The sequence below is a fragment of the Conger conger genome, chromosome 2 (genome assembly GCF_963514075.1).
Source record: "Conger conger chromosome 2, fConCon1.1, whole genome shotgun sequence".
NCBI classification, from domain to species: Eukaryota; Metazoa; Chordata; class Actinopteri; order Anguilliformes; family Congridae; genus Conger; species Conger conger.
The window spans coordinates 74612466-74684554 of NC_083761.1; the positions used below are offsets into that span (position 1 = coordinate 74612466).

Consider the following 72089-nt stretch of genomic DNA (forward strand, 5'->3'; position numbering starts at 1 on the left):
TGTGTAATGGCCTGTGAGACTATTAAAGGTTCCTGCTGTTACTTTGTTTTTTTTTTGGTTATTGCAAAAGCACAACAACGTCTTTATTTTTTTGCGCGAATTAAGAAACTTTAAAGCAGACAAAAGACGGATTATGTTGTTTACAGAAATGCTTTTGTGCTGAATGAGCTGACCTTTTGCATACAGTGCTGGAATAATGAAGGCAGGTGGCGAGATTTCGGGCTCCCTGCTGGAGAGTCTCGGCCCAGCCTGAGTGGCACATCACTGACCTCTCACACAAGATCCTTAGCGCCCTTCTCATGTGTCATGGAGCGCAGACCACTGCTATACGTCCCTCTAGGGTCTTTCAGCGAACGTATGGGTATGCACTTTGTTGTACGTCGCTCTGGATAAGAGCGTCTGCCAAATGCCAATAATGTAATGTAATGTAATGTAATGCTATCTGGCCATAGATCACCTACCCCATTTATACCTAACAGCATTCAATGAATCAATAAAGGCTTTAATTAATACATTGTTTATTATTCTGACGTTATTACATTATTGTTTAGATTGTTTTTGATTCTTGCGCCTATATCTTTGTATTACTGTATATCCTTTTTTATAGCTACATAATGTTTTTATATGCTAGTAAATCTTTATACTGAATGGAGAATATATGGTATAGACAGCCTTGTCTTATGTTTATGTTTCGGTTATTTTGAAAGACTACTACTGTTTGGGCCAACAAATTCATTTCAATTCAATTTAACTTTATTTAGACATATAGGTCCATATAAAGTAAAAACAAAGCACAATAGAGTACAAAACCAGGACAAATAATGCAGAGATATGTACGAGATCATGGCAGTTCACATGTCCAGTTATTAAAGCACATACAGACATTAATTCCAATGTTTCCAAAAGCAAGAAGAATACTTTGTGTATACATTTGTACACATATAGTGGAAACATCGCTAGTCACAAAATATGACTTATTCATCTTGGGAGCTTAAGCAAGATTTTGAATGCGTCATTAAATGCCACCTGAAGCTTTTTCATTTTCGCTTTGCTATAACTGCACCGCAGGTGGTCTGTATAGAGCGGAGTACAGTAGACTTTAAAAAGGGCTGATTTAACATCATGCGTACACATATAAAATTTGTATGCCGGCATATTGGCTTGTGCATACACTGGGTCTGCACATCGTCGTCATCACATAAATAATTCCTGATGATGTGACCCAAATATCTTACTCTGTTCACCATGCGATTGGCCTGCCATAAAAAAAATTATTGAAAGTTTTGCTTCTGATCCTCCTTGGTTTTAGGAATCGAGGTGTTGCTTTGTAGTGCAGCTTCTGTTTCTGCTATGACATGTGAGGCTGTGCTGCTGGCCCACTATATTGTTGTATACAATGCCATTTTATCTGTCTACAGTGGCTATGAACTTGTCTGTTACTCTGTAAAGCGTCTTCTGTGACAGTCTTCAGTGAAATGCGCTCTACACGTGACCGTTCATTGAATTGAAGTGTTGTGTGCTGCAATAGAGATTTTACCTGCCTCAGAACTATGGATGTATGTGAGCGTTATAACTAATTATGGACTCATCGGTGAAACAGAAAGTACAAACGCATTTATTTGTGTTAGTACTCATCAGTGAAACAGAAAGTACAAACACATTTATTTGTGTTAATAAATTCACATTAAATACATATACAGTGTGCAGACTTTTCCTTTTTACTTAATATTTATCAGTGCACATTTTTCTGTTAAATAATAAATGAATGAAAATGATGCTCTCCTGTTTAATGGCCCCAGTAATCCAGGACCCACATGCATGGGCATAAGCGTGTGTATAAGGGTAAGCAGAAGGTGCAGAACGTGCTGCACTGCTGTAGTGCGCTTCGTTAAGATGGGATGTATCAAGAGTCTGTATCAAGAGACCTTCAGTCTCATGGATAGGGGCACAACATAGGAAACACTGCCCTCTGCATTACAGAGGAGACATTGACATCTGCGGTACATCTTTAATAATTAATAGCATAAATCATATGCAACAAAGAGTTAGGTACTTGTATAATTTAGGTCTAGCCAATGTGAATATTATACCTTCTGTCTCAACATATTAAAAATCGTAGTTAACATTCAGTATTTTCACACAAATCTGTAAAATGATGTTTCGGGTTGTATGAGAAGACAAAGCCTGACAGCAGGATCCCTGATGTGACCACACCGCCATCTGCTGGCCAGTGAGCAGACATGTTTTGACATTTCTCTGTAACCTCTGAAGAAGAAGAAAGAAAGAAAGAAAGAAAGAAAGAAGATATACTTTTGTGAATCCCACAGGGTCACGTGTCCTCTGCATTTGACCCATCCTAGTTACTTAAGAGCTGTGTGCAGCCACCGTGCGGTGCAGTGTGGGGTTAAGGGCCTTGCCTAAGGGCCCAACAGCTGTGCAGAACTTTATTATGGCTAACTCAGGGCTTGAACCACAAACCTTCTGGGCCCGAGTCACGTTCTCTGGTCACATACTTTGACCACAAGGCCACAGGCTGCCCTTCCCTTTAGAGGTTTAGTCTGCTGGCACACAGATCTCTTGTGCATAAGTTGAGAGAGAAACAAGGGCCACTCCTCCTTATTTTACATAAATACAAAGTGATAATGTTATATTTTATCATGTAGCATTTATCAGGTAGGCTTACTATGGTGTTTGTAGTATCTCACTCCCAGATGCAGGTTATACACAAATACACATATGTACTGTAGGTGCAAACAGAGACAAATACTTTTTCAATGATCTTCAAATGACCATATTAGGTTGTTCCGGTGACCTAATATTGAGGAAACTGAGGTCATGTCCTCGGTTTTTTTCCATGTCCATTTACAAAACCTATATTTAATTACATTACTCATCAGTTTCAATTCTTTAAGGATGGGGATGAATGGTTTTTATATTTCCTCAAATGTCAGCCTAAAGTAAGCCATACATACAGCATTGACACCCTAAAATTAATCCTCAGAAATGACTAAATTTAAAAAGCTTAACTCCAGTCTAACATAACCCAGCCTAGTCTCTTGACCTTTTATATTTCCAGGTTACACCCCTGCCAGTGACTAGCTGCATTAGGGTCTAAATTACCCATTGGCAGTCCCAGGCAACACAAAGTGTTTAGGTTTGTATGTGAAGTATATGAGAACCAGAGGAGGATGTGGTGTGTGAGTCAGAGTTAGTGGGCTCTCTCCTTGGCTCTGACAGTTTCATAAGAGGGTCTGGCTCCACCAATGAGAAGCAGATGAGGAACACCTCCAGTTAAAGAGAAATAATCACACTTTAGTGCACGTACAGACACACACACACACACACACACGCGCACATACACATGCATGCATGCAGACACATGCATGCACACACACATGCATGTGCACGCACACACACTTGTACACACACACACATGTACACACACGCACACACATGCACGGACACACACGCACACACATACATGCATGCGCTCGCACACACGCACACGCACCCTCACACACACACACACACATACATGCATGTGCTCGCACACACGCAGGCCCGCACCCTCACGCACACACACACACACACGCACTCACTTTAGTACAGCAGTAATAACAGACTGCACAGTAAAGGCAGTGATAATGGGTGGAGAGTGTGGGCATCATAAGGCCAAAAAGCTGATCATGGGAAGGCAGTGGTTCAGTGTATCTGTGATGCTGTGAGTTGTGGGGGCATATTAGATATGTGCATCAGCAACCAGGAAGAAAAAAAACATTTTTCGGCCTCAGAAATCCACAAAAATGCCACAAAAACCATCATTTAAAAGTGCATTTTAATAAACTGTGCACAACACGTTTTTAAGTTTGTTCATTTTAAACAAAATTACACATTCAGTAAAGTACTCTCCTTAGAGATCCATAGTTACACAGTCAGAATGTAAGTACTCACCTTAGACATTCATACAGTACTTACACAGTCAGTATGTAAGCACTCTCCTTAGAAATTCATTGTTACACAGTCAGTATCTAAGTAGTCTCCTTAGAGATCCATACTTACACAGGAAGCTACAATCTCCTTGCAATCAGTAGGTATGTATATTCACAGGAGGGTGACAATCTCACGGATGAGAGATACTTACACAGTAGGGATATACTCTCCAGGGAAGGCATTGGTTGTATAACTGATGATCTTCCCCCAGCATAAAGGAACATAAAGGAAGAGAATATAATGAAAGACATGCATATGCATGTACACATGCATGTCTCACACTTTCACACAAACACACACACACAGACACACACACATACACACAATATCATTTTTAAATTTCTTAGTTTAACATTACACTTATTGATTATGAATGTGTCTAAATCCAGCTTTGAATGGTAAAGTCATTAATATACTATGATAATCTCGAAAACTTGAGCTGAAGTACAAAAAATAGAATACAGACAATAATTACTGAGATGGAAGGGGTCACCTCCATTGTGGAGAGCAGTAACTCCAGCACATTTCCAGTAAATGGAAATGCACGAGGGTATTCGATTAGAAAGCACAAATTAAATAAATCAGCAAGTGGGTGCATTAATACAAGAGAGGTCAGTTAAATACATTCAGTCAGGTATGATTGAGAATGTGCTGAACCATAACATGTATATTTGTTCTAAAAGAAAAGAGGCATTACATGTAGCATTGCTATAGGAATTTAAAGTGTTGAGAAAATCTGAGAAATGGGAACTGCAGACAGAAGATAAATGCTGATTGAAAGCTTTGGAAATAAGTGAGTCATGAGCACCTTCATCATGAACTTAAATCTGAATAGTATAAATGCAATTAGATTCATTCAAAATACCATTGATCATATTACAAAACTGTTGAGGTCTCTGAAAATCTTTATAATAGTTAGACTTCACATTTGTTTTAGTCCTGTATGAATTCCTGTTTTTGTTTTAGTCCTGTATGAATTCCTGTATGAAAAATTCCAGGCATCGTCAACATTAGATATGAATTGAAATCTATCATAATAAGTCTGAATAAAAATATCATTAGTAGGGTTGTTATATTGTGTAGCTCTACTACATTTTGGTGGCAATCAGATAAAGCTCCAGACTTAATAATCCTATCAGGATGAGTAACATGAATCCAGGATAAGACACACCAGGACCTGTCATGAACTTAAGTAGGCTCATTAAATAGTAGGGTTAAAGTAAACTGCCTAATACATTTTTTTCACAAGAAGAAGAACGATCAAGCCAGTTGCTGTTAAAGTCACTTTAACTGGAAGTGGATCCAAGTTCCCTGGAGGCCTTTAATCCCATTTTAACCAGTGTCTCCATGGTGACAAACAGTGCCATGTGATTAACAGGAAGTCTGATTGATAAATTCAGCTGCCCTCAGATTTTCCATTGGATTGAGGCCCAGCGCCTGAGCCTCTGCAGAACATAGATTTTGTTGTCACGAAACCACGTGAGGACTTTGAGGTATGCTTCGGCTGTAAAGTCCTACACCTACAGCCAAGTCTAAGCCTTTTGGTAGAGGCAACCTGATTGTCAGCCAGAATTGTAGTATCATATCATCGCCACTGGAGTGCGGTAGACTCTAATACTTGGGATGAGAATGATCAATTACCCCCTCAACAGAATAATGTATATTGAATGTGGAACAATTACCCATCAAGTTGAAAAGTTCGTTTAGTCATTTGAATAAAGTCAACGCAAGCGTTTCGACCGCAAGCGTGCAGACAGAACAACGCAACAGCAATACAGAAACAAATGCTATTATTATTATTATTATAATTATTATTATTATTATTATTATTTTAATTACATGTTTGTACAGCAAAAACAGGTAATAAAATTACGCCAACATCTCACACACGCAAAACACACTCTTTACCAATGGCAGAAATCAAGTAGCCAATGCCATTTGCGTATGCATATGCATCATTTCCAGAAACGGTTGTCCACTTCAGCTCTGATGAACTCTGACGATATGTGGTCTGGGGGAGTGGCCGCGGGGAGAAGCGCAAAGAAAGTATACACAGCTGGTGAAGGAAGTTTTTCGATAGCTCTGTGCCCCTGCTCTGCTCTGTCAAACAGTACTATTTGTTTAACGACATCGCTGTCGCCTTTAAATTAATGCTTAATTCAGATTTAGCGCATCAATGACAGCCTACTGCCACCCGGGTGAGTCTTGCCATTTTCATTATATCAACCTGCTCGCTCTGTTTATCGGTCATTTCCTCTGTTCTGTCACAGATTTTCCTTCTATTGAATACCCATTATAGATTAGATCTTCACAACATTAATTAATTTCAAATTAATAACATTAGAATTCATCAAGTAGTCACTTTGCTTTTAAATTGGCTATGCGTTGGTGGTTATTATAGGTTACAATATGTAGGCAAAGTTTAATTAATTCAGTCCGTTTGGCATACGGTCATATCTGTCGTAGCCTCATTTAAAAGGCGAACATGACTAGATACATTGCGCAAATTAGACACAGACTGAATTAACATCACACTAAAATAGTTGTAGAGAAAGCATATAACAGCCACAGTGCTTAGCAGTTATCACTAAGACAGTTATCATACTGCCTATTACTACACATATACAAACATAAAGAGAGCCTAATATTTAAATGGCACATTACCTTGCTCATTTATCATTGTGTTCACATTGTGCCAGGAGGTAATTATGCATAAGTGCATAGTTAACGTGCCTCATAGTTCCATATTCAGAAAGACACACTTGCAGTGACCTGACAGAGCTGCCTGGCACTTTATCATATTGAGTTGAAGCGATCATATTCTGCGTGCCAGGCGTGGCACAGACCCAAACTCTGAGAGCCAAGGTGAAAGCAAGGGGATTGTGACAGTTCTGAGGGTGGCGTGCGGTTTTGTCTCTCGTCACGAGAGCAGGGAGGTGGAAAGGCCAAACTGGGTCAAAGCAATAGAGCTGCAGTCTGCAGTTTGAACACGTGCCTTTTAATATTACGGTCTGACCCCAGTTATTTGTCCCACGGGTGACCGGCATAATCCAGCATAGCTTTCTGCAGGTGGACTGCCTGTGAGGTGTTTGTGTTTGGGCACTCATATCTCTTCAGGATGGAAACCTATGTCATGGTGCCACAGTGAAAGGCCTTATGGTCTATGCCGGTCCTGGAGGGTGTGGGTGTCTATGCGGAATCCATTTGCCGCCAGTTACCCCTGCCCACGTGAAATATTAGGTGACTACACTAGCACTGGTTTAACCATTGACAGGCCACGACAAAACATTTCGTATACGGACAGAACAGTTTTCAGCTTTTATGCATGCGTGTCTGGTAAAATGCAAAGTCAGTAAAAAGACGGGCAAATTACATACTTAAGAAGTTGGTGAGTCTTGTGGTGGATATGGGACCTTCTCTGCCCAAGCTACTGAAAGTGGTTTGGCTGCTGCGGCATGACTGACAGCCAAAGTGATTCCCTTGGCATCCGACCTGCGCCCACCATTACTTTCAATAGGAGATATGCAGTAGAGTGAAGCTAACCGTGCTAATGGCGCACAGTCCGTCGCCCATGAGTTAAAAAGGTTCTACCTGTACCCACACTGCTGATAGGCAAAGCCAGAAATATGATCATATGCTTGATCACATTTCTTCCTTTTCTTCCATGTTTGCTTAGAACAACAACTGAACCTTTCAACCATGTCTGCATGCTTCTATGCATTGAATTCCTGAAACATGTTTGGCTGATTAGATATTTGCATTAATGAGCTGGGGTGCAGGTGTACCTAATAAAGTGCTCATGAATGTATTATGCTTGAATATTCTTGAAAACTGAGCAGCAGTGTTTGTGAAATTGCTCTGTGCTTCATGGGAATCCACCCTGAAAGATTAGTCGGCATACCTCTAGCCTTTACAACTAGGGGAACTAGAATGAAGCAAGATGTTTGTCCAAATTTTCCTCTGACAGAACATACTTCACGGTATCCCCATCTTTTTTCTGTACCTGTGTTTTGCCTGCCATTGCAATTTTCTGCAGTAACCCTGTCATTGTGACAAACAGACCTTTCATCTTCTAGTGCCAACCGGCTTTCTGCAGATATTGAATGAAACTTTGCTGCTGGTAGGAGGAACAATAATGGCCTCAGCACAACCTGGAGTGCGATTTCAGAGGGCGTGAACATTGTCGGCCCATCCTCGAATATTTTCTGAAAATGTTTGATGATGAAACAAGGCAGTTCAGCAAACATGGCCTATGCCAGCTGTCAGTGGGCCTTTGGGGCATAAATGGTGAGAGCTAGTGCACTCCGTAAAAGTGTTGTATTAAACAAGGAAGGGCATATAAACCCCGGAGAAGTCATAGCGTGAAGTGGAATGCAGGTACGAAGCAGAAGCAGCAGTGGGCTAGTGCAGTCCTGAGGGGAACTTCCCCAGCTATATTCAACCCTGTCTGTTTCAAGATGAGTTCTGCGGCTCCGGACAGCAGGGCAGTTCCCTACCACTGCACAGCTACTGCTATTCAAAGCTGGAAACTTTTATTATGTATTCCTTTTTTGGATACACCTATCAAGAGCAACTTGTAAAAGAGTGCATATAATAATGTTGCATCATGGACATCAGTGTAGATACAATAACTTTAGCATGGTAAAATTGCATCAACGTAAAAAAATATGCATAAAGAGCCATATTAGTTGCATTCGGTACATTTCACATATTGAGCGTTAACGTACACTCAGTGAGCACTTCATTAGGTATTTATTAGACTTATTTTTTTTACTTCTACTGCTGTAGCCTATCCATTTATGATGCATTGTGTATTCAAATATGCTCTTCTGCATACCACTGTTGTAATGTGTGGTTATTTGAGTCTGTCACCTTCCTATCAGCTTTGACCAGTCTGGCAATTCTCCTCTGACGTCTCTCACTAACAAGGCATTTCTGTCTGCAGAGCTGCTGTTCCCTTGATATATATATATATACATATATATATTTTTTTTAATTTGCACCATTCTTTGCAAACTCTAGAGACTATTGTGCATGAAAATCCCAGGATTCTGTGATACTCAAACCACCTTGTCTGCCACCAACAATCATTCCACGGTCAAAGTCACATTATCCCCCCATTCTGATGGTTGATGTGAACATTAACTGAAACTCCTGACCCGTATCTACGTGATTGTATGCATTGCACTGCTGTCACACAATTGGCTGATTAGATAATCGCATGAATAAGTAGGTGTAATAAAGTTCTTTATGTTCCCAATAAAGTGCTCAGTGGGTGTATATTGATACTCGGATATTTGTAAATATGCACAAAATGTGAATAGTAGTCAAATCAGTGAATTTTTTTATAGTTTTCAGCAGATATCATGTCCCATGATTAAGGTGAGGGCATTGGGATCAGTGTTATGATGTAAATCAGAATTTTACATGCAGAGATATGAGCTGAGATAGGAAGGGGAGGGGTCCCTGGTCCATGGGCTGCCATTTTAGAGCTTGTTGTTCATTTCAGGTGAACGGACAGCTTTACACTGGCAGGTATATGAGGTATTTGTGGGTTTGTGGTTTTCTGTAAAGCAAGAGAATACACCTCGTCAATACAAAGCAGCCTACACGGCAAAGTTTGAGGCTGAACATATGAACATGATTTTTTCTATAGTATTATAGCATACACTTTATTCACAATAAATATGTGTTTACATCACCAAATTGATATACACAGTTTGCACACATACAGTACAATCTCTAGATGAGTACAGTTATGTTGCTATACAAGCTGCTTTGCTGTTATGTGAAGAATATTGTTTTTCCTTAAAACCACAAACCTGCAATTCAAAAACCCCAGAAAGTGAACTATCCCTTTAAGGAATTTGTACAGAAGTGCATGTCTCAGCTTTAAAGTGATGCAGAGTTCCTGTTTCACCAGTGCTTAATGGAATTAACTTTACTTTTGGAAAATAAAGTAAGGTGAAACTTCAAAGCTGTTCTCATTAACCTGCCTGAATAATTTTGTCTGCAGAAAGTGCTTGTACCCTAAAGCATGTATTCTGCTGTTACATGCTGTGGGACAATAGACATGCAAGATGACAAATGAGTCATGGAGTTGTAATACTAAATAATAAAGAGTATGCAAAGTAAATATTAACTATAATTATGATTATAGTTCATTATTTGAATGGAGATTAGGGGGAGTACAGTTGAATTGAGAGATTAAGGGTAGTACAGTGAACATATTTGTGTTGGATAGGGATGTTTGTCATAGATAGGTCCTGCGGATTGTACATGATGTGCAGGCAGATGGCAAAAAAACTGTTTAGGATCTCTCGTTCTCCCCAGTCAGCATGCCAGCAGGGTCTCTTATTCTGTGTGTCTTAAGAAGATGAGTTTGGAGGCATTTCGAACTCAAACAGATAAGATGCTTTTGTACACTTCAGAATTCGTGCTGCTGCTGCTATGAGCAATTACATTATCACTGAAGGTAATGTGAGCCAGCACCTGTGGCAGCCATACGTGTCCAAACTATAACACCCCCACCACCATGTTTCACAGATGAGGGGGACGGGGCTTTGGTTCTTGGGCAGTTCCTTTTGGCCTCCCCAATTTGCTCTTGCCATCACTCTGATCATGCAAGTGAATCTTGGTCTCTTCTGTACACACAACCTTTTTCTGGAACTCTGCAGGCTCTCTTAAGTACTTCTTAGCAGACTGTAACCTGGACACATCCTGTTATTGCGGTTAAGTAGTGTTTTGCATCTTGCAGTAGCCACTGTTCTGTGTGTGAAGTGTTCTGCGGACAGTAGTCTCTGACACGTCCACGGCTGCCTGCTGGAGAGTGTTTCTGAAGGTTTTTCTTAATAATGGTGAGAGTTCTTTGGTCATCTTCCGTGGCCTACCATGCCCTTTGTGATTGCTGAGCTCACCAGTGCTCTCTTTCTTTTTAATGATTTTGAAAACAATAGATTTTGGTAAGCCAAAGGTTCTGTGACTGTTTTCCTCAGCCTCATATTGGCTTCCTTTGCTGATACAATTTTGATCCTCTTGTGAACAAATGCTAAAAACAGCCTCCAAAGGCAATCAAAAGCCTAGAGTCAAGACTAGACACTGAATGCTCTTTCATACCTGCACCAAGGAAGCAATTGAACTCACCTGACGAATCAGAAACACACGTGAAGCCATTTGTCCCAAATATTATAATGCCCTAAAATGGGAAGGCTACTGTATGTAAAAAAAAGTTTTGTTATTTATATGCGGCGAATCCGTGGTGAATTTGTTTGATTGCATTTACAATGGTGCAGTGCAGAGCCAAATATGTATTTGTCCCAAATATTATGGAGCTCACCATATATACTAGCTGCAGTGTTGACAGTTTGACTTAGCTTACAAATATCTTTGTAAGTGAATTGAATACTGCTGGTGCAGCTTGTTGCTTGTCTCTGGCTTGTTGTGCACTGTAATGTGTACTCGTTGCTATTGGAATCGACTGATGAGGAGAAGCCCTTGGTACTCCGGGGGTATTCAAAGTTCCTGTAACTCTGCCGATGTTCTTGTGTGGCTTTCGTGTGTTCCCTGAATGAGGATGCTATGCTGTGTGGTTGAGAGCTGGCCATGTTGTGAGTCAGAGCAGGGATACACTTGTGGTAATTGTGTGTAATCATGAGCCTGTGACTTTAGGTTAAAGCACACTGTTGGACAGGGTACTGAAATGTAGGCATGGTGTACTGTTTAACTTACTGTATCTAAACTAGTCAGGTTAGAGTGCATACATAATGCTGCATTAAACACAGCATGTAGATACATTCAGACATCACTGACTTGATTAAACAATTGTGACATCATATATCCGTGGTTATTATGATGATACTGTACCTATGGTTCAAACGACGATGATGATGATGATATTGGCAATATCTGTCTTGACATTTCTATCTGTGTCTTCCCCAGTTCCCTCCGAATTCACCCAGGCTGAGAAGCTGGAGATCGAAAGCATCAAGATGCACAGGAGAGATCTTTTAGACGACATCGAGGTAGGGGAGTCACTCTAAACTTGTTTGCGTACAACAGGGCCAGCACGGGCATCCTGATCATTCCTCACTTCACTCTCTGCAGTGACAGTGCACGGACATTTCTGTTCTTCAAGCACAGTAATGTTCTCTGTGGGTCCATATGAGTATGTTTTCCAAGCAAAAAGGATGCAAATGAATTATATATTGCTGGCTAGGGGTACAGTTGTACGTACCTATATGGTACCACCCCAGCGACAAACATTCGTACCTTTTTAGGCACTTTCCGTACCCTTATTTCTGAGAGTGCGGCACATATGCCTTGCTGCGTTCCTTCCGGAGCTATTTTCGCCCAGTCTCTTTGTGTTCAAAACGATGACAAGCCACCTTCAAAGGGATGAGTGGAAGCCAGGAGCAGTCACGCTCCTTTCAGACGCGACTCGCTCCGCCACTTCTCGGCCCTTTGGCGAGGATCAAGTGCTTTTAACGCCGCACTTCAGAAAATCCATTTCATTCGGGAGGAAAAAAAGCATGTCCTCTTCGAATTCACCGTGAAATCTCATATTTATGTCATCGACCATAAATAATTGTGAGTCATCCTAATGTCATCATTTATGTCCTGTCAAAGAAGATTCTCTCTTTTTGACTTTGTTCTTTTTTTCTTTTTTTCACACTTCTGCAGAAACTGAAGATGGACATTGACAAAGTCATGTCCGAAATTCAGGACTTTGAGCTGGCCGAGGAGAAGTGAGTGGGCTTTCGTAATGAGGTCTTCAGATGAGTCACCCTCTTCCTGTTCCATCTCGTTGCGCAATATGCTGGATTTGAGTGAAAACCAACCCCTGCCCCTACCCTTTGTGCTTTTGTCCTGCTTTTGTGGGCCACCAACACAGCAAGGGTAGACTAAACCTAATGCTTATCATGACCTGATTGCTAGAGAGCCAGGTGTGAGCAATTCGACTCAACAAAGAGCCCAGAAATGTGCTTAAAGACAAGAAAAGGGCTTTATTTTTTAAAGACACACCCATTTGTCACTATAGTATCCCACCTCTTATTTATACAGAAACCATATTTAATCATGGGATAGAATGGTATTCCTTCACTCTGCACGTTCATTGGCTCTGGCATTGGTCACACTAAACTGTGCAGTTGCCATTTATTTTTACATAAATCAGATCCTTCTCTCTCTGCCCATTTCATGACCACCGGTCCCTTTGCCTTCAGCAAAAACGTTGTGAGGGACAAGAAGTTCTTATGCGGAAAGAAGAAATTCAACATGGATCCCAAAAAGGTGAGCTTTCGAAAGATTCCTGCTCAGAAGCATCTTAAGAGTTTGAGTGTTAGTATACATTTTACACTACATTTAGGCATTGATCACAGGCACATACACTACACGCACATTTGTCACATTTGTATAAACACCACTTACCAGACCTGGGTCAAATATGTCATTGTCATCCATTCTTTTCTGTGCTCGATTGATCTTGCCTGGAGCAGTTGAGCCAACCAAGATGACCAGAAGGCAGGGTTTGTACATTTTGAGAGAAAAAAGTATTTGAATCCGAAAGTATTTCGTTACGCACCCAGCTCACATTCCTGTTTCACACAGTGCATTTATACAGGTGTATATGTGCAGGAGAAAGTCAGGCTGAGTACTGAGTACAGTATGGTATGCCACTCTGGGGTACGACAGCAGAAAGGGACCTACAACCTTAGTGTTGAAAGCACAGTTCCCTAACTATTCTGTCATGCTGCAGAACCAGACATCATGGGGCAGTTCTAGACTAAATTCAATGAATTACTTAACAAGAAAATTCTTCAGGCCTAAACTTAGTCTATGTCTGGCCCTATGTGCGTTAGATGATGCCCTGAAGCATATATTGGTAACAAACTGAAAGGGCAAATTAGGCACAGATTACCACACCAGGTATGAAAAGAGGAACACTGACAGCACAAGGCCCCATATGATTAGTAAACAGTGCAACAAACAAAGGTGCAGATGCAGGAGGCCTGTTATAACCCAGATGTCGCAGCGCTGAGCAGATCTCTAACCACAAAGGAGGTTGAGCTCAAACCGCATCCTGTGTCAGTGAACACCCACATGAGCTCCTCTTATAGGGGCAACAAGGACCCTGTAGGCACCCAAGACAGCTCACATCAGTTAAACACACACCACCATCAACCAGACCTGGATTGAATACTTTACTGTGCTCAAATACTTTCCTTCACTTTACTGAGCTTGTCTGGCGTATTTGGAACCTATGAAATTACTATCAAAGCCCCGCCTTCTGGTCCTCTTGGTTGGCTGAAATCCACCAGGCAAGATCAATTGAGCACAGAAAAGTATTTGCATCCAAAATAATTACATATTTGCCCTGTGATGGACTGGCGACCTGTCCAGGGTGTATTCCTGCCTTTCGCCCAATGTATGCTGGGATAGGCTCCAGCCCCCCTGCGACCCTGTTGAGGATAAGCGGGTTCAGATAATGGATGGATGGATGGATAATTACATATTTGAACATGGTCTTCTATCAACCATGGTAGTAGATAAGTCAGTATTCTCTGCTTGGGTTTATATGAGAGTGAAGTACCATGTCATACAGAACTGATCTATGTCCTTCTCATTAAATTCAAATTAGGACTTACAGTACGCCAAACTGTATCCTGCATCCGGTGGTTCTCATGATGGCAAGATCTAGAACAGTTCAAGGATTCTTCTTATGTAATAATAATAATAATAATAATGTGTACTTAAAATAATAGGGTGGCAGTGTAATGTAATGGTTTGGGAACTGTGCTTGTAACCTAAAGTTGGTTGGATTACCAGGTAAGCTCTTCATTTCTACCCTTGAGCAAGGTAACTGAGCTGAGTTAATTCAGTATACATGTAGCTGTACAAATGGATGCAATGCAAAAGTACAACTGTTTCTCAATGCAAAAGTGTCTGCCAAATGCCAGTAAGGTAAAACGTCTCTGTACTCTATCAGTATTCCTTATATTTTACATCTATGTATCCTTCTCTTCCTCTTTCCTGCCATGGTTCTCCGTGGTTCTCCATAGGGCATTCAGTACCTGGTTGACAATAAGCTGCTGGAGTGGAAAGCACCAGCAGTGGCAGAGTTCCTGTATAAAGAAGAAGGCCTGAACAAGACAGCCATCGGAGACTTCTTAGGAGAGAGGTATTAGCACCATGATTATTATTTTGCTTCTGATGATGATGGTGATGATGATGATGATGATGATGCTGAAGATATTCTCCTGCCATGGTTGGGCACTGCAACAACAACAGCGACAACAACAAAAACTTGTTTGACTTTTTGCTTTACAAATGAAATTGTCTTACCCTATTGGTAAACCTGAGTCAAACTATTGGCAATATTTCTGATTTATCTGGGAAGAAAGAGATGGGATTATGTTAATTATGTTTTAAGTAAAAATATAAGACTAAAATGATTGTTAAGACCAGACTTATGTTTTGTTTTTTGCAGTGGAGTAATCCCTTTTCGATTCATTTGACTTTAGAAAAGAAATAACATTGGGCCTCTTATCATTAGTCATCAACAGTCATTTTTTCATCAGAGTAAAGAATGATATAAATTAACTTGGTTTCCAGCCCATTTATTTATCTAAAATCTTATCTCCAGCTGAACACCACTAGAAAGGTTTAGCCTGAAATAACAGTATCTGGTCACAGCTGTGACTGAGTGCAATCAAGCAACATTGAATCTAGAAAACAATCCCATCATTATGGCCCAGTTCAGCAATTGAATTGAATGTTGAATTTAGTCCGTTTTATTGATTGTGGCAGGGACAATGACAATGATAACATGAAGGTGATGCAGATGCTATAATGTTGTCATTAAATTGTTGTTTACAATTGTACTTTATCATAGCATTAGCAGTCGCTTATTTTTGCCTTGTTATGTTTTCATTGTGCAGAGAGGACATGCATCTTCAGATATTGAAAGCCTTTGTAGAACTACATGAGTTTTCAGACCTTAACCTTGTGCAGGCACTGAGGTGAGCTCAACATGTCAACGAGATGAAAGATGTGTTCCTGTATATTTCACTACACCTACTTTTATCTTATCAGCCACTTTTTCTGTGTTACCAGTTTTGCTTTTGTTGCCATTTATTCATATTCAGTTGTGATGGATGACCATCTAATAGGCCTATCCATCACAGGGTTTCTGTGTGTCCTTCCTTGACTCTGTCTGTCGGTCTGCCTTAGGCAGTTCCTGTGGAGTTTCCGTCTCCCAGGAGAAGCGCAGAAGATTGATCGAATGATGGAATCCTTTGCCACCCGCTACTGTGACTGCAACGCCAACATGTTTCAGTCTACAGGTAGGCCTTCTTACGTACTTTCTGTGAGCACTGGCTAACCGAGGCCGTACTGAAAGCTGACCTTAAGAAGGAGGGCCTTGAACGTCATTTTATGATATTTTCCAGGATGCAACAGGAATCTGCTTGATTTCAAAAAGGGCTGTTCATCAATGTAGTTCACACCACACCAGTAGCTAGCACCAATCACTCACAGCAAAACAGTCAATGTAGAATCAACTGTAACAGAATACAGATGGTCCTTGATGGTCTCATATACAGTGTGTTAAGAGTTGTTTTAGTATTAATTTGGCTGTGTGGGCAGCATATAAATTTGGGTGTGGGGTGACAGACAGGCTTTGTTCCACTGTTGCTTAGTGGTCTGTGCTGTCGTGTTTGAACAGACACCTGCTACATTTTGTCATTCGCCATCATCATGCTAAACACCAGCCTCCACAACCCCAACGTGAAGGACAAGACCACGCTGGAAAGGTTCATCAGCATGAACAGAGGCATCAACAACGGGGGCGACCTTCCCAGCGAGCTGCTGACGGTGAGGGGAACCCCGGGGCGGTCGGGGTGGGAGGAGGGTCCATGTGCAGCCCCAGAGTGCAGGCTCAACCGCAAATCACTGATGGAAATTTTAACGCCCTTCACCTGTCACAAAGGCCATTATTCATTTTGCTCAGTGGCGGGGTGCGTGAATGGGTTCCTTTAGGTTGTCTCAGTCACACTCTGGTTTTAAAGGCCAGCCAGGCCCAACTGACTGCTCCATTTTCCACATGAACTTATTTGGTCGGTTTCATTTGTTGCGATTATCGGTGTAATTCAAAGACAATTTATAAATAACTTTAAGCAAGGTAGTTCAATATTCTGTCATTTAAAGACCATATAATTAACTTAATCAGATACCCATGGTCCATCCATAGCTGTAGTAAGTTCACCATGATACTGTTAGATCAGTGTTTTTTTATTATTGACCTTATCATGCAAAGTAACAGGGACAGACGTGAATAAGACGTGTGAAGAATCCCTCAAACGGCTATACATTTCTGAAATTCTGCATCCCCCATCAGAAACTCTATGACAGCATCCGCAGTGAGCCGTTCAAGATCCCAGAGGATGATGGGAATGATCTCACGCACACCTTCTTCAACCCTGACCGAGAGGGCTGGCTACTCAAGCTGGGTGAGCCATTACACCGCGTTCTGCACAGCACCAGATTCAGAGTTTCACACCAAACAGGTTCAGACTGGCATACCTGTGTCCCTAAACTTGTCCAGTCACATGGTAACACTCTCTACTTGACTCCACCCTCCGGAAATGGGTCAGTGGTGCATCTCCTAAATACTGTGTACAGTATTAAGCATTTTGGTTTTTTTACAACAATGTAGGTGTAAATATAACCATACATAGATTTACCCACAGTAAAATGATTATTCATATTAATCTGCTTCTGGTTGGAGTTGGGGACATACTATATTATTTCAACTTTATTGAAGCTTTTCATTAAAGTGTAGAATTTTGCAAAACTCTAATAATTATTTTTTTATAATATACTGATAATGGTAACTATTTGTCTGAAGATAACTATATACTCGTGCATCCTTGTGAAGAAATAATTACAACAACAGCATCCCGACTATTTAAAGTAAGCAATATGAAGGATACATTGATGAACATCTGTAATAACTGTACTATCTCATCTTGGCTTCTATAAGGTGGCAGAGTGAAGACATGGAAGAGGAGGTGGTTTATTCTGACAGATAACTGCCTGTATTACTTCGAGTTTACCACTGTAAGTAACTGCCTGTACCACCATCCAACTGCCTGTACCACCATCCAACTGCCTGTACCACACTCTTAACTGACAGCCTGTATTTCTGTATTATGAAGACACCTAATGTGTAATACTAAATGTATTGCCTGTATTTGATGGACTTGATTACTGTCCATAGTGTAGTAAAACTGACCTGTGAAAGATAAGTCCCTGGGGAGATGAGTCCCCCTCTTCACCAAATACATAGGGCCAAGATAGCCAAGTTCAGGGGAAACAGAATACTTCTGACCCACCACAAGCAGACTTTTGTGTGCTGAGAGAATAAGGGACTAGAGAGGGGTGAGTGGGCAGAAGCAGGGACCAGAGTCATGCATTAATAGCAAGGCGTAAATAGTTTACACACTGGTCAGGAATGGGATCTACGGGTTGAGTCCATATATTATTGGTACAGGAAGACATACTGTAAGGAATGGATGGAGAGGGGAGGAGAGCAGTGATTACATGAATAAGGAGGGGGAGGATTGGCTAGAGGCAAGGAAGCAAACCGTGTGGCCTTGAGGCAGAGCCATGAACATACTGATCACGCTTTAGATGTTTTTTGGAGTGAAACTCAGTGCTTTGCCCTGTTCAGACCATGCGTTTCCTCCTCCTCCAGGATAAAGAACCCAGAGGCATCATTCCCCTGGAGAACCTGTGTGTGAGAGAGGTGGCGTATCCACGCAAGCAGGTATATATGTCCCATAATCAGTCTCATACAGCAATAAGCAGCATTCCAACCATTTACAATGGTCTTATGTGCTTTTATATTACCAATACTATAGTCACTATAACTGCACTATGTCATCACTATGGGTCACCACAGATCAGTACTGTAACTGTCACTGTCATCCAATCATGTTTCACTACCACAGTCCAATTGAAAAGTTTACTACATCTCTTGGCATCTAGTTATCTTGTCAATCTTATTCGTCAAGTAGAGTGGCTGGCTTTTGATACAGTGTGTGTCCCTGCGTGCGTACATTTGTCTGAATACCCAGACCATCACTCTAACTGTGTGTGTGTGTGTGTGTGTGTGCAGTACTGCTTGGAGCTCTACAACCCCAACAGTAAGGGGCAGAAGATCAAGGCGTGTAAGACGGAGACGGATGGCCGGGTGGTGGAGGGGAAGCACCAGTCCTACATGATCTCCGCAGCTACAGCAGAGGATCGGGACAACTGGATCCAGTCCATCAGGTAAGAACCAGCGAGGTCCATAGTACAGGGGAACATATCCATACCACACTGTGACACAGCTGATTTTTCATGTCTTATAAAGCATATTCACCATTTTCCGCATTGGTGAATGGTAAATGGTAAATGGTTGGCATTTATATAGCGCCTTTATCCAAAGCGCTGTACAATTGATGCTTCTCATTCACCCATTCATACACACACTCACACACCAACGGCGATTGGCTGCCATGCAAGGTGCCGACCAGCTCGTCAGGAGCATTTGGGGGTTAGGTGTCTTGCTTGTGTCTTTGACACAGCCCAGGCAGGGGATCGAACCGGCAACCCTCTGACTGCCAGACGACTGCTCTTACTGCCTGAGCCATGTCGCCCCATGTCACATTAAGACCCAAAGAGCATTCTTGACACTCCGTTCAAGATTTTTCCAGAGTAATCCTAAAGGGATATTAATTACATCACAACATAACAGCACTTGTGTGTGTTTGTTTGTTGCATTCAGAGCTAACACTAGTTGCAACTGTCTTGTTTTTGTTTTTTTTGCTGAAGACCTTGATTGTATATACAGTACAGTATTACATTACATTACATTACATTATTGGCATTTGGCAGACACTCTTATCCAGAGCGACGTACAGTTGATTAGACTAAGCAGGAGACAATCTTCCCCTGGAGCAATGCAGGGTTAAGGGCCTTGCTCAAGGGCCCATTGGCTGTGCGGATCTTATTGTGGCTACACCGGGATTAGAACCACCAACCTTGCGTGTCTCAGTCATTTACCTTAACCACTACGCTACAGGCCACCTGTTTATATACACTCATCGAGCTGATCTCCTGGGATTGTCACGCACACTAGTCTCTAGAGTTTGCAAAAAATGGTGCAAAAAACAAACAAAAAAATCCAGTGAGCAGCAGTTCTACAGACATAAAAGCCCTGTTAATGAGAGACGTCAGAGGAGAATGGCCAGACTGGTCAAAGCTGACAGGAAGGTGACAGAAACGCAAATAACCATGCATTACCACAGTGGTATGCAGAAGAGCATCATATGATGTGTTGTGCATGAACACACAACACATCATAACTCTTAAGTGGATAGGCTAAAGCAGTCACACACACACAATAAAAACAAGTCTAATAAATACCTAATAAAGTGCTCAATGGGTGTATATCAACGGAAAATGCTGTTCTTCCCACAGGGCAAGTATCACCAAAGACCCCTTCTATGACCTCGTGGTGGTTCGCAAGAAGAAAGTAATCAACAGCGTAACGGAGGAATGAGGGCAAGTCTCCCACCTGGGATTGTGGGAGTTTAGTGGGTTTTTACCAAGAAGCACACTATAGACTGGTGACAGTCTGTTAAAGTGATTAAATCTATGGAGTCAGATACTCGTGAATGCAGACAGAGAGTGATAGAGAGACCCTGAATGTGACTGTTGTCAATGACCGAAATGACAGTGAAAAATTAACCTTTTTTTTTTTTTTTACTTCTCAAAAAAATATTCAGTAAATTTTGACCATCAATTTCAACTTCCTTTTAAGTTACACTAGACTATATGAAATCACGTGGTGCTTTAGACTGGGAATTCTGATCCGTTTCGTTTCTTAACAGAACCGCAGTCACATAAAAAGTTGAGTTACTCTCCTGAATTTCACCAGTTCCTGAAGTGAGTTGAGGCACAAGTATTAGCTGTAAAACCACATGGAATCACGGTAGCGTTATAAATGGCGGCACAACATCCGATACAAAAGAGGAGAACAACGATACCGTGGAAATAGATTTATTAATGGTCTGCCAAGAGCAGGGACTATTGGAATTTAAACTACGTAAAAATGCCAAGCGCAGCTGTGCATTGCTCTGTGTGGTCCCCTTTAGCAGGCAATCTTATTCTTATCCAGAGTGAGTCATTATGAAAGCGAACAGAAGTGCATGTGTACCCACCCGAGTAATAGAATACGTAGCCTGTGCCTGATTAGTGACATCCACAGAGCAGTGAGAGCACACGCAACAGCACAACGCAGTAACTAGGCTCATGAAGAGAAAATTGTGACGACCAACATCCATTTCATCTATGCGTTCAATGAGTGCACAAAAAAATTGGCGCTAACTTCATTATATGTTTGATCGTTTGCATTGCGCGGTTGCAGCGCCAATTCATTACGTCTAAATATTTTGTTTTAATACAAATATCGTATATTTGAGTCGCTGGTTTTTCTGCCTATAGGTCCACTGTCAATGGTCTGGAAATAATAACTTTTTTTTACCTTCGCCCGAATGGCGAAAACAGAGAAGTCCGCATCCGGAAGAAAGCGTGGAGTCGCTGAATTTAGAGCGAAACCTCTTGAGCTATTCTCACTTCCACTAAAAACAGTCAGCAGACCGCCCAGTAAATTTAGCACCGTGAACAGAAAAAGACGGTTCTACACTTCTGGTGGGAGAGATCAGCTAACGACATGTGTGCTAAAGCTATGGGACGTAGCCTAGAGTTTCTCAAGATAAACAACTTTTCTGTCGTTGGTAAGGAGAGTGTTTGTGCGTTACATTATGCAACCACTTAGCAGACGCTGATCTTATCCAGTCACATGGTAACACTCTACTTGACCCCACCCTCCGGAAATGGGTCAGTGGTGCATCTCCTAAATACTGTGTACAGTATTAAACATTTAGTTTTTTTACAACAATGTACGTGTACAATAGTCATTTTGTTCATGTTTAATATTTGTAAAATCAGTACTTGCGCCCTTTCATTTTTGAAATGAGTATGCAAACACTTGTACTATATAGTATATGCTCAGGGGAATACGTTACCGATGTGTAATGTGTTGATGTTGGTTTCACACACCAAGTCGTCTTGTACCATTTCTAATATGTACAGTACATAAATGTTCCCATTTTTACTTTTTCATCATGTGACATACATACCTATCCAAAAACAATTATGTAAATTACTTTGTAAATATGTAAGAGAAGGTAATGTTCTATTTTCATGTGTATAAGTTGTCTATTTAATAAATTAAGTACCATTGACCAAAGCTTGAATTTGTTGCTTTTTAGACTCGTTCTATGGGATGGGACTGTTGCATTTATAGTGAAACCAGTCCACGCTCCAGTATAAAAGGAGCCAGCACCAGATGAAAGCTCCTTCTTCACTGGTTTTGAAGATATGACCTGTGTTGGACTGAACTGGTCAACTTTCACATTGTTCTCAGGGCTTTGGTATCCCGTCCATGGTCCTGCAAGATTATTGTGTGTGCAGCTTTAGCTGTGGTCAGGCAGCTGATGTTTCTAGTCTGACGTCTGATTCAGATGAACGCTCTCTTCATTATTGCGCCATTGTTCCCTGGAGCAAGAGGATTAGCATGAACTGTGCCAGTAGCTGAATAAATGGATTACGTGTGAAAGATTTAATCTGTTTAAATCGCTCTGGGCAAGAACATCTGCTAAATGCCCACATGTAATGCGGTGCTACTTTGCCAATGCAGGCCTCTCTCCCCGAGTTTGGATTGTGCGTGGCCCTAAAGACAGTGCAATGCACAGTAAAATGTCCAGTGTAAAATGTCCAATCTTAATTCAGCTCTGACAGAGTACATATGAGTCCAGTAGGGCCCTTACGCTCTCTAACAGTTGATTTAAGACTGAACATCTTCCTGTGTGGGACTGCAGGTCCTGAGGGCAAAAGGAGACCAGCTTCACCACACTCATAATGAGTCACGTAGCACGCTAAGCTCATTGTCAACATCAGTTGACACCACCGAAAAAGCATTTAAAACATAATAACAAGAAAATAGCTCAAGGAAAAAGGACTTGGCAGAGAAAAGATCACATTACATTACATTACTGGCATTTGGCAGACACTCTTATCCAGAGCGACATACAGTTGTTTAGACTAAGCAGGAGACAATCCTCCCCTGGAGCAATGCAGGGTTAAGGGCCTCGCTCAAGGGCCCAACGGCTGTGTGGATCTAATTGTGGCTACACCGGGATTAGAACCACCAACCTTGCGTGTCCTAGTCATTCACCTTAACCACTACGCTACAGGCTGCCCCATGTAAATTTGGTAATGCCTTACCTCGCTGTAAGGCTGACGTAACACATAGCAACTGTAACAAGATGGATTAACGGATCATGTCAGTTGATGTCATACGTTTATCTGTGAGGGGTTGAAGTAAAGTGTTACCGTAAACTCTGTGCAGAAGGCCAGTCAAAGACAATGGTTTGGATGGCAGATTCCGTACACATGTACAAACGCAACCCACAGCTACATTTACGTCTGCTCAACAGAACAGTGCTGACGTTACCACACCCATGACCCCAACTCCAGATTACTCCACCCTCTACCTCCTGTAGCAATAACATCCCTCACCTCCCCTTAACCCAGATGCACAGAAAAGGCTCAACACTCGCTTTCCTGTTCAGGTTCAGAAACCGTGGGCTTCTCCTTTCCAAGCAGTGTTACCTGAAAAAAGCCAGTAACTGCCACCAGGTGAAACTTCCCCGCGGCTGCAGCAACCCCTCCTTTCAAGGCCAGCGGGAACCTGGGCTTCCATGTGGTTCTGTGCACGTACACACACACACAAACACACTCACACACTCTCTCTCTCTCTCTCTCTCTCTCTCTCTCTCACACACACACACACACACACACACACTGACTAAATAAAGCTATTTCCCTCTGCCAACCTCACTTCCTCTTTCATTGTGAGAAGGGCATCGGCCTATCGAGAAGAGGAAGGCACACAACACACTGCAAGGATCCAAGGCAGAGAAATAAGTTGAGATTCACCTCTGAATTCTCAGAACTGATGAAATGTCTTTCACTACATGAGAGCAAACACAGAAAAAGCAATGCAACAACAACAAAAAAAACACCCCCCTCTCACCCACCGAACTGCCCATCCCCTTCCCAACTCCCTCCCCCAGAGCAGTGAATTGTCTTAACAGTCAGAATGGAATGGAGGTATAATCCACACGCCATACTCGAGATAGGTGATCTCTTGAAATACTATACCTTGAAATATAGACTGTAGACTGTTATTCAAAATAGTAGCATAAGTATAGATCTGAAAGTTCTCTGATTTAGCATGCCTGCCCACAATTCCATGTAATGATCTGTAATGACAACTGTGTACCAGCGTTTTTTATTTATTTCTATGGTTGTCCACCTCATAGCTTTCAGTGTACATTAATTCAGCAATGAGGAAGTGAGACTACAATGCCTGAAGCCCCCAGGAGATCTCGTTCAGCTGTTTTCAGAGGGTGCCCTCTGCTGACCAGTTTGGAAATTGCACAGATTTGTTTAATCGCATACAGCATACAGTGAATGCTTACCAAGACATTTTGTTGTGGTGCTATATTTGTTCAGTAAATTAAAGAGGTCAGTTGTAATGATATGAATGATGAATGATGTCTTACAGGCTATTGTCCAGTTATGCTTTAATGACAACAAGAAATGTATTGATAGTGGGTCATTATAATTAAGCAAGAACAGAAGATTCAAGTCACTTCATAGTTTGCTGGGCAGCCCATGTGGGCAGAATGCACCATGGCATTGAAACACGTGAAAAATACTATGCTGAAGTATAACTGATGCGTACTATTTTATACTTCAATGTACTTGAAGTACAGTATAATTAAAATGGATACCAAATATAACCAGGTATACTGTTTGTTTCACAGGGGAGTAATACTACACCGCTCGTCCATAGGAATTTAGCTAATGCTCAGCTCATAAATGTGAAAAACATGCTATACATGCATATTCATGGGTTCAGATCTGGAAACTGGGAATTGCTTTGTGGATGGGGGCATCGTCATCTTGAAAGACACCCCTCATACGTGGGCTGAAGTCCTTCACTGAGTACCTGATGGATGAGTGCCCCCTACTCCTATGTTTATAACAGGGCAGTCATGTTGCCATGGAGGCGTGGATGGTTGTGCAGTGGTTGTGTTGCTGCCCCACACTCTGTGCTGAGCCATTCTGTGTGGGCCCCTGTCAGCTTCCTGTCTCTGAGTTACACCATCTCTGCACAGCAACCCCTGCAAGCCTGCACTTCCCCTCTGTGGTTAGGCCTTGCAACACACACAGGATACTCACACACACGCAGGACACGCACACACACAGGATACTCACACACACGCAGGACACACACACACAGGACACACACACACAGGATACACACACGAGCAGGACACACACACATACCGTACACACACACACACGCAGGACACACACACAGGACACACACACACACAGGATACACACATGCAGGACACACACACACACACACACACAGGACACACACACACACAAACACATATAGGCCAAATACACAAATACAATTGCATGTGCACGCACACACACACATTCTGCCTCTGTCTTGTGATTCACACCGCAGAGAGGTATACAAATATAGCCACCAGAACATTTTATTCAGCAGTCAATTAAAACTGATGTTTTGACAACTTCTCACTGTGCTCAAAAACAACACATACACAGTCTGTAACATGGACTGTTATGATAAACATGGTGCCTTCGTGCTACACACGACTGACTCCAGTTTTCAGAGGGCCCAGTTCTGAGCGTTAGCTAAGTCAAGGATCACTAAGGCTAGCATACTGAGAGATCGCAGTAACCCCGGGCTAGCTACAACCCGCAGCTCAGCAGCCAGAGAAGGGCCCGATATAGACCACAACGTAAAACTGAGCTTATTACACATCTGCCCTTAAAGCACTGGCCCGAGTAGCTTATTAAAAGTGTGGCAATACCACATTGCATTTTTTTAAAAGAGCAGAGAGAGAGGAAAGTAGCAACACAGCCCAAAAACGTACATTATGAAACTCATACTAGTTGGTTAGTTTGCAGGCCTCCTTAACTTTGTTCTGAAAGAGTCCGTTTTTGACTCTGTTGGAAGGCACTCCTCTTTCAGTCTGTGCAGAAGTGAACTTTCACACTTGCCTCTCCCCAAACATGGGTGGGAAAAAACAAATTTTCACCCTCCCTCTGAAAACAAACTGAAAAGCTTTCGGCATTGCGTTTCCTCCGCGGTTTCACTGCTTCACCGGACTGACACGTTTGGCATTCAAACAGCCAGACAAATGTTCTATTTATCTAATTTTATAGGTAATCTTATGCATACAGTATTAGGTCTGCAGTCACTGCAGCTGTTTCTCACTGATGTAAATGATAAGAGAATTATAAGAAAGGTTAAACTAAATCCAACTAACATGGCAAAAAATATTCTCAAATGGATTTATCAAACTTAAGACATTATAATTTATTTGGACTCACTCTACTTAGTTTGTGACGTAATAGTATATGAACCAAAAGTATAAAAACATGAAGCATTAGATATTTTGTGTTCTCATAAAAAGGAAAAGGCTGTTTAATTTTGAAGTTGTAGTGTTTTTCATATTTAGAACATCCATCCTCAGCCTCATGACTTTTTCCTATCACCTGTAATACTGAGGCAAAAAAAGTTCAGGAGTAAGCATTATGATAATAGGTCACACTTTACAATATGGGTACATTATTTAGCATTAGCTTGTGCAATAATCAGCAACCATGAACTGTTAATTAATGTCTCAGAAAATCATTATTAAGTCATTCATAAAGACATTAGAGAAAGTTACTTAAGGGATCTATGCCTTCAGCATAATAATGATTACAAATAGCATGAATGAATAGTTAATTACGGTTAAGTAATGCTTATTAACCACTCATGCATTTATGAAATGTCAATTATGTATTTCATAGGATGTTTTCACCTATACAAAAAGGGTCACAAACAGCATTAATTAGCGGTCAATTATAGTTGCATTAGTTATTAGTTAACAATTAATTAATGGTGATTACTTCATTAAGTAATGATAGTAAATGGACCCTTATTGTAAAGTGTGACCAGATAAATAATGCCTCATATATTAGATTTATGCAATACACCCAGGATAAACTGCTATTGGCAACAGCTGACATCGTGAATAATAACTTTACATGCAGACACCATTTCACAGTGTTGAAAATTCATTGTTTTTTTTCTTGAGAAGTAGTCCATGGTTCATTAAAATGCTGTTTTCTAGCTCCTAAAAAGCCTGGTTGTAGGACTCGAGTGCAAAGCTATCAATAATTCACTGTTCTAATATTCTTTCTTTATATATACACAATAGATATACACGCAAGATAATTCATATGATAATTCACTGAAATATTTCAGTGTTCAAGAGTCCTCCTTTGTGTGTTGTCATCCATAAATCTTCTTCACACAGGCTATTCAGGGAGAAATTCCAGGGCGGGAGAACACCCACCTCCCTGCCCTAGGAAAGTTTACTTCTTGTACCTGTAATGACTTCCAGCAAATGATTAAGACCTGAGGGTGGAATGCAAACCAGCAGGTTCTGTCACCTTCAACCACTGGAACTATGCACCTGTGACGTATACACACCGCTCCCGGAAAACAGTAAACACACGACAGTGATTATCTTGTTCATTATGGCATCTTAATACCGAAAATATCACGTCTACGGAGCATGTTGTATTGCTCAAGTTCAACTCGAGTCCTCTGAAGTTGTTCCTTCTCAGATGTTTTTCCGCCTTAGAAAAGCTGATCACACAGATCAATGTCTTAAAATTCTTCTAGGCTTCTGTTCTTCATTCTCAGGATATAATGCACGGTCCCTTTTCTGATTGCTCCTGTGCTTTCGGGGCTAAGAGAGATAAAGGACACATTAACATCCTTACATTACATTACATTAATGCCATTTGGCAGACGCTCTCATCCAGAGCGACGTACAGTTGATTAGACTAAGCAGGAGACAATCCTCCCCTGGAACAATGCAGGGTTAAGGGCCTTGCTCAAGGGCCCAACAGTTGTGCGGATCTTATTGATCGGGGATTGAACCACCGACCTTGCGGGTCCGAATCATGTACCTTAACCACTACGCTACAGGCCAGCAGATTGCCAAATGCCGAAACAACAAAAATGGGTGAGCATTCTGCGATCATTAGCCTTACAGTGAAACTGAACCCCAATTTAACCATCACTTGTAATAGAGAAGGGTTGAAGAAGGAAAGCATGGACCTACCCTCCCCTTCCTGTGAGTTAACCTTCTGCAGGGATGAGTTTTTGGATCCTCTCGATAAGGACCCGAGCCTTCCTTTGATCTGTGGGGAAGCCTCTTTGTCTCCAGATTTGTCCCCCGGCTCCTTGTCCACGGGGCCCCCGATGGTGAGGCGTGGGGGGAAGAATTTTATAGACCTGCGTGAAGCGCGAGTAGGGGAGGGAGATGAGACATCGCCGCCTCCGCCGTTCAGATCGGCCGTTTTCACCCGGAGGAGACTCCTGATGCTGGGCTTCTTCACCAGTAGAGCGAGTCCTTTGGGCCGTCGCAAGCTCCCTTTCCCCTCAGAGTCAGCGGGCAAGTCGGGCTGCGGGGAGGGCCTGTCCGGCCTCTCGCTGTTGGCCTTCAGGATCGTGTTGCTCTGGGTCGCTGGCTCAGTGGGCGACTCGGCGCTTGAGATGTCTTGCAGGGAGCCCACCACCAGAGAGTACTTGGGGTTGTAGTACTTGTGCGCCGGGATTTTGGTCCTGATGTCCCGGGGGTCTCCCAGCTGAAGCATAAAGCGGGAGGTGGGGGGAGGGGCCTGATGCTCGACCTTTGGCCGAACGGGGGCGGGCATCGGCGCCAGTTCCTTCTCGATGTGGAGCTCGCCGTAGAGGTCCACTTCTTCGGAGACGGCGTAGAGCTCTCGAAAATCACGGTCGAAGGTGTCCACCACGTGTCCTGTCATGAGGAGCATCGTGCTCCGGTCGATCCGGGAGGAACTCCACGTGAAGCTGATGGACAGAAAAACAAAACGCAACTTTCACGACACAGTTGTTAAATGATCGCTCAAAAATGCCGATGAACTGGTAGGATCATGCTCACTGGTCATCCCATGGCTGGAATTCCATTATTATCAGCAGGATTGGTAATCGTTTTAAACATTTTAATCAATTTGAGACTAATATAGACATAGAAAAAACACTGTCTCTCACAGAAAGGATCAGAATAGTAAGCGCTCACCTGTATGACCCGAACATGACCTTGTCTCCATCTACCAGCATGTATCTGTTGCACAGAGAGCCCGGGAGCTTCCCAGGAGCCAGCAGTAGACCGCCCCCCTGTACTGTCCGCACCCTGATGTTCTGAGGGTGACACACACGCAAACACACACACATACACATGCATGCATGCCCATACACACACACACACCATTGGATAAAGGTGGCATTAGAATCTTCATTTCATTTAATGTTCATCTGAGAAGGCACAATGCCAAGAGACGTAGCATCATTACTGCAAGTTTACACCAGGTTCATGTAGCTGATGTTCTGCATACAGAGATTATCTAGAGATTATGCTAGTTTCCAACTCCCATCCCTAGTTAGGCTTGTTTTGCCTCATCATCATCAAGTCAGTGGGGATGTTTTATCAGGGCAGTTGTGATTTTTATGAACGCAGCTAAAGATAACTCACCCTAAGATGCCGTGCGCTGACCTGCAGCCGACTGCACATATCCAGGAAGTGCGGCTCGCCGCCTCTGTCCAGCAGGATGTAGACGGAGACGCTGCGCTTGCAGGCTGCGTCCAGCAGGTCCTGCAGGATCTGGAGGTCCGTGAGAAGGTCCATGACCACCGCCACCACCTGCAGCACAGCACAGCCTCAGGATGGGATGACTGTACTCTGTACACCAGTGATAATGACATCTATCACCTCTTCACCCCTCTCTGTACTCTGTACACCAGTGAGACTGACATCTATCACCTCTTCACCCCTCTCTGTACTCTGTACACCAGTGAGACTGACATCTATCACCTCTTCACCCCTCTCTGTACTCTGTACACCAGTGAGACTGACATCTATCACCTCTTCACCCCTCTCTGTACTCTGTACACCAGTGAGACTGACATCGATCACCTCTTCACCAGTCTCTGTACTCTGTACCCCAGTGAAACTAACATCTATCACCTCATCAGCCCTCTCTGTACTCTGTACACTAAAACAGATAACATCTCTCGTCTCAGTAGCCCTCTCAATAGTCTGTAATTAATTAATTTAAATTGTGTTATTTAGCTAACGCTTTTATCCAAAGTGGCTCACAGTTTATGAGACTAAGCAGGGGACAATCCCCCCTGGAGCAATGCGGGGTTAAGGGCCTTTCTCAAGGGCCCAATGGCTGTACTATTGTGCTATCAGTCCTCTCAATACTCTCTACACTAAAATGGCTAACATCTCTCACCTTATAAGCCCTGTTAATTCCCTAAACACCACTAAGGCTAGCGTATCCAACCTTATCAGCCCTCTCCTCAAAACATCAAAGACTTTGATTAGACTATTGGATACGTCCATAGTATAACTTCATATATTTGTCAGGACAGTTGATTTGCTTAGCAACGTACAGTTCAAGAGAGACAGAAGTGTATTGACATACTAAGGTGAACAATCGTATGAGACTTGGCTAACAACATTCTCAAACTTGCAAGTAAAGATGTGCCATCATTAAAGCACTTGCACAACTGTGCTAAATTATTCATGTTCATTCATTACATGAATATTTGCTGATGGTATGCTAATCTGACACCATGGAAAGGCTTTTGTCTTAATCGAATGACAAGAATTCAAACATTGATGTTCAGGAAAAACTTGTTTGGTTAGTCTGAAGAGGGTTCAAAGTCTTTTTCTCTTCACTTGACATTTAGATACTCTCACTGAGCACTTTATAAGGAATAACTGTTCAGCTACTTATTCATGCGATTATCTAATTGGCCAATCATGTGGCAGCAGTGACATGCATAAAATGATGCAGATACGGGTCAGGAGCTTCAGGTACTGTTCACATGAAATGTGATCTAAGTGACTTTGACCATGGAATGATTGTTGGTGCCAGACAGGGTGGTTTGAGTATCTCAAAAAACATCCAGTGAGCTGCAGATCTGCTGGCAGAAACGCCTTCTTAATGAGTCAGAGAAAAATGGCCAGACGGGTCAAAGCTGACAGGAAGGTGACAGTAATGCAAATACCCACACATTACAACAGTGGTATACAGAAGAGCATCTCTGAACACACAACATGTCAAACATCTTAGTGGGTAGGCTACAGCAGCAGAAGATAAAAAATAAGTCTAATAAATACCTAATAAAGTGCTCACTGAGTGTATATTCTACCTGGATAAGCACCTGCTGAACACCCTGCTGAACACTCTGCCTGAGCACAAAGACCATGTGAATGATGCAGCTGGGGTAGGCCATTTTTTGGTAATATTTGGTGACATTCTCTTCACATTCCACCAGCTAGCAATAAAGTAACTGCTCTGATATCTGTGACTGTTCAAGGACAGATGTTCAGGGAATTCCGTGTTTCATCGCTTCCCGTAGGCGGCACGGATGGTGCAGTGGGTAGCACTGCCACCTCACAGCAAGGAGGTCCTGGGTTCGAATCCCCGTCGGCCAGGGCCTCTCTGTGCGGAGTTTGCATGTTCTCCCCGTGTCTGCGTGGGTTTCCTCCGGGTACTCCGGTTTCCTCCCACAGTCCAAAGACATGCACGTTAGGCTGATTCGAGAGTCTAAATTGCCCGTAGGTATGAGTGTGTGAGTGAATGGTGTGTGTGCCCTGTGATAGACTGGCGACCTGTCCAAGGTGTATTCCTGCCTTTCGCCCAATGTATGCTGGGATAGGCTCCAGCCCCCCTGCGACCCTGATCAGGATAAGCGGGTTCAGATAATGGATGGATGGATGGATCGCTTCCCGTAGCTAACATCCAGTGAGGGCAGCTCTCAGCCAGGAGCCTTACCTGTCTATCAGAAATTGTGGCACACATCCTGACTGACTGGAGAGGAAGGGGTTGGTTTTTCACCACTGTATACAGTCAAAATCTTTCTACTTTTGGCCAGATTTGCTCGCGCCCAAAGATCGCCTACCCAAGTTTGAAAAATACTGGCCAAATATACAGTAATCGTGCAATTTGTGTTTCACAGAAACTATTTATTTTTATCTTTGAGTAGCATTCTGAATTTAGTTCATAATCCAGCTTTACACAAGATTTCACAAGATTTTTTATCACTACAAAAAAAAAAAGATTCACAACTTGTAATAGCCTGCATTAACAGTTCAAAGAAACTGTAAACATTATCATGAAATCTGAGTCATAAGTGTGCCTCTCGCAATAGTAATGACAAAGTGTGTTTTAATCACACTGGCAAAACAGTGTGAGTGATTTGCTGATCCTGTAATGCCTCATTTTTCAGCGTGAAAATGATTGTTATTACACGGCTAATGCTTTACTGAGGCCCAGGTCACCACATCAGCTGCCTTATGCAAAGACACAAACCACTGTTGTCACTGATGCGCCAACACGCATGGAAATGCATTCAAGAAGGCACACACCACCATTAAAACAACAAAACACATTTACATAATACATTTAGCTGACGATCCTATCCAGAGCGACTAATGAAACATCGACACATAGGTTTAAAAGAAATTCCAAGGAAAACCAATATATGCTTCAAAGGTGAAGACACAAGCTTTTAACGATGCATAACTCAAATATGCATTTCCTGTTATCTCCCGACATCTGATGACACTGCAGCTTTTTTTTATAGCGAAACAACTTGTTTCAAAACACACAGCCTCTGTTGTGGCCCAGAACACACACTGCAAACTTCCCAGGATGCCCTGGTCTGAAATGTCCATCTGGCAGCGCTGCCATTTCCTGGTTCTGAGGGAGACCTGATGGACCAGTCTGCATTTAGATGACAGCGCTGATGAGAAGGCCATGCCAGGACTTCCCCACTGGCACAGTAATCACACTAAACAAACGCAATTGCGCTAAACAGATACAACAGGCCTAAACAGACAAGTGCATATGTTGAAAAAGAAAGTATAGTCTGTATCAAAACAAGGCTCTTCATTTATCATATGTAGGACAACTCTTTATGGTGCCATGTAGAATACCCTTAGAAAGGTTATCACTTTCTGAATCCACACAAGACTGTGTACATAGTTTAGTACAGTATAAACATTAATTAGAATTATCACACTATTACTGTGATTAACCCTTAATTTTATCAGACAATTCTAAATGTATAATTTATGAAAAATGGAAATATAAAAACAAATTTGTTAAATAGAAAACGTTTTTTTGGCTTTTAGTGCACTTGCTAGTCTTAAAGTGACTGTACATTTGGGGTGCCATTAAATCCCAAATGGACAGAATAAATATGTTGTTAATGTCTCTCTGAGAGGCACAGGAGACAGTCAACAGCTCACTGGCATGAAAATAGAGCACTTGTCTCATCACAACTGTAACCAGACTCAGACACTGCTGAGAGAGCTCAGGGCAGGGGAAGCACCAACAGTGAAGTAAATACCCACAAACCACTGCACATGTAAATACACTTATCTGTCCTGAAAGTCATTACAATTTACCTGCATTGCTGATCATTTTGTAAACATACTGATGTTTTCATGGAAGGAAAACTATTGAATAAACGTTCAGAATGATTGCCAGGCACAGTGATGTACTGGCAAACACATTATCAGACAGACAAGAGTTAGCATTATGAGAGGGATGAGTAATCATTATTTATGACAACAGTTGCATGGAGGATGCCATATTAAAAAGACTGTTTTCATAATGAAAGTGATCATTCATATGCACTTGTAAATCACAATGGGCAGATATGACAATGATAAAAATGCAGAATAACCATGGCAACTGCAAATATTGTTACTCATAGCAGCCAGAGAAAAATAAACAAATAATTAGCAATCATGGAAAGCATAAATAAAAAAAGAAATAATATGTACATTTCTGAATTGTATTCTGTGCTTTTCTCACTCTTAAATTGCATACTAGAATTCCTATTTATTATAGACAAAAACTAGTGTAACTTGTCTGAGCCAAATTACATACAGTAGCATTCAGCACTCTTTTTGACTAATACTGTATTTTCTACATCAGACAGAGTATGACTGATGCCAAATGGGAGAATTAATATTAGGAACCATGGCAATCATTATTAGGTAAACGTTGCTCTGAAAACCCAGATAATGGGCTCAGGTTGTCTTGTATCTTCCTCGGTAGAAAATAAAAATTTATATCATTTCAGTAAAAAAAATGTAAAAATGTTGTGTCTGGAAAGCTATGCAGTGTTAATCTATCTGTAATCTTCCTGTCACTCAGAATATACTTTATTTTACAGCTTTACAGACAGCACAGCTAACACAACCATTTTTTAAGCTGAAGTGAATGGAGGATATTTCCCACTTTATTCAGACCAACTGCAACTTTGGAAGGTAACAGTAATCTAAATCAAATCCAAATTGTAGGTTATCAACTACACACACACAAACACACACACACACACACACACACACACACACACACACGCACACGCACATACGCACACGCACATACGCACACGCACATACACACTTGCATGCAGACGCACACACACACACACACACACAAATACAGTAGATATACTGTAGATACTTTCCCCAGCTCGTTGATGTACAGCGGGAAGAAGTGTGCTTGAAAACTCACTGAAGCACTCGGAATGACAGGGGCTGTGGGATTCCTGCAGGCCGCCATCTCCATGTCACTGTTACCACTGTGTGTGGGTTTGAATAACTGGTTGTTTAGGCTGTGATGCAAGCGAATCCCTTTATCGTACCAGACATGATTGTAGATAATAATTTCACCCCAACTTTCCCTGTGTGTGTTTGTGCGCGTCTGTGTGTGAGTGTGTGCGTACATGCGAGCGTGCCTGTGTGTGTGTGTACGTGCGTACATGCCTGAGTGCCTGTGTGTGTGTGTGAGTGCTTTTCTTCAAGGTTGCTGAAGGCAGGGTTTTTTTCTGCTGTTTATTCACACAGCTGTTCCCTCCCTCAAAGTAAACCTTCCCTGTCCAACCTGCAAACAGTGAATAATCCAGTGCAGCCCGGCACCGCCACAGAGCCGGACTGCTCCAGCAGGGCTGACACAGCAGTTGTGTGACTTACTCGGAAATGGCATTTAAAAGTAGTGACAGCGTGGCTTACAGCTCTATTAAACTGTTTCATGGGCCAGGAATATGCACCCCCATGTCCTGGAATGCCACAGTCTTGCTGGGAGTCAACATTATTCCTAAACTTTCTCCCCCTTGTTACCATTGTCCAGGTGTTAGTTCCAGACAGGAAGTCTGTAGCCTAGCGGCTAGTGGCTAAGGTACATGACTGGGCCCCAGACGGTTGGAGGTTCAAGCTCTGGTGTACGATAAGATCCACACAGCTGGAGCACGGACCTTATTTGTTGGCTGCACATTCATGCTGCAAATCTCCCATCCCCCACATCCAAAAGGTGTTTATTGGATTGAGACCATTGGAGTATAAACTGAACAAACTCATTGCCACATTTGTCGAACCAGTTTGAGATCACATGCACTTTGTGACATGGTTCCGTATTTTGCTGGAAGTAGGTATCAGAAGATGGGTAGACTGTGGCCATCAAGGGATACACAGTCAACAACAATAACTCAGGTAGGCTGTGGTATTTAAACAATGCTAAATTTGAATAAAGGTGTGCGGCAAGAAAACATTCCCCATGCCATTACAAAACCTCCACTAAAACTCCACTAGACAGGATGGTTCCAAGGATTCATGTTGTTTACTCCAAATTCAGACCCTATCATCTGCATGTTGCAGCAGAAATTAAGATTCATCAGACTAGGCAATGTCTTTCCAGTCTTCGTCTGGCTAGTTTTGGTGAAAATCCCAGGAGATCAGCTGTTTCTGAGATACTCAAACCACTGTGTCTGTCCAGTGAAAGTCACATTTCTTCCCCATTATGATGTCTGGCCAGAACAACAACTGAACCTCTTGACCACGTCTGCATGCTTTTAAGCACTGAGTTGCTGCCACATGATTGGCTGATCAGATAATCACATATATTACATATATGATGAATTACACATTAGATATATGCTTTTGGGGGGATTAGGACTCTCTCTGGAGTTTCAGGCTAGCACCAATCTGGACAGCCATGCTGTTGTATAGCTGAAGTTCCTTCCAGAAATCTGTAATTTCCCATCCTGGGAATATAAACACTTCACTTTCATTCTATTGTCTGGGCATGACATCCCTCCTGAGCCAGCCACTGGCTGTTACATAATGCTGCTCAGATACTGTGTGAATAGATTTTTGTAACTGAAGTAAGTGAAACTCAGGCAAACTACTCGGTCACAGATTATCAATCTCATTTTTGATGGTCTGACCTTTTTGCATTCTGTGTTTCTGCTTGATTTCTGCATTCTGTGGTATAATACAAGTCATTATAATTGTCATCCATATTCTAGTTGATCCTCTCATTCAAAAAGTTAACATATTTATTAACTATGAAAGCTCTGATGAACAATCATTTTGAGACACATTGAGTCCAAACCAGCAAATACTCCAACCTCCCAGGTTTGCTACTAGCATACAAAAGCCTATAACATGTTTTACTGGTTTCAGTGGTTAAATACTGTGTATGCCTAAAAACTAAAACCATACTACACTTCTCACTTTCATTTCTCGAAAACGATAGATAAAACTTCCCTTTATTTATAAGATAATGACGTCAATAATAAAATAAAATAAAAAACTATTTCATTATTAAAAACAAACGTAACCCATGAGGGTACAAACAGTTTACGCCATTACCACCGCGTACGTTTCATACCATGCTTGTTAGTAGTATTAAAAATAAATATGAGCGATGTGTATTGAATGGTTAAAGTCATTTGCAGTCAGAAAACACCGAAGAGAAAGGGATTCCGTTTAGGAGTCATGTGATGGACACTCAATCCCTGAGTTTGTCGCTTCCTGCAATACTGGACGTACTCTTACCTTATTGGACTCTTGAATCATTTTCCGTACCACTTGCTTAATACGAGGACAATTTTCTTTCGGCGGATTCGTGTGAACCATTACTCGTGTTACTCCTTTATAAGAGCTGCCGTCTGGCCAGCCAATGTCTAAGGGTGGCACCTCAACATCTGACATTTGGGGCCAGTATGTGGAGTGGATCCCCGAGTCTCGTTTGACCGTCTGGGCCGGCGCCGGCGCCGAGTCCAGATTATCTTCACTGTCCGTGCAGTGTTCCTGAAAAGTGTGCCGAATGGATTTGATCTCCCTCGCAGAGAGGAAGTCATTAACCTTGTCCTCTTTTAGCCTGTCTTTAAATGCGCCGTCACCGTTTATCAGGAGCTGCTCAAGCGCCGCACGTTGCTCCTCGCTGTAGTAAAATTCTGGATTTGACTCCATTATTTTTTCGTTGATATGACCATCGTCCATGCACATCAATTGAGAGTCTGCCATTGTAGCTAAAAAAAATACCGCCTCCCTTGTTATTTTTTTAGGCGCCGGACGCTATCCTCTCGCCTTCACTATACCTGTGTGTGCAATACAGGAATGCTACAGGTGCGCTGAGAACTTACCCATAGGGTGAACGGGGAGGAGTTATAGTTAGTAATACAAGTAGTCTTCTTTGTGATCGTGTCCATATGAACGGGGATTAGCACGACTGAATGTGTAGCGGAATGATCAATTTCCAGCTACTCTCACCTGGTTAATTTCAGCGTTACAACAATGTATCTGGATATCTTCGTGTGCCTGAACACCTGCCCCTTTTACCCAACAAGTGCCCTTGCCACGATGGTTTGTTATCTGCCTTATTTTTGTTGCTGTCATTAATTTTCATTCATGTTGGTAAAATGTATTCTGTACAATAACTGGCTTTCCTCAACTTAGTAGGTTGGTGTGCGATAAATTTACTCTTGATTTGAGCTCCTACCCCTCATAAAATCTCATCAGAAGTCCTGCGTACGGACTCCTGATTTCTTTATAGGAATCAGAAACATACCTCAATCTTATGCTATGAATTAGCAAAACATATTTATCTTACTATTTTTAAAATAGGTCCATAACATTTCTTTTTGGAAAGCGGAAATCCACTGACCAGGAACCAGAATCACTGCACTGCATGGCCACTGATCTGGAGCAGAAGCAACCTTGACAGGGTCAGGTATCTTTACCAAGACAACAAAGAAATAAGAAAACACAGAAGAAACATTAGATTTAAAATATCATGTATTTTAAAACTTACATTTCATACAAAATAAAATATGAATTACTCATAAAATATGAGTAAATCATGAATGGACTGTCACTTCTGAATGCATTTTACATAATAATTAATAGAGAATTAATCCATTAAAACATTATCATAGGCTGTAATGAACTGACATAATTTTGAAAATAATATAAAAGACCATTTTAACAGAGACCCCAGATCTCAGGCTGTTGTAGAACAGCTGCCGCATGGGTAAATCACTCTGAAGATAATTTCAAACCAACTGCTACTGGCATTTATTTTGTCCGGATGGTTAATGTTTCAGCGGTCTCCAATCTTCAGGAAGGGAAGGGTTCAGAACAACCTTCTGCACATAATTCACCTTCCACTGGCATTTCAACCACTCAGTATATTACCTGCTCTGCTCTAGTTATAGTATGCACTCAGTGATCACTTTATTAGGTAGACCTATACACCAGCTTGTTAATGCAAATAGTTAATCAGCCAATCGTGTGACAGCAACTAAATACACAAAAGCATGCAGACGTGGTCAAGAGGTTCAGCTGTTTTTCAGACCAAACATCAGATTGGGGAAGAAATGTAACCTAAGTGACTTTGACCATGGAATGATTGCTGGTGCCAGACAGGGTGGATTGAGTATCTCAGAAACTGCTGATCTGCTGCTAGAGTTTGCAGAGAAAAGTGCAAAAAACAAAAAACATCCAGTGAGTAGCAGTTCTGCAGGCAGAAATGCATTGTTAATGAGAGAGGTCAGAGGAGAAGGGCCAGACTAGTTAAAGCTGACAGGAAGGTGACAGTAACTTAAATAAGCACACATTACAACAGTGTTATGCAGAAGAGCATCTCTCAACACACAACGTGTCAAATCTCTAAGTGCATACAGCAGCAGAAGACTTAATAAGTCTAAAAAAGGAGTCTAACAAATACCTAATAAAGTGCTCACTGAGTGTATATGCAGCTGTTTTGAGTCTTACTGCATATCATGAGCCTATATATCAGGCTACATTTAAATCGGGTTAGGTCATTTTTAATAGGTAATACAAAATTAAATAATTAAATAATTTATTTCGATGCCACACTGCTCTACATGGCCTTCGTTCTATGACAGACCCCTAAGCAGGAAACAGAACTGGTCATGTGTCAGGCATGCTTTATAGGGCGAAAAGCACATGACGGGGGCCACGTGGCCCTCTGTGCAGTTTGCTGCAATATGAATTGTTAATACAATATTAATGAAGACAAGCCAGCCTGTGTCTTCCAGAGGTTTGAAATATTAAAAAGGACATTTGAACATATGTGTCTGTCAGTGAGCGCTCTGTCATCCCTGTGCTGCCTGTGTGTGTTCCTGCTGTGCTTGTTCGACGAGTCTGCACACTGCACGCGTGTGATCGGACAGGACTGGGCGCAGTACTTCCACAGTGTAATCTAGCATGGCACTCAACTGTCACAGGAAAAGAATACACGTGAAGGCTGTGGCTCACATATAGTCTTACCACAATGATGCACTGCTCTCAACTCTGCCAAACACATTTACGGAAGCCGCCATTTAAAAAAAGAAATCATGACCCAGAAAAATATTGTATAATACTGTGCAAGCATTTTTTTTTTTTAAGTAAAACTGGCTCACATAAATTATGCCTACTCAGAGTTAAGGGCAGAGGGACAGCACATCGAAACTGAATCTGGGCTCTAAGCGAACAATAAACAATAAAAAACAAATAAAAATCTTACGCCAACACTTGAAAATGAAATATGTGACATTATCAGACACCCAGCAAGTCTGCTCATATCTTTGTGTGTGATTGCAGGAGGATAAGTCTGAGATCTCGGTGTGTGATTGCAGGAGGGTAAGTCTGAGATCTCTGAATGTGATTGCAGGAGGGTAAGTCTGAGATCTCTGTGTGTGACTGCAGGAGGATAAGTCATGTTCAGTCATCTGCTCCTCAGAAGGCCCCAGGACTTGCGGCGCTCCCCCCAGCCAGAGACCGGGTCAGAGAGGAGTGATGTAGTTGCAAGGGAACAGGCCGGTTCTGCCCCTCAGCCGGCCGTTCCACCAGGACGGGTCCGAACGGTCCAGAACCTCGATCACATCCCCCGCGTTGAAGGCCAGCTCGTCCGCCTCCTCAGCGCTGAAGTCATACAGCGCTCGAACCTGCGTGACCGGCCTCTGAACCACACACACATACACATACACACACGTGCACACATACACAAACACATACACACACACGCACACAGACACACACGTGCGCACACACACAAACACATACACACACGCACACAGACACACGCACACACACACACATGCACACACACACACACATACATACACGCAGATACACAAACACAGAAAGAATGGTAAATGGTTGGCATTTATATAGCGCCTTTATCCAAAGCCCTTTACAATCGATGCTTCTCATTCACCCATTCGTACACACTCACACACCAACGGCGATTGGCTGCCAAGTAAGGCACCAACCAGCTCGTCAGGAGCAATTGGGGGTTAGGTGTCTTGCTCAGAGACATTTTGAACCGCCCAGGGCAGGATCGAACTGGCAACCCTCCGACTGCCAGACCACCTCGCCCAATGAAGCTGGTTGAAAGGCTTCAATCGCATTCCAAGAGCACTGATCTTGAGCAAATGCCCTGACAGACAAGTAAGAGGTGACATATCTCAGCTGGCACTCCCAGTGCTGTGGGGTCTCCCAGAGGAGAGGCTGAGCAATGCGTGGTATGCAGGGCGACACGCCCGGATTCACACCGTACCTGTGCGTGTGCCCCCGCCTCGGCCGGCCGAAGGGGAACGGGCGCGGGGCTGGTCTGCTTCTCCACCTGAACCAAAAGAACGTTACAAAAAGAACATGAATACAAAACTGGCTTTTTACAATACTAAGCTCTTATAGCCTATGACACAACAAAATGCAGGCCTGAGAATGTTTAGCCCTATTACTATTGCACTGAACATGAACATCGGTTCCATTTAAAGAACAAGCTGGCACTCAGCCGAGCGGGGAGCGCGGGGGTTGGCTGACCCTTACCTGGCCTGGCTGCGGCTCTCCGTCGCTGAGGAAGATCTGCCTCTGCTTGGACACCGAGTTGCCTTTGTAGTACTCCACCAGCTTGTTCAGGGAGCCGAAGCGCTCCTCCGGCCACAGGTAGTACAGCCCCTTCCCGTCCTTCATCACCTTAAAGTGCTGCACGTCCGACTCGTGCCTGAGGAGCGGTGTCACAGCGTTAACGCACTGCTGCAGGCGTTCACAAACGCACTCCTGCTGACGTTCACAAACGCACTCCTGCTGACGTTCACAAACGCACTCCTGCTGACGTTCACAAACGCACTGCTGCAGGTGTTCACAATCGCACTCCTGCTGACGTTCACAAACGCACTCCTGCTGACATTCACAAACGCACTCCTACAGGTGTTCACAAACGCACTCCTACAGGTGTTCACAAACGCACTCCTGCTGACGTTCACAAACGCACTCCTACAGGTGTTCACAAACGCACTCCTACAGGTGCCTGAGGGGCGGTGTCACAGCGTTAACGCACTGCTGCAGGTGTTCACAATCGCACTCCTGCTGACGTTCACAAACGCACTCCTACAGGTGTTCACAAACGCACTCCTACAGCTGTTTACAAATGCACTCCTACAGGTGTTCACAAACGCATTCCTACAGGTGTTTTCAAAAGCACTCCTACAGGTGTTCACAAACGCACTCCTACAGGTGTTCACAAACGCACTCCTACAGCTGTTTACAAATGCACTCCTACAGGTGTTCACAAACGCATTCCTACAGGTGTTTTCAAAAGCACTCCTACAGGTGTTCACAAACGCACTCCTACAGGTGTTCACAAACGCACTCCTACAGGTGTTCACAAACGCACTCCTACAGGAGTTTACGAACGCACTGCTGTAGGCGTTCACAAACACACTCCTGCTTTACAAACGCACTCCTGCAGGCGTTCACAAACGCACTCCTGCTTTACAAACGCACTCCTGCTTTACAAACGCACTCCTGCAGGCATCACAAACGCACTCCTGCTTTACAAACGCACTCCTGCAGGCGTTCACAAACGCACTCCTGCTTTACAAACGCACTGCTGCAGCTGTTCACAAACGCACTGCTGCAGGCATTCATAAACGCACCAGCTCTATGCATAGGCGGAGGGTGACTTCTTCCACCAGGGAAGGCAAACTGCACTTGTTTACTTATCACTCAACCAAAAAGCCTGTTTGTAAACAAAAACTTTCAATTTTAATTTATTTCATTGATTTATTCGAAATTAGGGAAGGCTTAGCGTCCCCAAGCCTATAGCATACATAGCTGCCGACTCTCACGTTTTCGGCGTGAGACACACGCATCTGCATGTGTGTGTGAAAACAGGCAAATGCGTGTGTCTCACGCCGAAAGCGTGAGAGTTGGCAGCTATGAGCATATGTCGCCTATGGCTTTACAACTGAGGCCCTTACCATTGATCAGAGACGCTCCAGAGTACAACAGATGCAGAACCTAAGTTAAACACCAGGGGGAGCAGTGAACAAGCGAAAGCCCCGTATCATTTGTTCACTGCCAGGCTTGGCGGTGACATCAGAGCTTGCTCTGGGAGAACACACTGATTAACCACGGCGCAAGCAGTTGCCAGTCATACAATATTCATGTGTCTGTGTCTAAGACTCCATTTAATGTTCCAATATCCATCGCAGCCACCATCAACAGCTGGTAGGAGTGGGGGAAAACATAACCATTTCCAGCTCTGAACAGGACAGTATGATGCATTCATTATATCAACAAACAGGAGTCACAACACAATGACAGCAGTCCTATTCTGGACTGAGCCAGAACTGGAGATGAGGCAGTTCTGCAGAGTTGGACACTGGAGTCTGGTTCTCGTTTGACCCATTACTTTACATTACATTGTATTTAGCAGATGCCTTTATCCAAAGCAACATACAAGTGCTTACCATGGTCATAGAACAAACTACAGAACAGGTTGGATAAGGTACAACTCACATAGGATTGGTTATACATCCATGAACAAAAGTCTAGTACGCATGGTAGAAAGGCCAAGTCTGTAAGTAATAAAGACAAGAACTACAGTACCAAGACAAATACAAATTCTGTCCTAGATTGAAGTACAAAATCCAACAAAGGGCTGAAGGTAGAGACAGGTGAGAAGCGAGTGAGAATAGATCAGACGACTCCAGGAGAGGAGTCAGAGCCCTGGGCACTGACCGGACGGAGATGGAGAAGTCTCCGGGCGAGCTCTGGCTCCCGCGGATCAGGAAGGCGCCCAGCTCCCGTGACTTCAGGCTCTCCTCCGCCAAGTTCCTGCTGGCGTTCTCCTGGTACCAGCTGGACAAGGCACAAACCCACACCATTACATTACATTATTGGCATTTGGCAGACGCTCTTATCCAGAGCGACGTACAGTGGTTTAGACTAAGCAGGAGGTAATCCTCCCCTTGAGCAATGCAGGGTTAAGACCCAACGGCTGTGTGGATCTTATTGTGGCTACACCGGGATTAGAACCACCGAGGATTAGAACCCTTCTACAGTACACACAAACATATGTACACAGAAAGACTTCTTTAATTGATTACAGTCGGCACGGACAGACACACAGCCCTGCAGTACATTCACAGTCATACAGTTCATGCCAAACATACATGTACATAAATAACATACATGAACACCTGTACAAACCCATGCACTCAGGTTATGAAATGGTGAACTCACAACATAAGAACGCATATGTCTATATGGGCGCACAGGGGAATGTTCGTCTGACCTGGGGAATCGCACATTGATGTAGTTCCTAGGGACAAAACCCTCGTGTCCATGCAGCTCTGCCTTGAACCAGTCATCATTGGTCCCCAAAATCTGTGAGAGAGAGAGAGAGGCAGAGTGTGAGAGCAAGAGAGAGAGAGAGAGACAGGCAGAGAGTGTGTGTGTGTGAGAGAGAGAGGGAGAGACAGGCAGAGTTTAAGAGAGAGAGGCAGAGTGTGTAAGAGAGAGAGACAGGCAGAGTGTGTGAGAGAGAGAGAGAGAGAGAGGCAGAGTGTGTGAGAGAGTGTGAGACATTAAAAAGATTTTATTTTGTCACGCAATGATGAAAGGAGAAATGACAGAAAGTTCTGCCCACCTCTGTTTCTCCTCCTCGGCGGGAGTGTGATTAAACCTCACATTAAACGGCCCTTCACGTACGGCTATCAGAGACGGAAACAGTACTAAATACCATCCATTCATCATGATGCTGTTCATTCAGAAACAGTACTCTGGAGCACTCGGCACTGTAGCACTGAAAATCCTCACATCGTTCATCGTTGCCTTTTTACGCTCCGCTCTTTCCGCTTTTACCGTGTGTCAACAACGCCCTTTCGCTCCGGTACCTTAAGGACGTCTCCCTTGCGGAAGCTGAGCTCGTCCTCCGCCGTGGCCGTGAAGTCAAACTTTCCGGTGGCTTCCATGGCGAACGTCGATGGGCCAGAGGGTGAAGGGAGGGCGCGCAATCACCTGCTTCAGAGAGGGAGGGAGAGAGAGGGAAGAGGTGGTTAAATGCGGCTAGGCCTGGTTAAGAGACCGTTTGCGAGCATTTCCTATCGACCACAGCTGCGTGAGATCCGGAGTTAGAGTTTGAATCTTAGAAACCTCCTTCGCTACTTGTTGTGTCATATACGGGGTGGGCCCAACAGCTGAATTTACACCTGAAATGTCTTTGTATGACAGTCTGTAGTACTGTTGTCAATCGAGTCTGCAGTTCTTGCATGTGCTATCGCTCATGGGACTATCCTTTCTGCACTTTGACCCTTGATTTTAGCCTCTGTGTTTGCATTGCTCAGCAATGCACACTGGATAAGAGCACCTGCTACTGTACACAACAGTAATTAAAGAGAAAGAGGAAACTGGAGCAAAAACCAAGTAAGATATACAATATGTTCACAATCATACAGTCACTCAATGGTGAATGGTGTGGAAAATATTCATGTAACCTGCCCTGGGCCTTCATTCACAAAGAAAAACTATAATTTTGTTTCTATTCATTTTTATTCTTATCAGCCTATTATACAGCCGTCTGCATTTGCCTTCAACCATTATTATCTTTATGCAGCAGAAAATGCACTTTTTGGAATGATATCAACGCTCACTGATAAGTCACTATGCCTATTTTTATAACCTTTTAATATGCAAATGCATTCAAACTCTGTCAGGTTCTGCATCATCTCTTAAAAAACACCGAAAATGTCCGGGATAGCACCCGCCTTCTTGACTTGAGGGAGTAATTATACGAGCAGTGTAGTGAAAGCCATTTTAGTGCTCACCGGATTACAAACGGCAATCACAGTCTCTGCCAGAATACATTTATCTGTGTGACTACACAGAACTCGCCATCAGCCATTTTAAGAAAAGGTTTAAATTGAATTGTCATTATTCTGTCCTTCAGTACATCATGACCACAATGAATGAACTACACAAGTAACTGTCTGTCTGCAATAAGACAACAGTGAAGGCAGATAACCCAGCTGTAAGATGCCAAAATTATACAACTCATGCTGTCAGACCAACCCTCTCTTTATGAATTCCCAGAATTATGGTACATGTGCATTATCTGTAGACCAGAGATCATCAAACCATAGTCCTATAGGGCCAAGAAACGCTGGTGTTCCACTCTCCTTCACCTGGGAGTCAGGTGTGAAGTCAGTCTTGCCAATCAGTAGCACTAACTGCTCAGTTTTTTGTCCGGGATAAAAGAAAACCAGGGCTGGATTTGGATTTGAGGGCCAGAATTGATGGTCCCTGCTGTAGATGGTGTTGTATAGGTGACACACCTGTGGGACTTAGGGCCACATGCAGGACCTGCCTAAAGACCTTGGTACTGCCCCATCTATCAACGCCTTTAAAACAGGCCCTAAAACCAGCAGGCCTCCCTTTAAATCTTTATTTAACCTTTTTTTAACTTTCACTCCAAGATCAGCCACCGCAAAGGAGAACTACCGCAAAGGAGAAGCACTATATATATATTTTTTTTTACATGACTGCTGCTTTAAAACCATAATAACATGCACAACTCCAAAGCTGAGTGAAGACTGGCACACAACCACTGAATCAGCAGATAGTGTCTGAAAATGTATGTAAATCACCCAAGTCACACCTTGGATGAAAGGCACATTTAAAGGCCCAAAGGCCCAAAGGCCACTAGTGAATATCTATCCATCTATCCCAGCATACATTGGGCGAAAGGCAGGAATACACCCTGGACAGGTCACCAGTCCATCGCAGGGCACACACACCATTCACTCACACACTCACTCATACCCACGGGCAATTTAAACTCTCCAATCAGCCTAACCTGCATGTCTTTGGACTGTGGGAGGAAACCTGAGTATCCGGAGGAAACCCACACGAACACACACAAACTCCACACAGAGAGGACCCGGCCGACCGGGATTCGAACCCAGGACCTCCTTGCTGTGAGGCGGCAGTGCTACTCACTACGCCATCCGTGCCGCCCACTAGTGAATAATGTTTAAAAAAATATCTCTCACAGCAAGTACCCCTCTCCTGTCTGCTCACCCTCTGGACTACAATAAGGACTTGGGTGCTGAACATCTGTCCCATAAACCCGAGGTGATCTTTCTGCCAGTCAACATCACATCCTGTACATTGAATTAGTTGCAAGGAAGTCTAAAGGAAAATGGACGTGGATAAGATGGCATCTGCAGAGAGCAGGGCTTCAGTGGCTGTCGTTCGGTTAAGTTAAAAGCTTCTCTTCATCCCGTACACCTGCCGGAGAGCATACGGTAAACACGTCGCAAAGGCATTAACGCGTGACTCATCACTAACAGCAGACGGGGCGATGAAATGTAATGGCACAATTACTCAGATGTTCCATTACTATGACAGCCAGCTGTAACCGGATAAGAGCATGCAGGATACCCGTGGCCATAGTTACCATAATGGCAGAGCACTACGATTGGTCGAGTCATGCTTTTTTACCAAAGCTGCGAGCATCGACTCCAACTGTACATTTCTCAGCTGTAATTTTTATGTAAGATTTTGTTTGCAGACGAGGGCCCTACGTTCACAGTCAAACGCTACAGGTAACTTAAGGTGCTGAATTACGGTCGGTCCAACTCGTAATTTTCTTTTAGCGCAATTGTGGTCCAGTTGTATAAAAAAGGCTGATGACAATAAATGAATTGTGGGTGTGATGAGGGTTTGCTTTCAATATTGCCAATCATAACACTCCATTTTCTCCACTTTAAAAAATGCATTAGAGCTACGACCACCTGCTAATTTCATCATGAACCAAGAGAAAACCCCTAAGGGCCTGTCTTTACTTTACTTTTCCTTTACCCGTGATATCAAAATAAAAGGCACGACTGTAATTTTTAATTTTCATATTTTTCCCCTCTCAAACGAATTATATTTTCATTTATATGGCAATGTAAAAAATTTTAATAATTGGTTCCTGTGAATGATTTTGCGGGGTGAGCATTCTCAGCAGGCCTGAGCTGAGCGTGTCACAGTTGGATCCCTATCCGGAAGCCAAGCCCCGGCAGCCGTGGTTTCTGAATGCAGGTTGCTCTGTGTGGCTGACACCTGCTGTTTCTGGAGTTGTTTGCTGTGAAATGTCAGATGAACATTGTTATGAAGATGTAAGAATTGACAAGAGGAAACCATGTACCTGTGGTTACTATACTATAGCACCGGATGGATGGAGCTAAAACAAAGTAGACGGATATGTACTAATATGGACAGTAAGTAGCTTACCATATTCACTTTTTTTTTTGTTTCAGATTTTCTCCCAATTTGGTTGCCAATTGTACCGTTTATTTCAATCGCCCATGGGCGGCCTGTAGCGTAGTGGTTAAGGTAAATGACCGGGACAGGCAAGGTCAAGGGTTCGATTGTACTGTAATGTAATCAGAAGTGCCACACATCTATTACTGCAAAAACAAAAATGTATGTTTTAGACATGCTCAAACAATGAGTCACAAGGTTTATTTAATGGAGCAGTTTAAGCTTACAGCTAGTTGTGGGCGGTCTATAGCATTGTGGTTAAGGTAAATGACTGGGACACACAAGGTTGGTGGTTCTAATCCCGGCGTAGCCACAATGAGATCCGCACAGCTGTTGGGCCCTTGAGCAAGGCCCTTAACCCTGCATTGCTCCAGGGGAGGATTGTCTCCTGCGTAGTCTAATCAACTGTATGTTGCTCTGGATAAGAGTGTCTGCCAAATGCCAATAATGTAATGTAATGAAATGTAATGTAGTTGAGGACACACGGCTAAGACAGCTGGAAGGGGTCTGACACACCTTCTTCAAGCGGCATCGTGTCGAGCCCGGGACCGTGGTTGCCTGGCAATCCGGGGCGATTTTCATATGCGGTGTGCAACTGCATGTCTGACGCCTTACCGTGCACCAATGCGGTGCTACCATATTAACTTTCGCTCAGGCTTTTTGTGTTTTGCTCAATTGATCTTTGCAGATCTTTGTTCGTAACACAGTGACATTTTATAACACAAGCATGCACATTCACACACACACACACACACACACACACACACACACACACACACACACACACACACACACACACACACACACAAGCACACTGTGTCAGGACATTGGATTTGAAAACAATGAAACAATGGATAAGAGGTTAAGGAGCAGACTGTGACCTTTAATTTGAGGGCCTTGGAAATACATCCCTTTTTATAAAAAAGTCCCCCCAGGGACGAAAAGTAATGGAACAGTTGCCTTCTTAGCTGTGTCTTATTTGTCAGTTGTATTCAATTGCTTCCTTAGTGACGGTATAAGAAAGCTTTCAGAATCTAGTCTTGATTCTAGGCGTTTGAGTGTCTTTGGAGTATGTTATTCGTGTTTGTCAACATGAGGGCCAGAGCTGTGACAGTGACAGTCAAGGAAGCCATTATGAGTCTGAGAAATACGACAAAAACAGTCAGAGACATAGGCCAAACAATAGACTTTGCAAAATGAACTGTTTGGAACATCTTGCAGAATAAAGAAAGCAGAAGTGAGCTTTGCAAATTGACAAAGGGACTGATGAAGAATGAAAGTTCTCACCATAATGAAGACAACCCCTCCCCCCCAAACACCTGTCAGAAACATTCTTCGGAGGCAAACCTGGATGCGTCAGTGACTAATCTCCACAGAGGACAGATCTACAGAGGCTACGCTGCAAGATGCAAACCACTAGTTATCTGCAAAAACCTGATGGCCAGGTTAGAGTGAGAGTATTTCTAAGTAGTACCCAAAAGAGCCCACAGAGTGCTGCAAAAGGTCTTGTGGGTAGGTGAGACCAAGTCTGTATTAGAGTGATGGCAAGAGCACTAAAAAGGGCTAAGAGGCTAAAAGGAACTGCCCAAGAACCAAAGCCCCTCCCCTCATCTGTGAAACATGGTGGTGGGGGTGTTTGGACATTTATGGCTACCACAGGTGCTGGCACACATGTAATCGTGGAGTGGTTGCGGCGATGGGGGGTCTCCCCGCGCAGGTTTGAATCATGACGATTATGGCCAGTGTATTATCGTTGCGATTCATGTTAGGGCGGCCTGTAGTGTAGTGGTTAAGGTGCATGACTGGGACACGCAATTTCGGGGGTTCGATCTGCACAGCTGTTGGGCCCTTGAGCAAGGCCCTTAACCCTGCATTGCTCCAGGGGAGGATAGTCTCCTGCTTAGACTAATCAACTGTACGTCGCCCTGGATAAGAGCGTCTGCCAAATGCCATTAATGTTAATGTAACATGCCATCATTGATAATTTAACTGCTGATAGCAGAAACGGGATGAATTATCTAGTGTACAGAAGCGTCTTATCCGCTCAAATTCTATCAAATGCCTAAAAACTGATTGCATTGCGTTTCATCCAACGGCAAGTCAATGATCCCAAACACACACCAGTGCTCACTTTTTCTTATTAATAATGTTCCGAACAGTTTCTGACTGTTTCGTGGGTGCAGAGAGCAGAAAGCAGGGGTGCATCTTGCAGGGCCTGCCCCGTTCGCTGCACACAGCGGTGGTGTAACCGCGCGCAGACAGTTTCGCACGACGGCGTGGTTCGGAGGATGCTGCATCTGGTGCACTTTTGCATTGCGCCGTTTTGGCGCACGCTCTATGAAAGCATAACAGTAAAATGCGTGGCTGCCTGTTCCGTTTAGTACTCCTACTCTTTCGTCTTTGGATCTGTGGCCCATGCACACACACACACGCATGCACACACACACGCACCTGTGATCCAATTCTCCACACTCTGACACTAGTTGCTTTCTCCCATAGGCTATTGATTCACAGTGCACTTTCATCTTCAAGAGAAACAGATAATAATCTGTCTGCTTCTTTGATCAAATTGGCTTGAAATTAGTTTGAGGTTTTCAGACATAAAAGTCAATATGGTTTCGACAGAGAACTCCCCCAAAATAAAGCAGAGCAACCCACAGTTACACCTCCACTTAGCAGACCTTGTTTAAAAGAGTGACTTTCAATGTATGACAACATAAGCGCATTCACTTGAGTTATATGAGCAACTGTGCCAGACCTAGGGTCCAGTGAAAATGTACACACACATTCATTAAATACATTTATAGCCCAACCAAACACTTACCCTGAGTTTTATGGGATGAGACGTGTAGCATATCCCTTGGTGTAAATGAATTAAACACAGCGAGGGCAAATGAAGGAGAGGGACAGCTCAGTATTCAGCATTGCCAAAACTATTCAAATACATTACATTAAATGAAAGTACATTATAGGCATTTGGCAGAGTCTCTTATCAGGAATGATGGTTATAATACCTCACCTTTTGAGTACACCGTTTTGTATATACATATCAGGAGTACTGCTTTTTCATGTTACATTGATCAGTTGTACTGTAACTATGTAGTGTTGGGTATGTGTAGATACACACAATGCCATAATATCAATCTTGCTCTAGGGTTTTTGTCATGTAGTGTAGGCCAAAATAAGCCATCTTTACACCACACCCAGAATCAAACCTTTTGGGGGTAAAATTAATATTTTGGGATGCAGGTCATCACTTCAGTGAGCATGGTCTGTAACCAAGAAAACCGACAAAATGTGAAGTATTTATTATGAATGATATAATGTGAGTTTGTGGGGCTCAGTGCATGGGGCACACGCGTGGTACTGTAAGTGAGGGGTCCCTGGTGTGGGTATGAAGCAGTGGCAGCTGCTGAGGACCTGAAAACATCCCCTAAACTAATTATTGCTCCTGTTTTCAAATCACTTTCAATCACTTTCCTTAATGAGAAAGTTTGCCACTGATCTGAATAATCCATGGTCACACACAGCTTCTTTCTCCATGCCATGTTAAGGAGATTAAGTAATAAATTCAATTTAGAAGAAAAAATAAAAAAGATTCACTACCCAGTAAGCAAACTTTGTCGCTACGATGTCTTATTTACATTACAAAAAATGTTCTTTGGACGCCAGACTTCACTGTCTCTGACTTCACTTCAGCCTTCTGCAGGTGTCGTGAGCCTACCTCAAGGAAACGCTGGTGAAGGAAGGTGCCCACTTCATAACCCAGTGAAATACTCTCATGAGCTCCCTGTTGGTTGGCATATAAAATTGTTGATCATTTCCTGGTTATTTGGTTGGTACGAGTCAGGCTAGATCGAGAACTAAAGGCCCATAAAGGGCCAGCTGAGATATTTATTTTTATAGACCCACGCTATATTACCAGCAGGCTTCCAGGAATGAAATCATTTAGGCCTAAACTGAAATAGAACTAACTCCACAGCACATTTCAAACTGTGCACTGCCATCAACCGGCCTGAAGTTCCTCAGACAACGCTTCTTATGGCCATGAATGCACAGCCAACGCTGCCATCTCACAGCACAGGAAGTCCTTTATGACCACAATCTTCTGCCTCTGCGCATTTTATCTGCTGACACTACTTCAACTTTTCTCCTGTTTTAAACCTTGCAGTCTCAGGCACAATACAGTGTTAATGGTGCTGACCTCATCTTTAAAAAGACTCAACATTTTTTATGCTAAATTCAGCAGCTGTCTACCAGGTTTTATAAGTCAGCATCAGAGTGTGAAGGACGCTTTATTCCTCCAGGTGTTTTGAGCTTTTATAAAACAAGTGTGCCTCTGGAGATGCCTGTATTTGTCCATTGTCCAGAATCAGCTCCAGTGTGAGAATCAGGGGTCAGAATCAGCTCCAGTCTGAGAATCAGGGGTCAGAATCAGCTCCAGCGTGAGAATCAGGGGACAGAATCAGCTCCAGTGTGAGAATCGGGGGTCAGAATCAGCTCCAGTCTGAGAATCAGGGGACAGAATCAGCTCCAGTGTGAGATTCAGGGGACAGAATCAGCTCCAGTGTGAGAATCAGGGGTCAGAATCAGCTCCAGTGTGAGAAACAGGGGACAGAATCAGCTCCAGTGTGAGAATCAGGGGTCAGAATCAGCTCCAGTGAGAGAATAAAGACTATTTACAGGAAAAGAGCAGAACAGGTAAATAAGGGGAAAAAGAACACATAGGAACGGCCAAGGCTGGACCCCAAAACCAGCAAGTGAGGTAACAAGAGTTCAGCCAATTTCATCAGAGCATCTGCCCATGAAAAGTGCAAGCCATCTCTAAATAAACGGTGCTGTGGTGATTGATTAACTTAATTAACACTAGACATAAAACTGCATTAAAAAAACATAAGAATGAATTGAAAACCTGAGCTATAATCATTCATTATTCATGCAGCATTTTGTGATACAAGGCCAGTGACATTCTGGAAATAACACCTGAGTTCTGACATCACTGAAGCAGCTAGTAAATAGTGCCAAATATAACCTGTGTCCAAAAAATTTCCCTTTATTAAAATCCAGGACGAGCAATCCAGAAAACGGTGGTATTGAGTGAACAGGACTAAACGAAGACGCTGCACAACTGAATGTACTGAATGTACTCTCAGTACAAAGCCAAGGGAAAGGCAGACTACAGATCACAAAGCAAATGTTTTAACATCCTCTTTGATTCCCCCAAAATGGCAGCGATAAGCTGCATTGTGCCGTCAAAGGATCTGAAGGCATCAGAGGCTTCATAAGTGATCCAGCAACCCTGCTCTACCTGTATTGATATGCAATATAGAGTTTCAAATGCTAGCATGTGAAACATTGCCTTCCCTGCTGTGGCGTGAAGTGCACACTGACCGCAGTAAGCAATCCAAACCTCTACTGTAGGAAAATGTTCACCGGACAATGGAGTGTATTCAACTGCCTAGAACATTGGAGCAGTTTAAGCTTACAGTTTGCTGATATCTTGGTCTTGCTTGCTTAAAGTGGTTATTGAGATCAGTAGTGGTGTTAACGCATGCACTGATTATTAAACTGCTAAATTATTCTGTTTTAATGTTTCTGAATACACACACTCCTCTTTGTTTACTGGCCCAATGCACCAAAGAGCAAAAGTGCAGAACTTCCGCTGAAGTCATGAGATTTACACTGGAAGAAAATGACCATCAAAGGGTACAAATAATAACCATGAATTTAAAGTTCATCTCAGTTTTAACATGCCATATACAGTAAATATACTCAGAGAGCAGGTATCAACTTTATAAAGTTGATACCTGCAAGACCTCTCACTTTTAGACTGGATAAGATGATCGCAGGTCAGAAAACTGTCACTGTTTAAAATATGTAACAGCCATCTACAAGAGGATAAGACCATTAAAATATCCAGTATGCTGAACGCAAGCTTTCCTGAATCTTTTGCCATAATTGCACCAGCTGAGAACACAGAACAAGTAGCTACAGCGCATGTGCTACTCAAATGAACCCAGTTGTGCCATGAGCTGTGTACGTAAAGAAGCACTGCCTGTGCATACGGCTTACTTCATCCATGGCTTACTTCATTCTCTGCAAACACTCTTGAGACTGTTGTGTGTGAAAATCCCAGGAGATCAGCAGTGGCATGCGATACACAAATCACTGTCTGGCACCAGCAATCATTCCACAGTCAAATTCACTTATAACACATTTCTTCCCCATTCTGACATTTGGTCGGAAAAACAACTGAACCTCTTGACCACTTCAGCATGCTTGTATGCATTTCCTTGCTGCCACATGATTGGCTGATTAAATATAGAAGCTGCAGTAACAAGCTGGTGTACAGGTCTTCCTAATAAAGTGATCACTGAGGGCATACGTCTAGAAAAGCAAGGATGTGAATATCCTTTTTGAAAAAAATCTACTTAACAATTAATCAATAACATTTACCATTTGCCCTGTAATTACACACAATCTTACATGCTCATTTGCCCCAACCTCCCAGAGAATATAAACTGCACTGATATAGGAATATACTGACTAGTCAAAAGTCAAACATATGCTGACTTTCCACAGAAACTGCCTGAACCCTATAACCATAGTAACAGTTGCAGAAAATAAGTAAAGGAGTACATTCAACGTGCGAGAATAAGGAAGTTATAAAGTTCCATACAGAGCAGATACTTCTTTTTAATTACCTCGTTAAGCAAAAGCATGCTGGCTACAGTGATACGGAACCAGACCTCCTCAAGACTTGAAATACACTCGTCTGTGGTGTGTATGCTGATTCAACTACTATTCTCAGCTGAGTGCAAAAACTGAAATATAGCTCCAACACCACTCCAGCTTCTTCCTGTAATTTGGATTGAGCCATCTCACAAGCCTGATTCAACCAGAGTCACCGACACACACCAGGTCCATTCAACACGTGTCCTCCTTTGACTCGTAGTTAAACGGCAAGCATTCATTTTTACGTTTTCTTCACAAACACAATTTGTTGGGCTGTACAAATCAAACTGACAAAGAAGATTGCTCGAATCCAGGCCTAACACCGGCCTGCAACAGAAACAATCAACAGCATAAGTGGTGCCATGAAAGATCAGGCGACACAGGCGAGTGACAACGTCGATACGACTATGGCCTGGATTCAGTCGATATGCTGAAATTAACACAAGCGTCCATTTCTGAAGCTAATATCCTGGTCTTGTTGAGACCTGTTGCGGTTGGCTGGAGTATAGGTATTTCAGCCACCCCTTTCAACAGTACAATAAAAACATGAAGTCAATATTGTGATGAATCAGGTGGCTTGCATCACTGCAGAGTCACTCATGCCCATATAAGGGCTTCCCCACTTCCCTACTGTACAGTCTCAGGCTCTGAATTATACAAAATGGCTGCACTTGAGGGCAGTGGGTAGAACTGCCGCCGGTCCTGGGTTCGAATCCCTGTCGGCCAGGGGCCTCTCTGTGTGGAGTTTGCATGTTCTCCCCGTGCTCGCATGGGTTTCCTCCGGTTTCCTCCCACAGTCCAAAGACATGCAGGTTAGGCTGATTGGAGAGTCTAAATTGCCCGTGGGTATGAGTGTGTGAGTGAATGGCGTGTGTGCCCTGCGATGGGCTGGCGACCTGTCCAGGGGGTATTCCTGCCTTTCGCCCAATGTATGCTGGGATAGGCTCCAGCCCCCCCTGCGACCCTGTTCAGGATAAGCGGGTTAGGATAATGAATGGATGGATGGCCTCTGCTTGAAAACTTCACTTCCCCAGTTTCAAAATGCCCATGGATAGGCAGTGGGTGATGTCACAGGCACTTGCTCCATAGATTTTCTAGTTAGCAGCAGGGAAAACCACTGGAATTTAAAATTTAAAACACTTCCTAGAGAGACCCTAACATTAGATAAACTTGAACTTTTTATTGTGCTTTTTATATTTTTAAAAAAGTGGTACACCATCTGGGTACAAAGATTGTTTTATGAGCAATCTGCGGTTAATCCTTCATAATGGAGGTGGTGGAATGACCTTCCTGTGGACGTCAGAACAGCAGAGACCCTGACCACCTTCAAGCGCAGACAGAAAACTCACCTCTTCAGGCTGTACCTTGCCCCTCCCCTCCCAACCTCCCTGTAAATTCTAATTAGCCATGTATGCTGTCTATTGTCATTATTACGCATGTGTATACTTGTTTTATTATTCCTAATGTTGTATTTGCCAGAACCGTTTTGTCACTGCTTCTTGGCTGGTCTGTTCCCATCAGATTAATCTACAGGGTTCAAGTGCCTATCAATGTTGTCACTTCACACACTTGGAACTGTACTTCCCTCTGGGGTTTCCAGCACCCCTGGCTATGGTTATGCACTTTGTTGTACATCACTCTGGATAAGAGCATCTGACAAATGCCTGTAATGTATTGTACTGTAATGTAATCAGAAGTGCCACACATCTATTACTGCAAAAACAAAAATGTATGTTTTAGACATGCTCAAACAATGAGTCACAAGGTTTATCTAATGGAGCAGTTTAAGCTTACAGCTAGTTGGGGGCGGTCTATAGCATTGTGGTTAAGGTAAATGACTGGGACACACAAGGTTGGTGGTTCTAATCCCGGCGTAGCCACAATAAGATCCGGGTAGCTGTTGGGCCCTTGAGCAATGCCCTTAACCCTGCATTGCTCCAGGGGAGGATTGTCTTCTGCTTAGTCTAATCAACTGTACGTCGCTCTGGATAAGAGCGTCTGCCAAATGCCAATAATTTAATGTAATGTAATGTAGTTGCAATATGCTTGGGAGCCTGATTCACAAGCATGGACAAGCTGGCCGAATAGGCTTATTAAGCCATACTGTGGCAGCCTGAAGCTAATTCTGGAACATTTATGTTCATTAGTTAGACAAATTTGTCCATTTGATCTACTGTAGTCTTGCCAGATGTTCACGTTATGGCAAATTTTATTTTGAAAAATAAATGTCATACTGTTACAACTAAAATATCTTGGTCATAAATAAATAATGCATGATAAATGGGCCTTTTCAAAATGCCGCGTTGAATGAATTCATTTTGACACATTTCCATTTTGAAGTTACCTCAGCTGCCATGTTTATTTTATTTGTCTCCTCTGATTCTTTTCATCTATGCACCTCCCTTACGGTACTAATGAGGTCAAATTTGAGTTTACTGTGGATATTTGTGGATTAAATTCATGGATACATATTGATTGAATCCTGGTAAGATTAAGCAGAAGGCAAGTTCCCAGAGTTAAAAAATATAGGAAAGTTACGCACAGCTAAATATTTTCACAAGTGCGAAGGATATGAAGTGGACAGAAGATTGTTTCACTGTTACAGGTTTTAAATCTTAGGATGTTATTCATAATTGTCATCCACAATCTGCTTCCACAGGGCCCAAAGCGCTCCATTCATAAACCAGCCTCCTAGTCTTGAAATGAGACACAGACGCAATCAATTTTACTGCAGGATAAAACATGAGAGTTATCCCTAAAGACTCGTTGTTACGTCTTAGTCCAAAGTATGTCCCTTTTAGCTCAAACAATGAGGTAGCGAATAAACATGTGCAGTTAATAAACCGCAAGGATAAAACTTGCTCTTCAATACTTTTTCACTATCGAAGGGGTCATGACGCTCAGCCAGAAGTTACTACCTAAGTGGATATGATGCTTAGCCGAAAGTTACTACCAGAGAGGGATGTACCCTCACCGAGAAGTGACGATTCAACGGGTATGGATATGATCATCCCCCAAAACTGCTTGTTCTGCCGAAGCCTGCTAGATTATGCCAAAAGGCATCCACTTCAATTACGTGCTACTAATTCAAACAAAAACGTGATGAGGGCTAAAACGTTATGCGTCCATTCCTCAGCTTCAGATTCAAACAGAAAATTATTTGACTGCATAGCGCCAAAATCGCAAAGCAGGTTGCAGCGTTCCCCAAGTTATGAATGGTTTCGCCGCATTACAAAAAAGAGTATATGAATTCAGTTGTGCATAAGCTATTGCGCAAATATAGAGATAGAATGCAAACGGCTAATATGAAACCTAATTCCAGTCATTTATGTCTTAGGGAACTTAACTGACAGTTCTGTCTAGTAGTTATGTGCGTACAGTAGCTACCTCAGATAAACATCGTGAATATGAAAACACAAATTGCGTTTGGCTCCTTGGATTAAGCACATGCATCTAAACAATAAAAAAATGTACACGTGTAAAACGTAAAATTAAATAATCAAACAATATAGCAGGTTATACATTACTTTCAAACTGCCAGAAACAAAGGTAAACATAGGCAACAGTGCTGGATTTAGGTGAGCGTCTATAGGCTATTTCGTTAATCTTGGATTAGTGCCCACAGTCTTCGTTATTAATTTCAGGATCAGCAGTCATTCTACTTAAAATTAAACCATAATTTCTTCAACTAGTCCAACGGGAAAAGAAAAGGCAGCGACTTCGAGAAAAAGCAGCGCACGTAACTCATTGGACGAACTCCTTTTTCTTCTAGTTGTAGGTCAACTATATAATCTAGAAAAGGAACAACGACATATTGTTTAAAATAACTTACTTATATCGTCCGCATGCACAGCTCTGTGTCCAAGCCAGAAATGGTATTTGTATAGCCTACTACTGCAGCAATGTGAGTGTATTCGTAGGAAAGTTCATAGGCAAAAAAACGACAACAAGGTCATGAAAATATAGTGACCTAAGTAACGTCGTTACTTTCTGATCTGTCGTCCTCTGGCAGCGAGAATGAGTAGAAACAAGTTAAGCAACATGTTGCCAACACCCCCTCCCTCCGTTGCTTCCCGTACCCTTCCCCCTCCCCATACTCCCGCTCATACAGTGCCTTAAATATATGGTGATATGCCGTATCTTTTAGATGTTCGTTTAACACTGCGTCTTTTTTTTCAGGAACTGCTCACACCATACCTGCAGAACTACTTGATGTGTAGCATTTAGAACAATAGTCGTGCTTCAACATTTCGTACACTTCAGCATGCGTACTTGTGTGCGTGCGTGCGTGTGTGTATATACCCCACACATGTGGAGGATGCTTCAGAAAGCAATGCTTTTTTTTCTGTTTTACCCTGCTTGCTGTGGAACAAATATCCTCGTACTGTATGTTGACACTATAGTAATCTAATCAGTGAAATAATGGTTTATGACACATTTCCTCTCATGTAAATAATTTAATGTATTCTGATATAAAAAAGGTATATGAAACATATGCAGTTGCTACAGTACTGTATATTGAACTGGAATGACTATTTCTGTATACAGAGTATGCATGTTCCTCCCTTGTCTGTGTGGGTTTCCTCCAGGTAGTAAGGATCGTTAGGCCACAGTCCAATCAAAAGTAAATCAAAACTAAAACAAATTTGGCTCAAAATAAATACATTCAAAAATGTTGCATTCATGTTACTTGGAAAATGGTGCAAGTTTCTGTTCACAGCATCTCTGTTCGACGGCAGACTGTGTAGCGTGTTTTATTATTTTAACAAACGCAAATAGCATTAGAATTGAATGCCAGGAAAATGGTTGCAAATGCATGACCACTTGATGAGACTTGTGAGCTTAAATTAGATTTTAAAGGAAATATTTCCATGAAGATGGAATTTGTATTTGATTATGTTGTATCATCGGCTTACCTCAGGAGGAATCAGTTGCTTTAGATGTTTGAACCTTTCGTGAAGTTGTGTTTATTGTATCCTACTCATTTAATTTTCATCCTTTTAAATTTGATCATCACAGAACAATATTTTCCCTTGGCTTGGGTTTTATTGAATCTATATGTGATCCAAGGCTCAGATCAACCTTCTTTTACATTTAGTCTGTGACCACAGATTAAAGGTATGATGCGGAAACATATTAATAAGTGCAGAATTTATTTATAAGCACTCTGGGGAACACTGATGACGTTTTCAGTATATTTAGAGAATCTATGTGTTAGTGGGCAGCAAAACAATCAATTAACAATTTCATTGAATTTGAAATTTTATACACCATTCCCAGAACAGATTTTTAGGTCTTAAAATTCTGTATAATATCAATAACAAACTTGCCAAATGTGATGTTTTCAAATGTACATTTTCACTGATTCATTCTATTAATTCATTGATTTATTTGTGTATTTCCTCTTGGGTGGCAGTGTAGCATAATGGGTAAGGGAACTGCAGTTTTATCTTTGAGCAAAGTCCTTATTTGCTTCAGTAATTATCCAGCTGTAAAAACTGTATGTAAAGAGTGTAAGCCTTGTATGTCGCTCTGGAGAAGAACATCTGTGAGATGCCTTAAATGTAATATGTATCATCACTCCATCTGTACAGTGCTAATGCTGCATTTACAGGGCGGCCTGTAATGTAGTGGCCAAGGTACATGCCTGGGACATGCAAGGTCGGTGGTTCGATCCCCAGTGGAGCCGCAATAAGATTCGCACAGACGTTGGGCCCTTGAGCTGTTGGATGGAGGCACACCTGTCCACCTCTGTACCTGGCCTTGTTAATAGGCAGTGTAATTTTATAGGGCATGGCTTGTTGTGTATTGGTGTACGTACAAGTCTGCTACTCAGATACCAGAACAATATGGCCACAGAAAGATTCACAGCCATACAACATGAAGAGAGAGAGAGAGAGGCAGAGAACCACTCCACAGGAAGTCAAAAATGAAACTAAAAAGCAAAACAGAAGTATGTGGCTTTTTTATTGTTCTCTCTTTCTCATTTTTAATGCTCTGCTGATACTGCTTCTCCCCATCCACCGAAGGGTCACATATATAAAATAAACAAGTGTCTACTCCAACAGTATTTTGAAGGGATCATATTTTGGGAGAAAATATTAAACAAAAGTAATAATTTCATATTTCATTTATAACCTGCTATGAATCAAATATGAAATTATTACTTTTGTAGAACGTTTTCCCACCAAAATATGATGCCTTCCAAAACAATGTCTGAGTGTGTAAATGTTTTTGCCTTGGAAATTATGTAAATGCTCATATTCAATGCCATTCAAAACAAGACGATTAGATACAGATTGATCGCAGTTGGCAGCAATGAGATAACCACATGGTGATAGATAGGAAAGATAGCCTTTGTCAGAAGGCACAGAAGCAATGACATACAGTATAAAACGATACAAATGTTTCATTCTGAATTATATGCTTGTATGTAAGATAGATAAGATATGTGTTCTCTATATATTTGTATGAATTCAAACTGTTTACCTGATCTTCTCAAGATAGAACTATGAAACACAAAGACTACAGACGTGAGTCTGAAAACCTGGCCCAGAAAACATCATCCTGTGTGGCCTTGGTCTTGATTCCTCAGGCAGTGTGTGTTGTTAGCAAGGGCCTTGCAGACAGAGTCCCCTTATTTCATTCTAATTGTGTTTCTCAAATTCCCAAGGGGAGGATTTGCACCTGTGGCCCACAGTAGCTTCTAGGTACTGTGTCACATGTGCAGTCCATCCTGCTCAAACATGGTGATATCTTACAATATTCATAGTGCCCGGCATGCAATCAATGCCAGCCCACAGGGTTTTCTGCCTGCTTGGCCATAGCTCCACACACACACGCATGCACGCACACACACACACACACACACACGTACACATACAGTCTGTTTTAGCTTAAAGTCACCTGTCTAAATGCAATGATAGCATTTGCAAAACAGATGTGACATTTTGAAAATTGTGATGCATAAAAGAATGAGATTGGTATTGTAAAAGTGCAGCTTTGCTACTGCTGGGAGAGTCAAATCTGTGTTGAGCAATTGTATACCTTCACAGTCTGTGCTACAGCCCATGGAGAGATTTGTAAAGGCCAACAATGTTGTCAGGAGGTTTTGGGTGGCTGACTTTCATTGTCTGGAATGCAGTCATCCAGGGTGACTGAAACCTTTGACAGGGAAGGGTGGATTTATTAAAATATGAATGAATTAAAATGTGTTTATTTTCTGAACACAGCGGTTCCTTGTTAAAATATTCAGCACTACATATAAAATATATTTAATGTGATTAAATGTAATAATTAGTTTAGAAAATGTCAATTGACGATTACATTGGCAAATTCGTTGCTAGGTAAGTCTACATTCACCCCATGGAATTAACCAAAAAGTCAAAACAAACTTAAGATCAGATCTTAAGATTAAGCAGGCAATTAGAATAATGAATAATAATTATACATTCCTTAATGTAGGCTCAACTACACCTAATTTACGGAGAGAATGAGCAATGAGCCACCAAACAGCCCCTGGAGCTCAAGATGAATCTGTTTTCCATGCCTGGAATGTTCTGTATCTAAGAGGTGTTTGGGACATTTTTCGGGTAGTTTCCCATAATTAATTAGTTACTTGCTGCCTCACCCTACAGCAAAAAAAAGTCTGAGCAATGACATTCTCAGGCCATGTGTACTCCTTGCAATCATTTTGATTTTCTTTTATGAATAAAACTGTGTTTCTTGTCAGTGGATTAATTCTCAATGTTAATTTCAGGCCATTGAAAATTGTATTGTGCCAGTCACGAACATATTGTGATTATTGTACGCTATCCAAGAGAAAATTACTGCAAAACATTATGAGTGTGAAGCTCCACTAAAATTCTCTCCTCAATATGGCTCCAGACCTTTTACTGTAAGCTATTCAGAAACAGCCAACTTTATCAAAGGACCTTTCCATATTACAACTAGCCTAAACATATCCACTGGAGAGGACGATAACCTCATATCAAGTCAAATCGCAACATTCACAATCATAGCAAATAATGGCCAAGATCCAAGCTGAAAACCTACATTTTACAGCTTGAATGGTAAAGAAGAATGCAATATCTAATCATATAAAGTTCCCATTAGTGACAATGAATTCCCTTTCTCAGAATGCCATGAAGCACACACACACATAAAATGTGTCTTGTTTTTGAATAATAAAATGTTTTTGAGCCTCTGTGGCTCGGTGCAGTCAGAGGGGCTGCTGCTAGCGGGATTAACGCTGACAGCATCAGCTTCCCTGCTCTCACCCTCCAGAAGCCTGTGGCTGCCTCTGTCAAATGAGTCTGACCCCCCGGGCGAAGCCTGCAGGAGAATCACTCCTACACGCCGCCACACAGGCTTGGAGCAGCGGCGTAGTCGCGACCGCGGACGGAAAGAGCCGCCCGCGTATGATCTGGTCCGATTAACCACAGCCGTGGGAAAGGATTCGGTTAATCGCAACGGCTATTGGTCAGTCAAGGACTCAGTCAAATGCAGAACCAATCAAAATACTTTATCCTAGGGTAGGGCGTGTCCAGCTTACAGAATTTGGTTTAGAATCTAGTCGTGACTTTGCCAGTGTAAACTGTCGCCTGCCGTCCATGAAGAGGTGCACAATTGCCCATAGCGTCACCCCGGGGGTTTGGGTGTTGACCAGCAGGATACGCCTTGCCTCATTGTACAAGAGTTGTCATATTGATTGATTGGGCTTCTACAATCGGCTGTGCACCAACTCTCCGAATAGTGCGGTTATCTGGCATCGTTTACAGTTGCCAGCAGAGAGGCAGGAAATAGCTGGCTGCTCACATTTCAGTGGATGCTGCTCTCTCAAATTTGACGGCGCACTCGTGTTTGAAAGGCCAACCCTGAAGGGCACGGCGAAAAAAACATTTTTGAGGAGAAAATTGGAAACCATTGTTAAGATTGGAGTACCAGTACACCTGGCTACCAGTACCTGTTTCCAATAGGGGATTTTGGTGAAGAAAATGGCACAAGCTTTACTGAATAATGTTTTTTCAAATTTCAAAGTATGGCACAGTACAGTGTTGGAGTGCTGTACAGAAATTTAAAATCTGACTTAATAAGTCATTAAGTCATTGGCTGAAATCTATAAGTCAGTGTACACATGACAATGTCATCCACAGGTCATCAACAGGACATAGAGGGCATCAGGGTTCTATCCATGATCTGTTAATATTAAGGGCAACATTTTGGTGCAATCGCAAACGCTTAGACCACCTGAGACACCTTTGCTGACTATGTATGTAGAGAACTGCACCCAAAAAGTGTTTTAATACTGCACTTGTAGCTATTTTGGCTCTTTGTATTCATATCAACATTATGCTAAACTTATTAGCATAACGGATGCAAGTTCCTGTCCAACCATTTCCCTTGGTAGCCTGGCGATGAACCCAAAAACTGGGACACACTCTTCACCATGCTAATGACTCCTGCTGCTATATTATCTTTGAATAAGGTGCAATAATTTGCCACTGCGCTATTATGGATTGCAACCAAGCTCATGAAAAGCTTGTTAAAACAATGATGGCGGTAAAAAAAAACCCATTATGAGGACAGCAGCGGGCACTGGAAGTCTAATGAATTTTCTAGCGATAAGAAGACCCGAGGCAGCGATATATTTATTTTCCTGACTGGTGCCTGGGCTTCAGCACTGAGCGCCCATGCCAGGGCTGACGTTAGCAACCCGCAAACCGCAGCCTGATAGCAGTCACCGCGGCAACGTAAAGCCGGCTTACAGCCTCCCTGGCCTTTCGTTTTAGGTAATTATGCGATGCAAATCCACCCTTTGTAATGTGCTCCAAACCTGCTGGGTATAACTAAACCCAACTGAGGACATTTGACTTTCTCTATCTCGAGCAGTAAAATCGCACAACGCTTGACAACGCATTTATTAATCGAAAGGTGCGTCAGAAAATCCACATAAAATGTTAAAATGTGCCTTTTAGGATAGGTAAGGATGAAATGTGGTCAGTAATTACATCACTCTTTTATATTTTACATCATATCTCTAAAAAGATTTCTGCCTCCTAGAGAAGGGGGAAGAATTTGAAAAAAGAACTAAGAAAGAAATGAAAAAGAAACGTTGTTCCCTATACGATGATTCTGCTGTCAGGATAATAATGTATGGGGGCACTACTGAGAGCTGTGAAAGCGGGATATTGCCCTCTAATGCCCTCGAAACCTACTTGGCAGTCAGCCCGCCTCTTCCACCTGCACGTGTCCCTGTGATGGGCGGGGCGGCAAGGGGGCGGAGCATCACGTGTTGCCAGGGAACAGAAAGGACCTATCGATCCGGAGACATTAAACACCATCCACTGCAGGCAGAACATTCAGAGCATTTTTCCTTGCCCCAGTAGCTGGCAGAGGAACCAATCGCATCCCAGAACTCAAAACAGATGTCTTTATTAGACGGAACGTAGATCAAACAGGCAGTGGTCGAGTACCGGCAAACAGCGACAATAAAGGTAGTCAAAACAGACAAGGAATAAACAGGCAAAAGTCCAAACACGGGAAGGCAGGCAATGGTACAACACACAATCTAAGAATTGAAATCCAAAGGGGCAAGCAAAGGCCGACAACAGGTAGTCCAGAAACAAAACAAAAGGGAGAACCAACAACAGAAGTTAGGATACACCAACAGAGTCGGCACACGGAACACGGAGGCGGAAAAACGGCTGCAGAGTATGGTCGGGATCACATAACAATCTGGCAAAGAAACAGGGAAACTGGGTGGGCATAAATACACTGACAAATTAACTGAGATGACGAACAGTTTTGTTCGAGGGCAGGGAAACAGGTAACGAGACACAGGTGAGTGAAAGACTACGGAAAGCAAACAAGGACAAGAAACGCAAAAACAAAGGCAGGAAACAGGACACGGGAGCACAGTAGCTCCTGGTAAAAGATCACACAGGCTGGCTAATTTGTCTTGGAAAGTGGTTATCGACATCTACCAGGTTATTCTGTTTTATGGTTTTCGCTGAATTTAAAAAGAAAAAAAAAAAGGCCAGGAGATGGGGAAACTATAATGACCTTCCCTCAAGAGCTAAGCAGTGTCTAGGGATTCAACTATGACAGCGATGACAAATCAATTTATTGTCATTTTTTCTTGGTGTGTTCAGTCCAAGAGGCTTTGAGAGACCTGGATAATAGCTACTACAGAATAAAAGAGGTACTGAAGCTCCCAATACGGCACACTTCATATACAGTACTTCCACTGTGACTGTAAGCTCACACTAAACACTGTATGCCAACCCAAACACTCCGAGCTTACCATAAATACACTTATTCAAACACTGTGCTCATCCTAAATAATCTCACTCAAACACTGTGCTCATCCTAAATAATCTCACTCAAACACTGTGAGCTCACACAGAATGCTCTTTCCCAGACACTATGATCTCACTCCGTAGTGGATAGCAGGGCTAAAAAAAACCGTCATTACATTATATGTAAATTTACAAAAACATTTTCCACAAGACATTTATTTTCAGCAACAACACTAATGCTTTAAGCTTTTAAATGTTGTAATACGAATAATCATAAGAATATAATAGCCCAGTTAAAGTCTGACCTTAGTGAATCTCGTATCCCTGCATAGCTGACTTCAGACAGTGGCTCAGTAGGGTGGCTATGGTGCTATGCTGTGGACTTGGGCACATGCTGCGAATGAAAGGTTTGTCCGCCACGGTTGCTCAGAAATGTAACATAGTGAGCAAAAGTCAGAATCTAGACATCTAGAGGGATGGAAATCAAGCTTGAGCGATGTTTTTTAAGCAGATTATTTCAATAAATAATTAGATAATAATCAATTATAATAATAAGCGCAGTTGTGAAATAGAAAGGTCTTACGGGAAGCTACGTGTTAGTGGATATGATGACAGCATTTGAGAAACATGATATTTCAGTACACTTTAGCTGAATGTGAAACTAGGATATTTCTGAGACTGCACTGTTTTGAAAACAAGATTAAATGTCAGCTTCATGTTTTATTCAGACATGCTCTGCCCCCATGAATAATGTCAATATCAGTTCTCACAGAAATAGTAAAAATGGTGTTTAACAATTTAGAAACAGTCGCTACAAGAAAACTATATCTACTTGTGTATGTGCATGTAAGTAGATGATTTCAAGAAACATTGGGAAATACTCAAATATGCTAAAACAGCTAATAGTTGATCCAAGAGCTATCTATTTCCTCTGAGTGAGTCACAATACCCAGATAACTGCATAAATAATCCAGTCAGTCAGGTTTCACCTTCTGTCATTCATATCAAGACACATATCTGTCAAAGAGAGGTGAAAGAATAGTTGGCCTTTATAAATGCTTTACAATCTCTGAAAGCTTCGATGTTTCTGGCTATTCACCTACTCTGAGAAATGGAGATACAGTAATGGTACATTCCTATTATTTAAGGAATGCAATTCCCAATGGGGGCGGCACGGATGGTGCAGTGGGTAGCAATGCCGCCTCACAGCAAGGAGGTCCTGGGTTTAAATCCTGGTCGGTCGGGGCCTCTCTGTGTGGAGTTTGCATGTTCTCCCCGTGTTTGCGTGGGTTTCCTCCGGGTACTCTGGTTTCCTCCCACAGTCCGAAGACATGCAGGTTAGGCTGATTGGAGAGTCTAAATTGCCCGTGGGTATGAGTGTGTGAGTGAATGGTGTGTACGCCCTGCGATGGACTGGTGACCTATCCAGGGTGTATTCCTGACTTTCGCCCAATGTATGCGACCCTGTTCAGGATAAGCGGGTTTGGATAATGAATGAATGAATGAATTAATTCCCAATGTGCCCTGAAAGTACAGTAATGTTCTATTTGGATACTAATAAGCGCATTTTACAGGTATGTACATATCGGGTTCCACCCCAGTGGCAAGTGTTTGTACCTTTCTTGACACTTTTTTGTCATGTACCTTTTTCTTCTGAGAATGCTGGAGGGGGGAGTATTCTGCACAGCTTGCACGCTCTGTCCTCGCACATTTTTTCCGTTTGTAATAATGATCTGTCATTAGGCCTGATCCCGCGTCGTGACTCACACCGCCACTCTGATGGCACGGAGACTCCCGGGGACGAAACCGCACGGCAGCTGTCACGACCGTCCCCCGGCCGCCATCCTTCACCGCCGGCCCGGGGAACTGAGCGGAGACTGGCACCTCGCCGCCGAACATACACCCGCCACCCTCATTAAAGTCGTTCTCCATTATCCGTCCTTTAAATACATGCGTATTCCGTGACAGTTCTGACGATACGGTAAAGCACGTCTCGAAGGCCGGCACTCATAGCTTTCACCTGATGCGTGCCCTTGTTTTAACAAGCGCGGTGCCTTTACGTTAGCTTGAACAAAGCTGCGCCTCGTGGAAAGCCGTGAAGGCTGTGGGTCTATGAGTGGTTGAAATGCAAGCAGCGCATAGGCGAATGAAGCGGGGCGAGTCTGCCCTTAGTTAAGGTCCTGTGTATATATTACTGCACTGCGACATGGGTTTTCCGCTGACAGAAGGGGTTTCAACACAGCTAAGTGCTCCCAGAGAGAGAGAGAGAGAGAGAGAGAGAGAGAGAGAGAGAGAGAGAGAGAGAGAGAGAGAGAGAGAGAGAGAGAGGGAGGGGCATGAAGGATACAGGGAGTCAGAGAGAGGGGGGCGTTGTTGGTTTGAATCCCAGATGAGGGCATTCCTGTTGTATACCTGAGCCACTTCAGAAAATATTTAACAGTTCTTAATCTTACCACTGTAATAATTACAATAACAACCACTAATCTAATCTTATTTAATCAATCATGCCATTCCTAGAGTGTGCAGCATTTATTTATTTCTTAATTTATATTTTCTGCCCAATCTGGCTTGATGATTGATATGAGTAACCAGTTAAGAACTCCAATGAAATGGAAATCAAAATTCCTCATGACTCCCCAGGGCTACCGACTGACACCCCTGTTGAATTATTCAGCATCAAGAAGGGGCTACTAATATCGGGGGTGGGCGGGTGTTACGGAGTGGGGATTGGGCGGGAAGAGAGAGAGAATGAAGGAAAGAAACGCTGACAGTGAAAGAGAGACTATCTCTATAGTGACAGCCAGGAGCAGAACATCCCAGCTTCCTCTTTCTCACTGTCTCTTCCTCATCCCCCCCCCCCCCCCCCCGCCCCCCCCATTCTCTCCTGATCAGCAGTCGGCTCAGAGTCGCATGTGACAGGCAGGGAGGGAAAAGTGAATATTCATACAATTGAAATGAGGGTCAGACCCCATTGTTTAACTCAATACACGTCCCTCACCTCTGTATCCGTCTCCCTCCCGACCCAGAATAGAACGCGAGATGGGTTTTCCGTGGCGCGCTACCAGCTCCTGCAGGAGGTGTGCGGAGGAGTGGAGCGGCACGCCATTGTGTGGAAAATAATAACCTAATTCTTTTAGTGCCCGGTACCGCTGCCACTCCTCTCGAGCGGCGACCTCGACCTCTGGTGTGCCGAGCATGTGGTCCGGAAGCGCCGAAACCATTTCATACACTCAGCACTATGAGGCTGTGGCGTCCCACAAAAGAAAAAAGAAAAAAACTGCAGCCGGGGTCCCATTGTTCATCTCGTCATTGGAAAACAGCCAAATTGGATATTGATTTATTCATGGTATTCTGACAGCGGCAAGCTGTTGCGTATTATTTGTCACCACAGGCACCTGGAGGGCACTATGAAAAAAATAAAAATAAATAAGATACAGGGTGAGGTGCCTCCTTTTCCACGTCTGGTGTGAAGAGGGACGGGACCTGGTCAGTTCCCAGCCTGCAATGCGCGTGTCTGTCACGAGACCAGGTTGTGGCTGTGGCTCTGTGTGTGGCTATGGCTGCAGAGGTTCTTGCACAATGCGCTGAGCTACTTAATCCAGTGCTTATTTTACTGGAATATTGGAAGACCCGGAAGACTGTGAAGCTGAGGCTTTTTATCTACCTGCACGCAGCTGTGGTATGCACAGGTCATACCACAGCCTTAAATGAACTGAGTTTTCGGAGGTACTCAGGAACAGCCAGGATGTTGAGGTGGTGGCTTGACACTATAGTATACCGCTATAGTTCATCGCTATATTATATCTTGACCCTTTTCTGCCAGAATGAAATATTCCCATGATCGTATTCCGCAAATTTCGATCTGTGATGGAGCCATGAGGATGGTGACCCTCCAGAAACATTCACCCTCACCGCAGACTCTCATCGATGTGAAGCTTTCAGCATGGCTTCTTTGAGGAGGTCCCGGGGGGGGCTTTTGCTACGTTTCGCTGTGGAGTCTGAGTGCCTGTGGTTGCCTCCTGCAGGCTCACCTGGCTGGAAAAATAAAAGCTGGTAAACTTTTTCATAGACTTTCATAAACAGTTTTCATAGACTTTGAGAAGAAGCTCCTTTTTAAGACCTCTCCATGAGACTCCTTGGAGACCTATGTATTGTATTTTTTTCAGCTAAGTGTTTCGTGTTGTGTTTTTCCTTTTTTGATTATTTTGTAATGTGATGTTTTTTGTATTTCGATTATACCGTCAGTTTAATGGCGATTTGCTTTAGGTTGCGGACCATTTGTGCTCCCTGTGGTCCATGGGAGAGGTGGGGCCGTAACACTTTGGAAAGCGGGGATCTTCAAGAAGAAGCATAGATAGAACAGTGACATTTTGGCTGAGCGGCGTGTTAAACACATACGATCACGATCACTGCTGGAGTATCCCTCGTTAATCACTCCACGTGGATCCACACCTGGGGCTGTACTGAGAAGCCTCTGTCAGCAGCCCCTGTAGCTCTCATCTTAGTCCTGTTACTGTTGAAGCGTAGCCTTGCTTCCATGGGACGAGATAAGCAGATGCAGAACTGCAGGTGAGTTGTGAAGTCTCACACAGATTTTTCAGAAAGCACAGCACCACCATGGGGACCAGCCCCTGTAGACACATTTACATTTTTTGCTACCTGATGAGTTCTAACGGACCCAGTAGGCACGATATGTCAGCGTAAATTAAATATTAGTACCTGCTGAAACTCAACACTGTTTTACAGTCCTTGGAAGACATTCTTTCTCAGGGACTTTATCTCCTATATTCATACCACTTTCTTTTGCTGATACATCCCTGTGCACTGTAGTAGTTAATCGGGAAACGGCACATTTTAACAGACAGCACCTCCCGATTTCTCTTTGTTGACAGCGAATATGTAAAATACAATTACATTAGATACATAAATACTAATTTGACAGTCTGCAAATGTCTGTTCTAGGGCTCAATTCCCCCCTCCATTATTGTATTTAAGTAAACTGCTTCAAACACAGCTTTGTTTCACATGTCACCAGTAGGGGTCAGTGTGGGACTGCTGTCTGTAATGGCTTTATTTATTTCCTTATTTTTCATATGATGAAAGCCACAAATGTCATGCATAGCACAAATGTGCTTTCATGTGCTTAGATTACAGGCCAGGGGAATGGAGGTGTGGTGGGTGCATCCAGGGTAAAAAAACATGCACATTTAGCTGAGAAGGAGGAACTGGCAGGAGAGGTCCTCTGCTTTGAGTTCGACAGAAACGAGAGATGGTGAAATGTGAACATATTCGAAGGGCGAGTGATACAGGAAACTGTAAAAGAGAGAAACTTTATTCAAACTATTAAGTGAGAAATAAGCGACCGGGCACACTGTGATCTGCCTTAAGTAAAGGAAGCGTAGCGCCTCAGATATTCAGAGAACTGGGCATAATGAATGTCTGCACGTGTTTCCCACTCGGTGAAGACGACTGAACTGAGCAGAGTGTGACGGCCTGTGGATGTGAGTGCCAGTGACAGCTACATCATCGCAATGTTCTGTTGTCGCCTTGCCTCACTGAGTACGCACTCCGTTTCAGTTGGTTTAAATATCACATTCTGAAACGTATTTGGGCTGAGAAATCGCAACTGTGTCTGTCAAATGTTATGAGCAACGGCGGAATACAGAGTGTGAGAGAGCTGCGGGAAATGGAGAGGGGGAGAGAGACAAAGAAAGAGAGGGGGAGAGAGAGAGACGAAGAAAGAGAGGGAGAGAGACAGAAAAGACGGCAAGAATAGGAGAGCGAGAAT

At 42.8% G+C, this 72089-nt stretch overlaps 3 protein-coding genes across 5 annotated transcripts; 1 reads left to right on the forward strand and 2 right to left on the reverse strand.

The window, feature by feature from the left end:
• The first annotated feature begins 6028 nt into the window (after nucleotides 1–6028).
• On the forward strand, nucleotides 6029–22345 carry cyth4b (cytohesin 4b). The gene is made up of 13 exons (XM_061231624.1): nucleotides 6029–6188; nucleotides 11929–12011; nucleotides 12670–12734; nucleotides 13212–13278; nucleotides 15048–15166; nucleotides 15927–16007; nucleotides 16219–16331; nucleotides 16712–16860; nucleotides 17384–17495; nucleotides 18029–18105; nucleotides 18743–18814; nucleotides 19166–19320; nucleotides 20512–22345. The coding sequence occupies exons 1-13, from the start codon at nucleotides 6167–6169 to the stop codon at nucleotides 20591–20593; spliced, it is 1197 nt and encodes a 398-aa protein (XP_061087608.1). The 5' UTR covers nucleotides 6029–6166; the 3' UTR covers nucleotides 20594–22345.
• A 3370-nt stretch (nucleotides 22346–25715) lies between these two features.
• LOC133122354 (protein FAM83F-like) lies at nucleotides 25716–37923 on the reverse strand. Of its 2 annotated transcripts, none has more exons than XM_061232303.1 (5): nucleotides 37808–37923; nucleotides 29826–29993; nucleotides 29373–29494; nucleotides 28392–29143; nucleotides 25716–28013 (listed from the first exon to the last, which is right to left on the reverse strand). In XM_061232303.1, the coding sequence occupies exons 1-5, from the start codon at nucleotides 37871–37873 to the stop codon at nucleotides 27964–27966; spliced, it is 1158 nt and encodes a 385-aa protein (XP_061088287.1). In that variant the 5' UTR covers nucleotides 37874–37923; the 3' UTR covers nucleotides 25716–27963. The 2 variants fall into 2 exon arrangements, with proteins under 2 accessions (XP_061088287.1, XP_061088286.1); XM_061232302.1 differs by lacking the exon at nucleotides 37808–37923 and adding an exon at nucleotides 37218–37765.
• A 518-nt stretch (nucleotides 37924–38441) lies between these two features.
• LOC133121736 (GRB2-related adaptor protein 2-like) lies at nucleotides 38442–59002 on the reverse strand. 2 transcript variants are annotated; one of them, XM_061231160.1, is made up of 7 exons: nucleotides 58834–59002; nucleotides 44855–44978; nucleotides 44254–44345; nucleotides 43698–43817; nucleotides 41502–41676; nucleotides 41230–41295; nucleotides 38442–40630 (listed from the first exon to the last, which is right to left on the reverse strand). In XM_061231160.1, the coding sequence occupies exons 2-7, from the start codon at nucleotides 44930–44932 to the stop codon at nucleotides 40454–40456; spliced, it is 708 nt and encodes a 235-aa protein (XP_061087144.1). In that variant the 5' UTR covers nucleotides 44933–44978; nucleotides 58834–59002; the 3' UTR covers nucleotides 38442–40453. The 2 variants fall into 2 exon arrangements, with proteins under 2 accessions (XP_061087144.1, XP_061087143.1); XM_061231159.1 differs by having other exon boundaries at nucleotides 44855–44981.
• Nucleotides 59003–72089: the final 13087 nt, after the last annotated feature.

What these genes read in the sequence shown, in the direction of transcription:
- LOC133122354 (XM_061232302.1), bottom strand. Translation starts at nt 37,688, where the DNA reads ATGGCAGACTCTCAATTGATGTGCATGGACGATGGTCATATCAACGAA. An exon ending in TCAGCGCACGGCATCTTAGG is followed by an intron (nt 29,495 to 29,825) that starts GTGAGTTATCTT and finishes TGTCACCCTCAG; the next exon opens with AACATCAGGGTGCGGACAGT. An exon ending in TAACTCACAGGAAGGGGAGG is followed by an intron (nt 28,014 to 28,391) that starts GTAGGTCCATGC and finishes TATCTCTCTTAG; the next exon opens with CCCCGAAAGCACAGGAGCAA.
- LOC133121736 (XM_061231160.1), bottom strand. Translation starts at nt 44,932, where the DNA reads ATGGAAGCCACCGGAAAGTTTGACTTCACGGCCACGGCGGAGGACGAG. An exon ending in GAGAGCCGCAGCCAGGCCAG is followed by an intron (nt 41,296 to 41,501) that starts GTAAGGGTCAGC and finishes CTTTTGGTTCAG; the next exon opens with GTGGAGAAGCAGACCAGCCC. An exon ending in AGGCGGGGGCACACGCACAG is followed by an intron (nt 40,631 to 41,229) that starts GTACGGTGTGAA and finishes TGTGTGGTTCAG; the next exon opens with AGGCCGGTCACGCAGGTTCG.
- cyth4b (XM_061231624.1), top strand. Translation starts at nt 6,167, where the DNA reads ATGACAGCCTACTGCCACCCGG. An exon ending in GACAGCCTACTGCCACCCGG is followed by an intron (nt 6,189 to 11,928) that starts GTGAGTCTTGCC and finishes TGTCTTCCCCAG; the next exon opens with TTCCCTCCGAATTCACCCAG. An exon ending in TCAACATGGATCCCAAAAAG is followed by an intron (nt 13,279 to 15,047) that starts GTGAGCTTTCGA and finishes GGTTCTCCATAG; the next exon opens with GGCATTCAGTACCTGGTTGA.